This window comes from Nerophis ophidion, linkage group LG06, assembly GCF_033978795.1.
Source record: "Nerophis ophidion isolate RoL-2023_Sa linkage group LG06, RoL_Noph_v1.0, whole genome shotgun sequence".
Lineage (NCBI taxonomy): Eukaryota > Metazoa > Chordata > Actinopteri > Syngnathiformes > Syngnathidae > Nerophis > Nerophis ophidion.
The window spans coordinates 3,258,657-3,326,156 of NC_084616.1; the positions used below are offsets into that span (position 1 = coordinate 3,258,657).

Sequence of the window (67,500 nt, forward strand, 5' to 3'; positions counted from 1 at the left end):
TATACCAAAAAGTTCTATTTTGGTTTCATCTGACCACATGACATTCTCCCAATCCTCTGCTGTATCATCCATGTACTCTCTGGCAAACTTCAGACGGGCCTGGACATGCACTGGCTTAAGCAGGGGGACACGTCTGGCACTGCAGGATTTGATTCCCTGTCGGCGTAGTGTGTTACTGATGGTAACTTTTGTTACTTTGGTCCCAGCTCTCTGCAGGTCATTCACCAGGTCCCCCCGTGTGGTTCTGGGATTTTTGCTCACCGTTCTCACGATCATTTTGGCCCCACGGGATGAGATGTTGCGTGGGGCCCCAGATCGAGGGAGATTATCAGTGGTCTTGTATGTCTTCCATTTTCTGATAATTGCTCCCACAGTTGATTTTTTCCCAAGCTGCTTGCCTGTTGTAGATTCACTCTTCCCAGTCTGGTGCAGGTCTACAATTCTTTTCCTGGTGTCCTTCGACAGCTCTTTGGTCTTGGCCGTAGTGGAGTTTGGAGTCTGACTGTTTGAGGCTTTGGACAGGTGTCTTTTATACAGATAACGAGTTCAAACAGGTTCCATTAATACAGGTAACGAGTGGAGGACAGAAGATCTTCTTAAAGAAGAAGTTACAGGTCTGTGAGAGCCAGAGATCTTCCTTGTTTGAAGTCACCAAATACTTATTTTCCACCATCATTCACAAATAAATTCTTTAAAATTCCTACAATGTGAATTCCTGGAATTTTTTTTCACATTCTGTCTCTCACAGTTGAAGTGTACCTATGATGAAAATGACAGACCTCTGTCATCATTTGAAGTGGGAGAACTTGCACAATCGGTCAATCAATCAATCAATGTTTACTTATATAGCCCTAAATCACTAGTGTCTCAAAGGGCTGCACAAACCACAACACAAACCACTACGACATCCTCGGTAGGCCCACATAAGGGCAAGGAAAACTCAAACCCAGTGGGACGTCGGTGACAATGATGACCCGTGCTGACTAAATACTTTTTTGCCCCACTGTACATATATATATATATATATATATATATATATATATATATATATATATGTGTGGCTGTACAAAAATGTATTTCGATACTTTTCGATACATTTCTAACTAAAAAGGACCACAGAAAAATGGTATTATTAGCTTTATTTTAACAACAAATATTTTATCGCCAGTGTTCATAATAAACAACATTACTTTTGATAGTAACTAAGGTTGTCCGGATACCAATATTTTGGTACCGGTACCAAAATTATTTCGATACTTTTGCAAATAAAAGGGACCATTGAAAAGTGGCATTGGCGGCTTTATTTTAACAAAAAATATTTCATTGCCAGACTTCTTAAATAAACGGCGTTACTTTTAATAGTAACTAAGGTTTTCCCGATACCAATATTTTGGTACCGATACCAAATTGCATTTCGATATGTTTCTAAATGAAAGGGACCACTGAAAAATGGTATTATTGGCTTTATATTAAGAACAAATATCTTATCGCCAGTGTTCATAATAAAACGGCATTACTTTTAATAGATACCAATATTTTGGTACTGGTACCAAATTTATTTCGACACTTTTCTAGGCTTTTTAAAACAAAAGGGACCAAAGAAAAATGGCATAATGGCATATTTTAACAATAAATATTTTATCGCCAGAGTTCTTGATTAAAGGGCGTTACTTTTAATAGTAACTAAGGTTGTCCCAATACCAACATTTTGGTACCGGTACCAAAACTATTTCAATACTTTTCTAAATAAAAGGGACCACTGAAAAATGTCATTATTGGCTTTATTTTAACAAAAAATATTTTATCACCAGTGTTCATAATAAACAGTATTACTTTTAGTAGTAACTAAGGTTGTCCTGATACCAATATTTTGGTACCGGTACCAAAATTATTTTTCGATACTTTTCGAGGCTTTTCAAAACAAAAGGTACCAAAGAAAAATGGCATAATTGGCTTTATTTTAACAAAAATTATTTTATCGCCAGTGTTCCTAACAAACGGCATCACTTTTAATAGATACCAATATTTTGGTACTGGTACCAAACTTATTTCGATACTTTTCGATTCTTTTCTAAATAAAAGGGACCACAGAAAAATGGCCTAATTGGCTTTATTTTAACAAAAAATATTTTATCGCCAGAGTTCTTAATTAAAGGGCGTTACTTTTAAGAGTAACTAAGGTGGTCCCGATACCAATATTTTGGTACCGGTACCAAAATTATTTTGATACTTTTCAAAACAAAAGGAACCAAGAACAATGGCATAATTGGCTTTATTTTACCCAAAAATATTTTATCGCCAGAGTTATTAATCAAAGGGCCTTACTTTTAATAGTAACTAAGGTTATCCCATTTCCAATATTTCTGTACCGGTACCAAAATTATTTCCATACTTTTGTAAATAAAAGGGATCATTGAAAAGTGGCATTGGCGGCTTTATTTTAACAAAAAATATTTCATTGCCAGACTTCTTAAATAAACGGCGTTACTTTTAATAGTAACTAAGGTTTTCCCGATACCAATATTTTGGTACCGGTACCAAAATGCATTTCGATATGTTTCTAAATGAAAGGGACCACTGAAAAATGGCATTATTGGCTTTATATTAAGAACAAATGTCTTATCGCCAGTGTTCATAATAAAACGGCATTACTTTTAATAGATACCAATATTTTGGTACTGGTACCAAATTTATTTCGACACTTTTCTAGGCTTTTTAAAACAAAAGGGACCAAAGAAAAATGGCATAATGGCATATTTTAACAATAAATATTTTATCGCCAGAGTTCTTGATTAAAGGGCCAACATTTTGGTACCGGTACCAAAACTATTTCAATACTTTTCTAAATAAAAGGGACCACTGAAAAATGTCATTATTGGCTTTATTTTAACAAAAAATATTTTATCACCAGTGTTCAAAATAAACAGTATTACTTTTAGTAGTAACTAAGGTTGTCCTGATACCAGTATTTTGGTACCGGTACCAAAATTAATTTTGATACTTTTCGAGGCTTTTCAAACCAAAAGGGACCAAAGAAAAATTTAATAATTGGCTTTATTTTAACAAAAAATATTTTATCGCCAGTGTTCCTAATAAAGGGCATTATTTTTAATAGATACCAATATTTTGGTACTGGTACCAAACTTATTTCGATACTTTTCGATTATTTTCTAAATTAAAGAGACCACAGAAAAATGGCATAATTGGCTTTATTTTAACAAAAAATATTTTATCGCCAGAGTTCTTAATTAAAGGGCGTTACTTTTAAGAGTAACTAAGGTGGTCCCGATACCAATATTTTGGTACCGGTACCAAAATTATTTTGATACCGGTACCAAAATTATTTTGATACTTTTCAAAACAAAAGGGACCAAGAAAATGGCACAATTGGCTTTATTTTAACAAAAAATATTTTATCGCCAGAGTTATTAATCAAAGGGCGTTACTTGTAATAGTAACTAAGGTTGTCCTGATACCAGTATTTTGGTACCGGTACCAAAATTATTTAGATACTTTTCGAGGCTTTTCAAAACAAAAGGGACCAAAGAAAAATGGCATAATTGGCTTTATTTCAACAAAAAATATTTTATCATTAAAGTTCTTAATTAAAGGGTGTTACTTTTAATAGTAACTAAGGTTATCCCAATACCAACATTTCGGTACCGGGACCAAAATTATTTCGATACTTTTCTGAACAAAAGGGACCAAGAAAAATGGCACAATTGGCTTTATTTTAACAAAAAATATTTTATCGCCAGAGTTATTAATCAAAGGGCCTTACTTTTAATAGTAACTAAGGTTGTCCTGATACCGATATTTTGGTACCGGTACCAAAATTATTTCGATACTTTTCGAGGCTTTTCAAAACAAAATGGACCAAAGAAAAATGGCATAATTGGCTTTATTTTACCTCAAAAAATTTTATCGCCAGAGTTTTTAATAAACGGCGTTACTTTTAACAGTAACTAAGGTTGTCCCGGTACCAATATTTTGGTACTGATACCAAAAGTATTTCGATACTTTTCGATATTTTTTGTAAATAAAAGGGACCACAGAAAAATGGCATTATTGGCTTTATTTTAACAAAAAATATTTTAACAAAACATATTTTATCGCCAGAGTTCTTAATAAACGGCGTTAATTGTAATAGTAACTAAGGTTGTCCTAAATTAAAGGTATTAAAGGTACCAAAATTATTTCGATACTTTTCGAGGCTTTTCAAAACAAAATGGACCAAAGAAAAATGGCATAATTGGCTTTATTTTACCTCAAAAAATTTTATCGCCAGAGTTTTTAATAAACGGCGTTACTTTTAATAGTAACTAAGGTTGTCCTGATACCAATATTTTGGTACCGGTACCAAAATTATTTCGATACTTTTCGAGGCTTTTCAAAACAAAAGGGACCAAAGAAAAATGGCATAATTGGCTTTATTTTAACAAAAAATATTTTATCGCTAAAGTTCTTAATTAAAGGGCGTTACTTTTAATGGTAACTAAGGTTATCCCAATTCCCATATTTCGGTACCGGGACCAAAATTATTTTGATACTTTTCAAAACAAAAGGGACCAAGAAAAATGGCATATTTGGCTTTATTTTAACAAAAAATATTTTATTGCCAGAGTTATTAATCATAGGGCGTTACTTTTAATAGTAACTAAGGTTGTCCTGATGCCAATATTTACCAAATTATTCGATACTTTTCGAGGCTTCTTAAAACAAAAATGACGAAAGAAAAATGGCATAATTGGCTTTATTTTAACAAAAAATATTTTATCACTAAAGTTCTTAATTAAAGGGCGTGACTTTTAATGGTAACTAAGGTTATCCCAATACCAACATTTCGGTACCGGGACCAAAATTATTTCGATACTTTTCTGAACAAAAGGGACCAAGAAAAACGGCACAATTGGCTTTATTTCAACAAAAAATATTTTATCGCCAGAGTTATTAATAAGAGGGCATTACTTTTAATAGTAACTAAGGTTGTCCTGATACCGATATTTTGGTACCGGTACCAAAATTATTTCCATACTTTTCAAAACAAAAGGTACCAAAGAAAAATGGCATAATTGGCTTTATTTTAACAAAAAATATTTTATCGCTAAAGTTCTTAATTAAAGGGCGTTACTTTTAATAGTAACTAAGGTTATCCCAATTCCAATATTTCGGTACCGGGACCAAAATTATTTTGATACTTTTCAAAACAAAAGGGACCAAGAAAAATGGCATATTTGGCTTTATTTTAACAAAAAATATTTTATTGCCAGAGTTATTAATCATAGGGCGTTACTTTTAATAGTAACTAAGGTTGTCCTGATGCCAATATTTACCAAATTATTCGATACTTTTCGAGGCTTCTTAAAACAAAAATGACGAAAGAAAAATGGCATAATTGGCTTTATTTTAACAAAAAATATTTTATCACTAAAGTTCTTAATTAAAGGGCGTGACTTTTAATGGTAACTAAGGTTATCCCAATACCAACATTTCGGTACCGGGACCAAAATTATTTCGATACTTTTCTGAACAAAAGGGACCAAGAAAAACGGCACAATTGGCTTTATTTCAACAAAAAATATTTTATCGCCAGAGTTATTAATAAGAGGGCATTACTTTTAATAGTAACTAAGGTTGTCCTGATACCGATATTTTGGTACCGGTACCAAAATTATTTCCATACTTTTCAAAACAAAAGGTACCAAAGAAAAATGGCATAATTGGCTTTATTTTAACAAAAAATATTTTATCGCTAAAGTTCTTAATTAAAGGGCGTTACTTTTAATAGTAACTAAGGTTATCCCAATTCCAATATTTCGGTACCGGGACCAAAATTATTTTGATACTTTTCAAAACAAAAGGGACCAAGAAAAATGGCATATTTGGCTTTATTTTAACAAAAAATATTTTATTGCCAGAGTTATTAATCATAGGGCGTTACTTTTAATAGTAACTAAGGTTGTCCTGATGCCAATATTTACCAAATTATTCGATACTTTTCGAGGCTTTTTAAAACAAAAATGACCAAAGAAAAATGGCATAATTGGCTTTGTTTTAACAAAAAATATTTTATCGCTAAAGTTCTTAATTAAAGGGCGTTACTTTTAATGGTAACTAAGGTTATCCCAATACCAACATTTCGGTACCGGTACCAAAATTATTTCGATACTTTTCTGAACAAAAGGGACCAAGAAAAATGGCACAATTGGCTTTATTTTAACAAAAAATATTTTATCGCCAGAGTTATTAATCAAAGGGCGTTACTTTTAATAGTAACTAAGGTTGTCCTGATACCGATATTTTGGTACCGGTACCAAAATTATTTCGATACTTTGAGGCTTTTCAAAACAAAAGGGACCAAAGAAAAATGGCATAATTGGCTTTATTTTAACAAAAAATATTTTATCGCTAAAGTTCTTAATTAAAGGGCGTTACTTTTAATGGTAACTAAGGTTATCCCAATACCAACATTTCGGTACCGGTACCAAAATTATTTCGATACTTTTCTGAACAAAAGGGACCACAGAAAAATGGCATTATTGGCTTTATTTTATCGCCAGAGTTCTTAATAAACGGAGTTACTTTTAATAGTAACTAAGGTTGTCCCGATACCAATATTTTGGTACCGGTACCAAAATTATTTTGATACTTTTCAAAACAAAAGGGACCAAGAAAACTGGCATATTTGGCTTTATTTTAACAAAAAATATTTTATCACCAGAGTTAGTAATCAAAGGGCGTTACTTTTAATAGTAACTAAGGTTGTCCTGATACCGATATTTTGGTACCGGTACCAAAATTATTTCGATACTTTTCGAGGCTTTTCAAAACAAAATGGACCAAAGAAAAATGTCATAATTGGCTTTATTTTACCCCCAAAAATTTTATCGCCAGAGTTTTTAATAAACGGCGTTACTTTTAATAGTAACTAAGGTTGTCCCAAATACCAATACTTTGGTACTGATAGCAAAACTATTTCGATACTTTTCGATATTTTTTCTAAATACAAGGGACCACAGAAAAATGTCATAATTGGTATGAGAATATGGGTACGGCTAGCAGCGTGATCCCCAGGACGGCAGACAGAAGAGGTTCCAACATGGCTCACCGAGTAGAAGTAACACTGCAGAGGAGCGTCCTTGTCCTCCTCGTCCACAAAGAGACCCCCGATGATGTAGAGCTGGTTGTCCTGCGAGGTCAGGCTGACGTGGTTGCGAGGGACCTGCTCCGACATGGCGGCCAGGAAACACTCGTTCTCGTTGACGTCGTACGCCACCGCCGCCGTGTCGTTCACCATCAGGATGAAGTCCCGGGCGTACATGCCGTGTCGGCGCCTGTCGTTCAGGAAACCGGGGAAGAGGCCGGCGCCCTCGTCCTCCTCGCCGTCCTTCTTGGCGGGGGTCTCCGGGAGCTTCCCCTTGAAGGCGTCCCGCACGGCCTGGACGGTCTTCTGGAGCTCGGGGTCGGCCCTGACCAGCTCGTCGCTCTCCACTTTCTCTTTGAAGTACTTCTCGGGCAGCAGGCGGAAGCGGACGCAGTCGAAGGCGTCCTTCAGGACCTTGGCGCGCTTTTCCTTGTCGTAGCGCACCCAGGCCATGACGGTCTCGAACACCGTCTCCTCGCGCTCCACGTTGAGCGCGTCGCCGCCGATGACGGCGAAGAGCTCGTGGGCGGCCAGCTTGAGGAACTCCTCGTCTTGGCGCAGCAGCTGGAAGCGGTCGGCGATGTAGTCGCGGGCGGCGACGGCCAGCCGGGGACAGTTGAGCACCAGGCCCATCCTGAAGATGGCCATGCAGTTGCCCGTGGAGATCTTCTTCTGGAGGTAGTTGACGCAGACGGTGAAGACGGACGGGATCTGGAATTTGTTGGCCACGGCGATGATGTCCTGGACGTTGTCGTCCGTGAGGTCGATCTCGGCCGAGTAGAGGTACTGGACGATCATGTCCAGGACGGCGGGGTTGACGTCCTCCAGCACCACCTCCTTGGTGTTCTCCACCTCCTTCCCGTCCTCCGTGAAGAAGACCTCGCGGAAGTACGGGCTGCAGGCGGCCATGATGAGCCGGTGGCAGGGCAGGCTGCGGTCGCCCACCTTCAAGGTGCAGTCCACAAACTTGTTCTCGTTCAGCAGCTCCTTCAGACCGTCCTGGAGCAGGGTGCTCTGGAACAGGCGCAGCTCCTCCTTGACGGCGTTGGGGTCCATGATGGCGTGGTGGAAGACGGCGAGCACAGGGTCCTCGAGGCACTCAGTCCCGGCTGGAAAAGGGCAGTCGAGAGAAAGGGGTCGCCGTGTGAAGACCCCTGGAATAGAACCCGGCTCCGCCTCTCGCTAAATATAGCTCCGTGCTCGCAGGAATCTGCCCGGCGTTGGCGAGCAGCTGCTGTCATCGACGGAAAGAAGCAACTGGTCTGCCGGGGGAGAGCTGGGCGTCATCACACCAGTTGGGACAATAGTGTCAGAGAGCTGGAATGGATCTTGGATCTTCTGGGATATCTCGAGCCTCTTCTGGCATCTAAGACGAAACTATGACTCACAACACGATATCATTCATCAATATAGAGCATGAATTGATTAACGTGGACCCCGACTTAGACAAGTTGAAAAACTTATTGGGGTGTTACCATTTAGTGGTCAATTGTACGGAATATGTACTGTACTGTGCAATCTACTAATAATATGTACTGTACTGTGCAATCTACTAATAATATGTACTGTACTGTGCAATCTACAAATAATATGTACTGTACTGTGCAATCTACTAATAATATGTACTGTACTGTGCAATCTACTAATAATATGTACTGTACTGTGCAGTCTACTAATAATATGTACTGTACTGTGCAATCTACTAATAATATGTACTGTACTGTGCAATCTACTAATAATATGTACTGTACTGTGCAATCTACTAATAATATGTACTGTACTGTGCAATCTACTAATAATATGTACTGTACTGTGCAGTCTACTAATAATATGTACTGTACTGTGCAATCTACTAATAATATGTACTGTACTGTGCAATCTACTAATAATATGTACTGTACTGTGCAATCTACTAATAATATGTACTGTGCAATCTACTAATAATATGTACTGTACTGTGCAATCTACTAATAATATGTACTGTACTGTGCAATCTACTAATAATATGTACTGTACTGTGCAATCTACTAATACAAGTATCAATCAAGCAATCAATCAAAAATTCTTACTCCTATTATTTGAAACTGGATTTTGCATGTCACTAAAGTTATATAAGCCTTGCTTGTTCAATGTTTAATGCAAAACTTGTTTGGGTCCCTATTAAAAGGTTATTTTGTTCAACCTTGGCCCACTCTGTGTTTGAGTTTGACACCCCTGACTTAAACCGTCGTTGCTCGGGTTCCATGCACCACTCAGGAAGGACACGCTTGAGCAGGTTTGACTCTTGTTTATTTGACTTTCAAGGAAGTCTTTTGTGCCGTCGCCGCTCCTGCTGCTCGCTCCTCCATGACGCTCGGTTGGCCGCGTCTCGGTCGTACTTGCTCTTTTCCCTGTTGCTCTCGCTTCTCATGCGCTGCTGCGGACTCTCCTCCTTCTGCCCCGATCTCTCCTCCTTCTCCCCTTTTATGCAGCGTAAGTGAAGTGAAGTGAATTATATTTATATAGCGCTTTTCTCTAGTGACTCAAAGCGCTTTACATAGTGAAACCCAATATCTAAGTTACATTTAAAGCAGTGTGGGTGGCACTGGGAGCAGGTGGGTAAAGTGTCTTGCCCAAGGACACAAGGGTATTTGACTAGGATGGCGGAAGCGGGAATCGAACCTGGAACCTTCAAGTTGCTGGCACGACCACTCTACCAACCGAGCTATACCGCCCTACCGTAAGGAGAAATGTTAATCGTCTGCCGGTGCGCGATCCACACACTTGAATTAGATTGCGGCGTCGCTCCCGGCACGCCCCGCCTCTCCGCTCAACCGCATTCTCCGCCTCCTTGCCGTCGTCGCTCGGGTTCCATGCACCACTCAGGAAGGACATGCTTGAGCAGGTTTGACTCTTGTTTTTTTGACTTTCAAAGAAGTCTTTTGTGCCGTCGCCGCTCCTCCATGACGCTCGGTTGGCCGCGTCTCCGTCGTACTTGCTCTTTTCCCTGTTGCTCTCGCTTCTCATGCGCTGCTGCGGACTCTCCTCCTTCTCCCCTTTTAAGCAGCGTGAGGAGAAATGTTAGTCATCTGCCGGTGCGCGATCCCCGCACTTGAATTAGATTGCGGCGTCGCTCCCGGCACGCCCCGCCTCTCTGCTCAACTGCATTCTCCGCCTCCTTGCCGTCGTCGCTCGGGTTCCATGGACCACTCAGGAAGGACATGCTTGAGCAGGTTTGACTCTTGTTTATTTGACTTTCAAGGAAGTCTTTTGTGCCGTCGCCGCTCCTCCATGACGCTCGGTTGGCCGCGTCTCCGTCGTACTTGCTCTTTTCCCTGTTGCTCTCGCTTCTCATGCGCTGCTGCGGACTCTCCTCCTTCTCCCCTTTTAAGCAGCGTAAGAAGAAATGTTAGTCGTCTGCCGGTGCGCGATCCACACACTTGAATTAGATTGCGGCGTCGCTCCCGGCACGCCCCGCCTCTCTGCTCAACTGCATTCTCCGCCTCCTTGCCGTCGTCGCTCGGGTTCCATGGACCACTCAGGAAGGACATGCTTGAGCAGGTTTGACTCTTGTTTATTTGACTTTCAAGGAAGTCTTTTGTGCCGTCGCCGCTCCTCCATGACGCTCGGTTGGCCGCGTCTCCGTCCTACTTGCTCTTTTCCCTGTTGCTCTTGCTTCTCATGCGCTGCTGCGGACTCTCCTCCTTCTCCCCTTTTAAGCAGCGTAAGAAGAAATGTTAGTCGTCTGCCGGTGCGCGATCCACACACTTGAATTAGATTGCGGCGTCGCTCCCGGCACGCCCCGCCTCTCCGCTCAACTGCATTCTCCGCCTCCTTGCCGTCGTCGCTCGGGTTCCGTGGACCACTCAGGAAGGACATGCTTGAGCAGGTTTGACTCTTGTTTATTTGACTTTCAAGGAAGTCTTTTGTGCCGTCGCCGCTCCTCCATGACGCTCGGTTGGCCGCGTCTCCGTCGTACTTGCTCTTTTCCCTGTTGCTCTCGCTTCTCATGCGCTGCTGCGGACTCTCCTCCATCTGCCCCGATCTCTCCTCCTTCTCCCCTTTTAAGAAGCGTGAGGAGAAATGTTAGTCGTCTGCCGGTGTGCGATCCAGGCACTTGAATTAGATTGCGGCGTCGCTCCCGGCACACCCCGCCTCTCCGCTCAACTGCATTCTCCGCCTCCTTGCCGTCGTCGCTCGGGTTCCATGGACCACTCAGGAAGGACATGCTTGAGCAGGTTTGACTCTTGTTTATTTGACTTTCAAGGAAGTCTTTTGTGCCGTCGCCGCTCCTCCATGACGCTCGGTTGGCCGCGTCTCCGTCGTACTTGCTCTTTTCCCTGTTGCTCTTGCTTCTCATGCGCTGCTGCGGACTCTCCTCCTCCCCTTTTAAGCAGCGTAAGAAGAAATGCTAGTCGTCTGCCGGTGCGCGATCCACGCACTTGAATTAGATTGCGGCGTCGCTCCCGGCACGCCCCGCCTCTCCGCTCAACTGCATTCTCCGCCTCCTTGCCGTCGTCGCTCGGGTTCCATGGACCACTCAGGAAGGACATGCTTGAGCAGGTTTGACTCTTGTTTATTTGACTTTCAAGGAAGTCTTTTGTGCCGTCGCCGCTCCTCCATGACGCTCGGTTGGCCGCGTCTCCGTCGTACTTGCTCTTTTCCCTGTTGCTCTTGCTTCTCATGCGCTGCTGCGGACTCTCCTCCTCCCCTTTTAAGCAGCGTAAGAAGAAATGCTAGTCGTCTGCCGGTGCGCGATCCCCGCACTTGAATTAGATTGCGGCGTCGCTCCCGGCACGCCCCGCCTCTCCGCTCAACTGCATTCTCCGCCTCCTTGCCGTCGTCGCTCGGGTTCCATGGACCACTCAGGAAGGACATGCTTGAGCAGGTTTGACTCTTGTTTATTTGACTTTCAAGGAAGTCTTTTGTGCCGTCGCCGCTCCTCCATGACGCTCGGTTGGCCGCGTCTCCGTCGTACTTGCTCTTTTCCCTGTTGCTCTTGCTTCTCATGCGCTGCTGCGGACTCTCCTCCTCCCCTTTTAAGCAGCGTAAGAAGAAATGCTAGTCGTCTGCCGGTGCGCGATCCCCGCACTTGAATTAGATTGCGGCGTCGCTCCCGGCACGCCCCGCCTCTCCGCTCAACTGCATTCTCCGCCTCCTTGCCGTCGTCGCTCGGGTTCCATGGACCACTCAGGAAGGACATGCTTGAGCAGGTTTGACTCTTGTTTATTTGACTTTCAAGGAAGTCTTTTGTGCCGTCGCCGCTCCTCCATGACGCTCGGTTGGCCGCGTCTCCGTCGTACTTGCTCTTTTCCCTGTTGCTCTCGCTTCTCATGCGCTGCTGCGGACTCTCCTCCTTCTGCCCCGATCTCTCCTCCTTCTCCCCTTTTATGCAGCGTAAGTGAAGTGAAGTGAATTATATTTATATAGCGCTTTTCTCTAGTGACTCAAAGCGCTTTACATAGTGAAACCCAATATCTAAGTTACATTTAAAGCAGTGTGGGTGGCACTGGGAGCAGGTGGGTAAAGTGTCTTGCCCAAGGACACAACGGTAGTGACTAGGATGGCGGAAGCGGGAATCGAACCTGGAACCTTCAAGTTGCTGGCACGACCACTCTACCAACCGAGTCATACCGCCCTACCATAAGGAGAAATGTTAATCGTATGCCGGTGCGCGATCCCCGCACTTGAATTAGATTGCGGCGTCGCTCCCGGCACGCCCCGCCTCTCCGCTCAACCGCATTCTCCGCCTCCTTGCCGTCGTCGCTCGGGTTCCATGGACCACTCAGGAAGGACATGCCTGAGCAGGTTTGACTCTTGTTTATTTGACTTTCAAGGAAGTCTTTTGTGCCGTCGCCGCTCCTGCTTGACGCTCGGTTGGCCGCGTCTCCGTCGTACTTGCTCTTTTCCCTGTTGCTCTTGCTTCTCATGCGCTGCTGCGGACTCTCCCCCTTCTCCCCTTTTAAGCAGCGTAAGAAGAAATGTTAGTCGTCTGCCGGTGCGCGATCCACGCACTTGAATTAGATTGCGGCGTCGCTCCCAGCACGCCCCGCCTCTCCGCTCAACTGCATTCTCCGCCTCCTTGCCGTCGTCGCTCGGGTTCCATGGACCACTCAGGAAGGACATGCTTGAGCAGGTTTGACTCTTGTTTATTTGACTTTCAAGGAAGTCTTTTGTGCCGTCGCCGCTCCTCCATGACGCTCGGTTGGCCGCGTCTCCGTCGTACTTGCTCTTTTCCCTGTTGCTCTTGCTTCTCATGCGCTGCTGCGGACTCTCCTCCTTCTCCCCTTTTAAGCAGCGTAAGAAGAAATGTTAGTCGTCTGCCGGTGCGCGATCCACACACTTGAATTAGATTGCGGCGTCGCTCCCGGCACGCCCCGCCTCTCCGCTCAACCGCATTCTCCGCCTCCTTGCCGTCGTCGCTCGGGTTCCATGGACCACTCAGGAAGGACATGCTTGAGCAGGTTTGACTCTTGTTTATTTGACTTTCAAGGAAGTCTTTTGTGCCGTCGCCGCTCCTCCATGACGCTCGGTTGGCCGCGTCTCCGTCGTACTTGCTCTTTTCCCTGTTGCTCTCGCTTCTCATGCGCTGCTGCGGACTCTCCTCCTTCTGCCCTGATCTCTCCTCCTTCTCCCCTTTTAAGCAGTGTGTGTGTGAGTTGTGAGTTAGTGAGTTATATTTATATAGCACTTTTCTCTAGCGACTCAAAGCGCTTTACATAGTGAAACCCAATATCTAAGTTACATTTAAACCAGTTACATTTAAACCACTCTACCAACCGAGCTATACCGCCCTACCGTAAGGAGAAATCGTCTGCCGGTGCGCGATCCACGCACTTGAATTAGATTGCGGCATCGCTCCCGGCACGCCCCGCCTCTCCGCTCAACTGCATTCTCCGCCTCCTTGCCGTCGTCACTCGGGTTCCATGAACCACTCAGGAAGGACATGCTTGAGCAGGTTTGACTCTTGTTTATTTGACTTTCAAGGAAGTCTTTTGTGCCGTCGCCGCTCCTCCATGACGCTCGGTTGGCCGCGTCTCCGTCGTACTTGCTCTTTTCCCTGTTGCTCTCGCTTCTCATGCGCTGCTGCGGACTCTCCTCCTTCTCCCCTTTTAAGCAGCGTGAGGAGAAATGTTAGTCGTCTGCCGGTGCGCGATCCACACACTTGAATTAGATTGCGGCATCGCTCCCGGCACGCCCCGCCTCTCCGCTCAACCGCATTCTCCGCCTCCTTGCCGTCGTCGCTCGGGTTCCATGGACCACTCAGGAAGGACATGCTTGAGCAGGTTTGACTCTTGTTTATTTGACTTTCAAGGAAGTCTTTTGTGCCGTCGCCGCTCCTCCATGACGCTCGGTTGGCCGCGTCTCCGTCGTACTTGCTCTTTTCCCTGTTGCTCTCGCTTCTCATGCGCTGCTGCGGACTCTCCTCCATCTGCCCTGATCTCTCCTCCTTCTCCCCTTTTAAGCAGCATAAGGAGAAATGTTAGTCATCTGCCGGTGCGCGATCCACGCACTTGAATTAGATTGCGGCGTCGCTCCCGGCACGCCCCGCCTCTCCGCTCAACTGCATTCTCCGCCTCCTTGCCGTCGTCGCTTGGGTTCCATGGACCACTCAGGAAGGACATGCTTGAGCAGGTTTGACTCTTGTTTATTTGACTTTCGAGGAAGTCTTTTGTGCCGTCGCCGCTCCTCCATGACGCTCGGTTGGCCGCGTCTCCATCGTACTTGCTCTTTTCCCTGTTGCTCTTGCTTCTCATGCGCTGCTGCGGACTCTCCTCCTTCTCCCCTTTTAAGCAGCGTAAGAAGAAATGTTAGTCGTCTGCCGGTGCGCGATCCACACACTTGAATTAGATTGCGGCATCGCTCCCGGCACGCCCCGCCTCTCCGCTCAACCGCATTCCCCGCCTCCTTGCCGTCGTCGCTCGGGTTCCATGGACCACTCAGGAAGGACATGCTTGAGCAGGTTTGACTCTTGTTTATTTGACTTTCAAGGAAGTCTTTTGTGCCGTCGCCGCTCCTCCATGACGCTCGGTTGGCCGCGTCTCCGTCGTACTTGCTCTTTTCCCTGTTGCTCTTGCTTCTCATGCGCTGCTGCGGACTCTCCTCCTTCTCCCCTTTTAAGCAGCGTAAGAAGAAATGTTAGTCGTCTGCCGGTGCGCGATCCACACACTTGAATTAGATTGCGGCGTCGCTCCCGGCACTCCCCGCCTCTCCGCTCAACCGCATTCTCCGCCTCCTTGCCGTCGTCGCTCGGGTTCCATGGACCACTCAGGAAGGACATGCTTGAGCAGGTTTGACTCTTGTTTATTTGACTTTCAAGGAAGTCTTTTGTGCCGTCGCCGCTCCTCCATGACGCTCGGTTGGCCGCGTCTCCGTCGTACTTGCTCTTTTCCCTGTTGCTCTCGCTTCTCATGCGCTGCTGCGGACTCTCCTCCTTCTGCCCTGATCTCTCCTCCTTCTCCCCTTTTAAGCAGCGTAAGAAGAAATGTTAGTCGTCTGCCGGTGCGCGATCCAGGCACCTGAATTAGATTGCGGCGTCGCTCCCGGCACGCCCCGCCTCTCCGCTCAACCGCATTCTCCGCCTCCTTGCCGTCGTCGCTCGGGTTCCATGGACCACTCAGGAAGGACATACTTGAGCAGGTTTGACTCCTGTTTATTTGACTTTCAAAGAAGTCTTTTGTGCCGTCGCCGCTCCTCCATGACGCTCGGTTGGCCGCGTCTCCGTCGTACTTGCTCTTTTCCCTGTTGCTCTCGCTTCTCATGCGCTGCTGCGGACTCTCCTCCTTCTCCCCTTTCAAGCAGCATAAGAAGAAATGTTAGTCGTCTGCCGGTGCGCGATCCACACACTTGAATTAGATTGCGGCGTCGCTCCCGGCACGCCCCGCCTCTCCGCTCAACCGCATTCTCCGCCTCCTTGCCGTCATCACTCGGGTTCCATGGACCACTCAGGAAGGACATGCATGAGCAGGTTTGACTCTTGTTTATTTGACTTTCAAAGAAGTATTTTGTGCCGTCGCCGCTCCTCCATGACGCTCGGTTGGCCGGGTCTCCGTCGTACTTGCTCTTTACCCTGTTGCTCTTGCTTCTCATGCGCTGCTGCGGACTCTCCTCCTTCTCCCCTTTTAAGCAGCGTGAGGAGAAATGTTAGTCGTCTGCCGGTGCGCGATCCAGGCACCTGAATTAGATTGCGGCGTCGTTCCCGGCACGCCCCGCCTCTCCGCTCAACCGCATTCTCCGCCTCCTTGCCGTCGTCGCTCGGGTTCCATAGACCACTCAGGAAGGACATGCTTGAGCAGGTTTGACTCTTGTTTATTTGACTTTCAAGGAAGTCTTTTGTGCCGTCGCCGCTCCTCCATGACGCTCGGTTGGCCGGGTCTCCGTCGTACTTGCTCTTTTCCCTGTTGCTCTCGCTTCTCATGCGCTGCTGCGGACTCTCCTCCTTCTGCCCCGATCCCTCCTCCTTCTCCCCTTTTAAGCAGCGTAAGAAGAAATGTTAGTCGTCTGCCGGTGCGCGATCCAGGCACTTGAATTAGATTGCGGCGTTGCTCCCGGCACGCCCCGCCTCTCCGCTCAACCGCATTCTCCGCCTCCTTGCCGCCATCTTGGGCAGGGCGCCTCTCCACAAACACAATTCTATATATTTGGTTTTGAAAATGCGAAATTGGAAAATAGCATGTTTGAATTGTTCCCTCCGTGGAAGGACTAGGGACACCCCGACTGGACGTAGAAAAGCGGGTCAGCGCTTCAGACTCCAAACAAAATGCAACATCGACGGTTGTTGTTTATCAACACAAAATCCACTTTTAATAACTTCCTTCCTGAATATCCACACAGGCCTGATGGATGTTTGCCTGTGGAACTCCCGTCTGATGACAAGTCAGAGCGGCGTAGTCTGATCTATCTTTAGTGAGAACTGTTACCTAACTCCACACAGTCCTCACACGGCTCAGGCATTGATCCACTCCCTCCTACTTAAGCCCACAAACGTGCTCCTCTGGCTCGTCCGGCACTTGTCGGGACGTTAAAACTTGTCAGAAGAAGACGGGACCTACAACTCAAACAATGCAGGTTTGGTTATTTTCCCAGTTCCTTGAATACAACATCTGGTGGAGCTCTGAAGGCCAGGAAAGCTGCACCAAAGCAGCAAATAAAGTGACCTAAATAACAGAAATACATCAACGCCTTCCCTGAATCCTGTGAAAGTGTTAAATAGGAGACGTCAGGATTGTGCCGATTGACGGAGATTCAACCGATCCCCGCCAATAAGGGGTCTACGAACTTTTTGGACTGGGCTAAAAAATGTTTTGCATATATACATGCAAAAAAGGTGGCAATAAATACTGATAAAGTTGAGGAATGCTCATCAAACACTTATTTGGAACATCCCACAGGTGTGCAGGCTAATTGGGAACAGGTGGGTGCCATGATTGGGTATAAAAACAGCTTCCCAAAAAAAGGTTCAGAGAATCTGGAGAAATCACTCCACGTAAGCAGCATGGCCGGAAACCAACATTGAATGACCGTGACCTTCCATCCCTCAGACGGCACTGTATCAAAAACCGACATCAATCTCTAAAGGATATCACCACATGGGCTCAGGAACACTTTTTATAGCCATGATTGGCTATAAAAACAGCTTCCCGAAAAATTGCTCAGTCTTTCACAAGAAAGGATGGGGCGAGGTACACCCCTTTGTCCACAACTGCGTGAGCAAATAGTCAAACAGTTTAAGAACAACCTTTCTCAAAGTGCAATTGCAAGAAATTTAGGGATTTCAACATCTACGCTCCATAATATCATCAAAAGGTTCAGAGAATCTGGAGAAATCACTCCACGTAAGCGGCATGGCCGGAAACCAACGTTGAATGACCGTAACCTATCAAAAACCGACATCAATCTCTAAAGGATATCACCACATGGGGTCAGGAACACTTCATAAAACCACTGTCACTAAATACAGTTGGTCGCTACATCTGTGAGTGCAAGTTAAAGCTCTACTATGCAAAGCGAAAGCCATTTATCAACAACATCCAGAAACGCCGCTGGCTTCTCTGGGCCCGAGATCATCTAAGATGGACTGATGCAAAGTGGAAAAGTGTTCTGTGGTCTGACGAGTCCACATTTCAAATTGTTTTTGGAAATATTCGACATTGTGTCATCCGGACCAAAGGGGAAGCGAACCATCCAGACTGTTATCCACGCAAAGTTGAAAAGCCAGCATGTGTGATGGTATGGGGGTGCATTAGTGCCCAAGGCATGGGTAACTTACACATCTGTGAAGGCACCATTAATGCTGAAAGGTACATACAGCTTTTGGAACAACATACGGCGCCTTCCGCCCGACTGTAGCTGAGATAAGCACCAGCGGCCCCGCAACCCCAAAAGGGAATAAGCAGTAGAAAATGGATGGATGGATGGATATGTTGCCATCTAAACGCCGTCTTTTTCATGGACGCCCCTGCTTATTTCAGCAAAACATTGCCAAGCCACATTCAGCACGTGTTACAACAGCGTGGCTTCGTATAAAAAAGAGTGCAGGTACTTTCCTGGCCCGCTTGCAGTCCAGACCTGTCTCCCATGGAAAATGTGTGAAGCGTAAAATAGGACAGCAGAGACCCCGGACTGTTGAAGGACTGAAGCTCTACATAAAACAAGAATGGGAAAGAATTCCACTTTCAAAGCTTCAACAATTATTTTCCTCAGTTCCCAAACGTTTATTGAGTGTTGTTAAAAGAAAAGGTGATGTAACACAGTGGTGAACACGCCCTTTCCCAACTACTTTGGCACGTGTTGCAGCCAGGAAATTCTAAGTTAATTATTATTTGCAAAAAAATTAACAAAGTTTATGAGTTTGAACATCAAATATGTTGTCTTTGTAGCATATTCAACTGAATATGGCTTGAAAAGGATTTGCAAATCATTGTATTCTGTTTATATTTACATCTTATACAATTTCCCAACTCAAATGGAAACGAGGTTTGTACACATATATAGCACTCCCTGACTACCTGAGGGCACCACAGACTGTTAATGCTTTTAAAAAAGGCTTAAAAACCCTCCTTTTAATTTTTTTTTTTTTATATGTATGTATGCTATTTCTAGCTATTACGCTGTTGTAGTTTTCTGTTTGAATTTTTTTTATTATTTATTTCATTTGCTATTTGTGGTTCTGGCGTTGTTTTGTTTTGTATTTTTTTTGTTTTTTAAATGCACTGTAGCACATTGAGGTTGTTTGCTCAATGTAAAGTGCTTTTACAAATAAAATCTATTATTATTATGATTATTATCTGTGACGCCGTCATCTAACGAGCGCTGACCCCGGGGTCTTTCTAAGCCTCTTGTAGGAAAACAAGTGGCCTATTTCTGTGGCGTGAAGTCTCAACACCTCCTCCCGCTTCTGTCAGCACAACACACGGCCGGGCCGCTATGATGACTCTGGAAATATACATGAACAGACGGGCCCCCGCATAATTATCACCCGGTAACCTATTTGGATCCGGGTCTTGTCTGGGGCTGGTGAGCAAACAGTAGGTCTTGTGTGCCAAGGAGGTCAGCACACCTACCTTTGGGCTAGGGAGGACATCTCCTGAAGGCCCCCCGCTCTCCTTGGACCCCCAGTGGCCCTTGAGGCCCCTGAATAAAAGGCAAGCAGCACCGTATTGAGACAGAATGGAATATCCCGCATCAGCACCAGGACTTGATGACATGTAAGCGTGTGAAATGTCATTGGAAAGGTGGTATTTAAATCCCCAGTCTGGATTAGGTGGGGATAAAAGATGGTTTACCGTTAACACCTGTGACCTTAAAGGGGAGCTGCATTTGTCTTATTCTGCCTATTATTCACAATCCTAATCCTTATGCTGCTTTATGCATTCCAAGTTGTAAAATATGGCAAGTAGGAGGAGGCTAACTATTGTGCCCATAAACCTGCTCCCAGTGCCACCCACACTGGTTTAAATGTAACTTAGATATTGGGTGTCACTATGTAAGGCGCTTTGAGTCACTTGAGAAAAAGCGCTATATAAATATAATTCACTATCACTATCACTATTAAGCCCTTGAAGAAAATTCCAAATACATTGTATGACCCGAATATTAACCAAGTAGATATATTCCTTTCATTTTCTAGACCAGGGGTCAGCAACCTTTTGGAAAGCAGGAGCTACTTCTTGGGTACTGATTAATGCCAAGGGCTACCAGTTTGATACACACTTGCCAGAAATAGCCAATTTGCTCATTTTACCTTAAATAAATAAATCTATCCATCCATCCATCCATTTTCTACCTATATAAATATAAAAAATCAATCAATCAATCAATGTTTACTTATATAGCCCTAAATCACTAGTGTCTCAAAGGGCTGCACAAACCACTACCACATCCTCGGTAGGCCCACATAAGGGCAAGGAAAACTCACACCCAGTGGGACGTCGGTGACAATGATGACTATGAGAACATGATACTGTGATACTGATGATGCTGATGACTATGAGAACATATGAGAACATGATACTGTGAAAGATCAATCCTTAATGGATCCAACACAGTCGCGAGAGTCCAGTCCAAAGCGGATCCAACACAGCAGCGAGAGTCCCGTTCACAGCGGAGCCAGTAGGAAACCATCCCAAGCGGAGGCTGATCAGCAGCGCAGAGATGTCCCCAGCCGATACACAGGCGAGCAGTACATGGCCACCGGATCGGAAAGGAGAGTGGGACATAGAAGAAAAAGAAGAGAAACGGCAGATCAACTGGTCTAAAAAGGGAGTCTATTTAAAGGCTAGAGTATACAAATGAGTTTTAAGGTGAGACTTAAATGCTTCTACTGAGGTGGCATCTCGAACTGTTACCGGGAGGGCATTCCAGAGTACTGGAGCCCGAACGGAAAACGCTCTATAGCCCGCAGACTTTTTTTGGGCTTTGGGAATCACTAATAAGCCGGAGTCCTTTGAAGGCAGATTTCTTGCCGGGACATATGGTACAATACAATCGGCAAGATAGGATGGAGCTAGACCGTGTAGTATTTTATACGTAAGTAGTAAAACCTTAAAGTCACATCTTAAGTGCACAAAAAAAATGGGTATTTCTTTCTTTCCGTCATTCCATCGTACATTTTTTTTCCTTTTTACGGAAGGCTTTTTGTAGAGAATAAATGATGAAAAAAACACTTAATTGAACGATTTAAAGGAGGAAAAAACAGGAAAAAAATGAAAGTTACATTTTGAAACATACTTTATCTTCAATTTCGACTCTTTAAAATTCAAGATCCAACCGAAAAAAAAGAATAGAAAAACTAGCTAATTTGAATCTTTTTGAAAAAATTCAAAAAATAATTTATGGAACATCATTAGTAATTTTTCCTGATTAAGATTAATTTTAGAATTTTGATGACATGTTTTAAATAGGTTAAAATCCAATCTGCACTTTGTTAGAATATATAACAAATTGGACCAAGCTATATTTCTAACAAAGACAAATCATTATTTCTTCTAGATTTTCCAGAACAAAAATTTTGAAAGAAATTCCAAGATTTTGAAATAAGATTTAAATTTGATTTTAAAGATTTTCTAGATTTGCCAGAATATTTTTTTTGAATTTTAATCATAATAAGTTTGAAGAAATATTTCACAAATATTCTTCGTTGAAAAAACAGAAGCTAAAATGAAGAATTAAATTAAAATGTATTTATTATTCTTTACAATAAAAAAAAAAATGTACTTGAACATTGATTTAAATTGTCAGGAAAAAAAGAGGAAGGAATTAAAAGGTAAAAAGGTACATGTGTTTAAAAATCCTGAGGGGACGGCGTGGCGAAGTTGGTAGAGTGGCTGTGCCAGCAATCTGAGGGTTACTGGTTCAATCCCCACCTTCTACCATCCTAGTCACATCCGTTGTGTCCTTGAGCAAGACACTTCACCCTTGCTCCTGATGGGTCCTGGTGAGCGCCTTGCATGGCAGCTCCCTCCATCAGTGTGTGAATGTGTGTGTGAATGGGTGAATGTGGAAATAGTGTCAAAGCGCTTTGGGCTCCTTAAAAAGGGGTAGAAAAGCGCTATACAAGTACAAACCATTTAAAAATCCTAAAATAATTTTTAAGGTTGTATTTTTTCTCTAAAACTGTCTTTTTGAAAGTTATAAGAAGCAAAGTAAAAAATATAAATGAATTTATTTAAACAAGTGAAGACCTAGTCTTTAAAATATTTTCTTAGATTTTCAAATTCTATTTGAGTTTTGTCTCTCTAAGAATTTAAAATGTCAAGCAAAGCGAGACCAGCTTGCTAGTAAATAAATACAATTTAAAAAATAGAGGCAGCTCACTGGTAAGTGCTGCTATTTGAGCTATTTTTAGAACAGGCCAGCGGGCGACTCATCTGGTCCTTACGGGCGACCTGGTGTTGGTGACCCCTGTTCTAGATAATCCTATTTATATCACCATATGAAATAGAATGTACTTCACTAATTATTATTTACAAACCCCGAAAGCAGTGAAGTTGTCAGGTTGTGTAAATGGTAAATAAAAAGAGAATACAACAAATTCTTTTCAACTTATATTCAATTGAATAGACTGCAAAGACAAGATATTTCATGTTCTAACCTGGAAAATGTTGTTATTTGTTGCAAGTATTAGCTCATTTGGACTTTGATGGCTGCAACATGTTTCAAAAAAGCTGGCACAAGTGGCAAAAAAGAGTGAGAAAGTTGAGGAATGCTCATCAAAGACTTATTTGGAACATCCCACAGGTGAACAGGCTAATTGGGAACAGGTGGGTGCCATGATTGGCTATAAAAGCAGCGCCCATGATATATACATATACACATGTATACATATATACTGTATGCATATATATACATATACATACATATATACATGTATACATATCAATACATACACACATATATATATACATACACATGTATACATATACACATACATATATATATATACATATGTATACATATACATATGTATACAAATACATATATATACATACATACATATATATACACAAACATACATACATGTGTGTGTGTGTATATATATATATATATATATGTATACATATACATATGTATACAAATACATATATATATACATACATATATATACACAAAAATACATACATGTGTGTGTGTGTATATATATATGTATATATATATATATATATATATATATATATATATATATATATATACACATACATATATATATATACCACAGAACTTTCCTCCAGAAGGTCTTATCTTTGTCCATGTGGTGTCAGATGAAACAAAAATGGAGCTGTTTGGCCACAATACCCAGCAATATGTTTGGGGGATAAAAGGTGAGGCCTTTAATCCCAGGAACACCACACCTACCGTCAAGCATGGTGGTGGTAGTATTATGCTCTGGGCCTGTTTTGCTATCAATGGAACTGCTGCTTTAAATGGGACAATGAAAAAGGAGGATTAGCTCTAAATTGTTCAGGACAAACTAAAATCTTTAGCCCGGAGGTTGAGTCTTGGGTGCAGTTGTGTGTTCCAACAGGACAATGACCCCAAACACACATCAAAAGTGGTAAAAGAATGGCTAAATTAGGCTAGAATAAAGGTTTTAGAATAGCCTTCCCAAAGTCCTGACTTAAACGTGTGGACAATGCTGAAGAAAAAAGTCCATGTCACACAAAAAAAATAAGAGTTGTAGAAATGATTGGAAACTGAAGACAGCCACTAGTTGTGTGCATCACATACACACCCACTGCTGAAAACATGAGTACCACATTAGAAATGCTCATGTCTGCTGTGTCCTAAATAAATATGTAGCTAAATATCAATAATATAAACATTTAATATGAGTTACAGCACAAAGCTCACCACTCATGTCGCACCTGTTTGTGTCTCAGGTGGCGTCCACGCTGTCATTGATGGCCACTGTCAGGAAGTCAAGTTAGGAGCGACTGCGAGACTCCGCCCACCTGCTGAGAAAAACACTCACTGGACCACTTTTGGTTTTTTTTAGAGAACGATCCATCAACAAAATCTCTGAGAAACATGACAGTTATCCTTCAAATGTATAACAACAACAAATATGTATAAACACACATATTGAATATACATTATGTACAAACCCTGTTTCCATATGAGTTGGGAAATTGTGTTAGATGTAAATATAAACAGAATACAATGATTTGCAAATCCTTTTCAAGCCATATTCAGTTGAATATGCTACAAAGACAACATATTTGATGTTCAAACTCATAAACTTTATTTTTTTTTTGCAAATAATAATTAACTTAGAATTTCATGGCTGCAACAGGTGCCAAAGTAGTTGGGAAAGGGCATGTTCACCACTGTGTTACATCACCTTTTCTTTTAACAACACTCAATAAATGTTTGGGAACTGAGGAAACTAATTGTTGAAGCTTTGAAAGTGGAATTCTTTCCCATTCTTGTTTTATGTAGAGCTTCAGTCCTTCAACAGTCCGGGGTCTCCGCTGTCCTATTTTACGCTTCATAATGCGCCACACATTTTCCATGGGAGACAGGTCTGGACTGCAGGCGGGCCAGGAAAGTACCCGCACTCTTTTTTTTTTACGAAGCCACGCTGTTGTAACACGTGCTGAATGTGGCTTGGCATTGTCTTGCTGAAATAAGCAGGGGCGTCCATGAAAAAGACGGCGCTTAGATGGCAGCATATGTTGTTCCAAAACCTTTCAGCATTAATGGTGCCTTCACAGATGTGTAAGTTACCCATGCCTTGGGCACTAATGCACCCCCATACCATCACACATGCTGGCTTTTCAACTTTGCGTGGATAACAGTCTGGATGGTTCGCTTCCCCTTTGGTCCGGATAACCCAATGTCGAATATTTCCAAAAACAATTTGAAATGTGGACTCGTCAGACCACAGAACACTTTTCCACTTTGCATCAGTCCATCTTAGATGATCTCGGGCCCAGAGAAGCCGGCGGCGTTTCTGGATGTTGTTGATAAATGGCTTTCGCTTTGCATAGTAGAGCTTTAACTTGCACTTACAGATGTAGCGACCAACTGTATTTAGTGACAGTGGTTTTCTGAAGTGTTCCTGAGCCCATGTGGTGATATCCTTTAGAGATTGATGTCGGTTTTTGATACAGTGCCGTCAGAGGGATGGAAGGTCACGGTCATTCAATGTTGGTTTCCGGCCTCACGTGGAGTGATTTCTCCCGATTCTCTGAACCTTTTTTTGGGAAGCTGTTTTTATACCCAATCATGGCACCCACCTGTTCCCAATTAGCCTGCACACCTGTGGGATGTTCCAAATAAGTGTTTGATGAGCATTCCTCAACTTTATCAGTACTTATTGCCACCTTTCCCAACTTCTTTGTCACCTGTTGCTGGCATCAAAATCTAAAGTTAATGATTATTTGCAAAAAAAAACATGTTTATGAGTTTGAACATCAAATATGTTGTCTTTGTAGCATATTCAACTGAATATGGCTTGAAAAGGATTTGCAAGTCATTGTATTCTGTTTATATTTACATCTAACACAATTTCACAACTCATATGGAAACAGGGTTTGTATTTACACACATATTGTATACATTATGTACATACATACATACATACATACATGCATGCAGTTTTCTCTGCGCCACAGCTAAGGAATGAACACTTTCCTGCTGTCTCCATGGCGACACAAAAACCCTTGTCTTTTTTCCTTACTCAACTGCAGAGAGTATCAGGCGCTGAAACAGGCACGTATGCGCTGCAATTGTTAGGCGTGAGCAAGGATTGAGACTCGGCGAAGGCCTTTACAGCGAAACCTCCGACAAAGGATGTCCAACAATTTGTGAGTGCAACTAATGACGGAAAATGAGCAAAAGGGACTAAAGTGACGATAACCACAGAACAGGAAATACAACGTAATACAAAATTCGATTCAATATCAACAACAATGAGGATTCTCATTAGAATGCAAAAAAACAACTATTTTATTTATATATTTTAAACATAAAAAAATATTATATGTACACCTAACTCTTTTCTGGGTACTCTACAGTATTAGTTCTACTTTACACTCTATTGTACATTTGGTTTTAAATATTGCATTCAAAGTGATAGTGTGTTATTGCTTTTGTCACTGCATTTTCAGAACGGTTAAATGTCAATAAATATTTACTATAATTAAATCCATAATTATACTAATACGAATGTTTTAACCAAAACATTAAATTATACTTAATTACATGTGTCTTGAAAAGGGTTAACTATAGACACATATTTGTTGTAATTAAATATATACATGATTATACGAAAAAAAAAAAAATTAATATTACATAATGAAAAAAATGTTCCCCTTTGATCGTCCTTCTCCCTTACTTCATCAGCTCAGTTTTTTTTAAATATTTTATTAGAGTCACCAAAACAAAGGATGTCGGCAAAATAAAAATAGTTCACTTTTTATTTTTGTCAGTTAAAAATGGATACAAAATAGGCTACACAAAAAGTCTTTTTTGTTAAAACAAAACCAAAAGAACTAATGACAAAAATAAAACCTGAAAAAAATATAATCTTAATAGTTTGGGCGTGCATTTCAAGATGTGACTATTTTTTCTTCATTTTCAGAAATGGATTTCAAATTACTTTGAACCCTGCAGGGGTGGCGCTAATTTGCCTTCATGACATCAAACCACAGCTAATAAACAACTTATTCCACCTCCATGTTCAACTTAGAGCAAGTGGCGTCAGCGTTAGTCAGGCAGCTCCACCACGCTCATGCAGGCAAAAAGGGCTCATTAAATAGTCTAAATTATAAAGTGGAAATCTGATTTTTGGCCCATGTTGAGAACAGAAGTAAAGTGAAGAGCAAACCAAATTTGAACATGATCAAAAAAAAACTGGTGGCTGTGTTTTGCGAACAAGAATCCGATAAATAGTCCAAACTAAAAGTGAAAATCTGATTTTTGGTCCATGTTGAAAACAGAAGTAAAGTTAAGAGCACACCAAATTTAAACATGATCAAAATAAAACTGTAGGCTGTGTTCTGCGAACAAGAATCCGATAAAAAGTCTGAATTAAAATTGGAAATCTGATTTTTGGCCCATGTTGAGAACAGAAGTAAAGTTAAAAGCAAACCAAATTTGAACATGATCAAAAAACAAACTGTGGGCTGTGTTCTGCAAACAAAAATCCAATAAATAGTCAAAATTAAAAGTGAAAATCTGATTTTTGGTCCATGTTGAGAACAGAAGTAAAGTTAAGAGCAAACCAAATTTGAACATGATCAAAATAAAACTGTGGGCTGTGTTCTGCGAACAAGAATCCAATAAATAGTCAAAATTAAAAGTGAAAATCTGATTTTTGGTCCATGTTGAGAACAGAAGTAAAGTTAAGAGCAAACCAAATTTGAACATGATCAAAATAAAACTGTGGGCTGTGTTCTGCGAACAAGAATCCGATAAATAGTCCAAATTAAAAGTGAAAATCTGATTTTTGGCCCATGTTGAGAACAGAAGTAAAGTTAAGAGCAAACCAAATTTGAACATGATCAAAACAAAACTGTGGGCTGTGTTCTGCGAACAAGAATCCAATAAATAGTCAAAATTAAAAGTGAAAATCTGATTTTTGGTCCATGTTGAGAACAGAAGTAAAGTTAAGAGCAAACCAAATTTGAACATGATCAAAATAAAACTGTGGGCTGTGTTCTGCGAACAAAAATCCAATAAATAGTCAAAATTAAAAGTGAAAATCTGATTTTTGGTCCATGTTGAGAACAGAAGTAAAGTTAAGAGCAAACCAAATTTGAACATGATCAAAAAAAAAAACTGTGGGCTGTGTTCTGCGAACAAGAATCCAATAAATAGTCAAAATTAAAAGTGAAAATCTGATTTTTGGTCCATGTTGAGAACAGAAGTAAAGTTAAGAGCAAACCAAATTTGAACATGATCAAAATAAAACTGTGGGCTGTGTTCTCCGAACAAAAATCCAATAAATAGTCAAAATTAAAAGTGAAAATCTGATTTTTGGTCCATGTTGAGAACAGAAGTAAAATTAAGAGCACACCAAATTTAAACATGATCAAAATAAAACTGTGGGCTGTGTTCCGCGAACAAGAATCCGATAAAAAGTCCAAATTAAAAGTGGAAATCTGATTTTTGGCCCATGTTGAGAACAGAAGTAAAATTAAGAGTACACCAAATTTGAACATGATCAAAATAAAACTGTGGGCTGTGTTCTGCGAACAAGAATCCAATAAATGGTCAAAATTAAAAGTGAAAATCTGATATTTGGCCCATGTTGAGAACAGAAGTAAAGTTAAGAGCACACCAACTTTAAACATGATCAAAATAAAACTGTGGGCTGTGTTCCGCGAACAAGAATCCGATAAAAAGTCCAAATTAAAAGTGGAAATCTGATTTTTGGCCCATGTTGAGAACAGAAGTAAAATTAAGAGTACACCAAATTTGAACATGATCAAAATAAAACTGTGGGCTGTGTTCTGCGAACAAGAAGCCAATAAATAGTCAAAATTAAAAGTGAAAATCAGATTTTTGGCCCATGTTGAGAACAGAAGTAAAATTAAGAGTACACCAAATTTGAACATGATCAAAATAAAACTGTGGGCTGTGTTCTGCGAACAAGAAGCCGATAAATTTGAAGTTACGCATATGATTCATTCAATTAGGTCGATTTTAAAAGTACTTTTAAAGGAGGCGATCCTGATGCCGATACAAATATATATGAAATAATAAAGTGATGCAAGTGATGGAGTCAAAATATACAAATCTGAAGCGCAAAATTAAATAAGGTCATTCTTGATTTTTCTGACTGGATTTACCGATTAAAAAAAACGATATGATAAAAGTCCTATTCCGGCAAGTAAGGCTTGTATCATTTCTCTACCATCCCAACAAAGTAATAATAAATACAAAATTAAAATACAGCAAACCTATTTTTAACACACAAGCCAAAGAAAAAGCACAACATAACTTAGAAATCGGTAGCAATAAGAAACAACGCGGACAATATTACGTTTACGTGGATTTTGTATGCAATCTAAAGGCATGGGTTTGCGAACTGGGTTTTAGTATACCGATCATCATGTCGGCACACCAGTTCCGAGTTTATCTACAAAATCGGTAAATATGACAAAATACGAAATACTTTTTTATGTCTGAAAGTCAGCATTTAAAAAAAATTAAATGACATCTTTAAGTGCACTGAACAGGAACATTACAAGAAGAACGTAAGACCACTTAGCGCTTCAAGTGCTCTTTTTTCGGAACCTTCTGGAAGCATCCACCCAATCCCATAGGAATGTCGGATTTGTTAAAAGGTAAATGATCACTAAGCCAGAAGAAAAATAACTTGGCACACCTGAGACTGTGAACATCCAACATACCGACACATCCCATTACACTTTTTTTTTTTACCTGCTAGCTTCCACCGGAACACACCTTTTGAGAACGACACCCCAAACCCAATCCATTGCTTGCATCTTCTTCTTCTTACCGAGATCCATACCTTTTTGGGGATAACACTAAGCTAAATGCCTCTTGGTCGGCAAACACCTCTAAAAAGACGGCGACTACAACCTAAAAGTCACTCACTTCTTGCACAGGCCACTTCCGACACCCGACCATTCCATAAATAATTTAAATACCGCTACACCACCGCTAAAAAGGTGGTGCCGCAGACAAGTGCCGCACTATTTTTGGTGGGAGATTTTCAGTTAGAAAAACGACAAGACATTTAGCACCACACCTCGCTTAAACACTTTAGTGGACCCTCAGAAGTTTGGCGACCAAACATCGGAAAATGGCATAAAATTTAGCAACTATTATTACGAAAAAAAAATGTGTGCATGTTTATACCCTTGATACCAAAGAAGAAAATGATCATTTAACAAGCTAAGTTAAAAAAAAACGTGTTTTATCGTTTTTAACGTTTACCAGTAACTTATTTAGCACAATTTAGCGATGTTAAAATTATATTTACTGGTGGTGTTTAAAAGACAAAAAAAGTAGCAACAAGCTTTATCGTTTACTTCTTTTCACACCTACGTGACGTTTACCAACGTGAAAAGTGATCTAAATTAGAATAACGAGACAAAAAAAAAACGTCACTACAAGTTTTGGCATTTGCGATGTTTACTACGAACAACTTTTCCCACCTGTACTCGGTGTGAAAAGTGACCTAAATGTATTGATAGAATACAAACATTTGCAATTGTTTTAGGACGTGATGTGTAGCGACTTAAAAACAGCGGGAGTATTAACGTTAACTAATAATGTTTCACACGTCGGGTGATGGTTAAAGATGCAAAAATGTTACCTAATTTTAATGACGGAACAAAAGTTGTACGTCTAAACTTCTTTTTACACTTTGTCCAATTTTACATTCGTGTTCAACAATGCTAAAATGTTATTTTAATTGTAAAAATGGAACAAATAACTTTGCTGCGCGTTTTAGCATTTTTAACGTTTACCACCAAAAAATATGCTATGAGTTTTAACGGTTACTATAGACTACTTTTTACACGCGGATGATGAGTAACGATGCAAAAATGATGCTTAAAAATTGTTTGTGTAAACCTTTTTTGCACGTCCGCCATGTTTAACGATGCAAAAATTGTACTTTACAAGTTTCCCAGTTTTTAACTTGAACTGATATTCATCCGACTTCACATTTGCGAAGTTTAACAATGTAACGTACATTTCAATAATAGATGTGCTGAGAACTTTTTTTGTTCCAACGTCGGGTATTAACAACTTCTTTTCACACGTACGTGACGTTTGACCAGGTTTAAGTATTTGTGTTTTGTAATGTTTTTTTGTTTTTTTAACTAATTACACGTACATGATTTAATGATGTGAAAATGTTACTCAAATTGATAAATCGGAAAAAAGTTTTTAAGTTAACGTTTAATTTTAATAACTTTTTACACGTAGATAATGTTTAACAAGGCGAAACTGTTACTCATATTGACGTAACGTTTACTTTTAACGTTTTACACGTAGGTGACATCGAACGATGCGAAACTGTTACTCGTATTGACGTAACGTTACTTTTAATAACTTTTTATACATATGTGACGTTTAACAAAGTGAAACTGCTACTCGTATTGACGTGACGTTTACTTTTGAGTAAAGTTTTACACGTAGGTGACATATAACGATGCAAAACGGTTACTCGTATTGACGGTAACATTACTTTAGATAACTTTTTACACAGGTAATGTTTAACGATGCAAAACTGTTACTCATTAATGTTAAGGTTTACTTTCAATAACTTTTTACACATAGCTAACGTTTAATGATTCAAAACTTACTTGTATTGACGTTAACGTTTTTTTTTGATAACTTTTACACATTGTTGACGTTCAACGATGCGAAACTGTTACTCGTATTGACATTAACGTTTACTTTTACACGTTGACGTTTAACGATGCGAAACTGTTACTCGTATTGAAGTTAACGTTTACTTTTACACGTTGTTGACGTTTAACGATGCAAAACTGTTACTCGTATTGACGTTGTTTACTTTTACACGTTGTTGACGTTTAACGATGCGAAACTGTTACTCGTATTGACGTAACGTTTACATTTAATGTTTTACGCATAGGTGACATCAAGCAATGCAAACCTGTTACTCTAATTGACGTTAACGTTACTTTTGATAACTTTTCACATGTAGTTGACGATAAACAATGCGAAACTGTTACTCGTATTGACGTTAACGTTTAATTTTAATAACTTGTTACTACACAGGTGACGTTTAACGATGCGAAACTGTTACTCATATTGACGTAACGTTTACGTTTAATAATGTTTTACGCGTAAGTAACATCAAGCAATGCAAACCTGTTACTCTAATTGACGTTAACGTTACTTTTGATAACTTTTCATATGTAGTTGACGTTAAACGATGCAAAACTGTTACTCGTATTGACGTAACGTTTCATCTTAATAACTTTTTATACATAGGTGACGTTTAACGATGCAAAACTGTTACTTGTATTGACGTAACGTTTCATCTTAATAACTTTTTATACATAGGTGACGTTTAACGATGCAAAACTGTTACTTGTATTGACGTAAACGTTACTTTTGATAACTTTTTATACGTAGGTGACGTTTAAAAAGGTGAAACTGCTACTCATGACGTAACGTTTACTTTTGATAACATTTTACACTTAGGTGACATCTAACGATGCAAAACTGTTACTTGTATTGACGTAAACGTTACTTTTAATAACTTTTTACACATTGGTGACGTTTAACGATGCAAAACTGTTACTTGTATTGACGTAAACGTTACTTTTGATAACTTTTTATACAAAGGTGACGTTTAAAAAGGTGAAACTGCTTCTCATAATGACGTAACGTTTACTTTTGATAAAATTTTACACTTAGGTGACATCTAACGATGCAAAACTGTTACTCGTATTGACGTCACCTTTACTTTTAATAACTTTTTACACATTGCTGACGTTCGTCGTTTTGATAGAACAAAAAAAAAAAGTTGCTACGAATCTTTGCTATTTTAAGGTTTTCATACTATGTTAAAAACTTTTAAAAGTTTTTAACTTTAAAAACGGAAATGTGTCTCTTCTTTACGAACATTTGTGATGTTAAACAATGCCAAAATGTTACTTTAATGAAAATGATGGCAATAGCGCTCAAATGCTACGGTTTATCGTAACTTGCATAAAGTATTTTTACTAACATCTTTGAACAACGCTCAAATGTTACTTAATTGGTAACGGCAAAAACCGAACTAAAATATTTTGCGATGTTTTATCGTTTGCGACATTTTTTTTTTTTTTTGCAAAAATGTTACTTGAACAGGAACATTAATGGAAATAAGTTTAATTGTTTGTAATATTTACGATTAACAGTTACATAAACATTTTTGCATTTTAACGCACGTATTAAACTACTTCAAAATAGTACTTAAAAAGGAACAATGAAAGTTGCTTCAGGTTTTTCCCAAAAACATAACTTTTTTTGCACTTGCAAGACGTTCTAAAATCTTATTTAAATGGGAAGAAGTAATGTGAAATTGTACCCACGTTCAATTCCACTGTTGGTAAACTTCCGAGGGTCCACCGCGCTACTTTAGCCCTGTGACTGACTGGTTCACGACAAGGAACAGCTTGTATTAAAACGTCCACGTTTCCCACAATCCCGACATAAATCTCCTCCGTCCTTCTTTCGTACTTCTAGCTTTCCCCCAGAACCTGCGACAGGTCGCCAAAGTCGCAGTCGAACAGTTCGCTGATTCCCGTGCCGTCCTCCAGCCCAAAGTGGTAGTCGTGGCTGTGAGGCGGGGACAAGTTGATGAAGCCGTCCAACGGGAGGGCGAGGCTTTCACCGTTCAGGAAGTCCGTGGAGAAGTTGAAGTCCGCCATGTCCCCCAAGCTGGGGAACGGGTCGCCCCCCAAAAGGGGTTCTGCCATAGAGAAGGACAAGGTCAACAAAAACTGCATAAAAACACTCAAATCTTGACTAAATTAACTGGAAATGATTTGCAGAGCTTAAAAAACAAACTACATAAATATTAAATTTTTATTGCACCATGTATGTTTTTTAAATAAACCACTTGCCTAAAAAGACACAAAATTGCCTAAATGTGTGCTTTCTTATTTCTTCTTCTTTTTCAGAAAATAGTCTAAAGCAAAGAAAAACTTCAACACAGACGAAACTTTATTTTTTTGCTTGTGATATTAAGATATAAATATCAAACAGCTTTACTAAGTTAAATAAAATCAAGAAATATATACATATATATATATTGACGGAGGTAGATATCTACATATATCCATATTTAAGAGTTATTTCTTTCTATAGTCATATGTGCAATAGCTAGTGTTTTCTATTTGTACTCTTTCTATTTTATAATCTCATGTCCATGGTACACTACAAGTTAACCTTGGCTTTAGGAATGTGAGGAGTGGCAATACTCCCTTCTTATCTCATTCTGTGCCCAGCTAAAGATGGGGGCGAGGGAGATATTGAAAAAAAGACAGCGCTTCTGTGAGGTTTTCAGATCAACTAGGCGACGCAATTTGAATGTGTTGTTTTTAGGTTGGGCTCTCCAAAGCTTTGGAATAAATTGCAAAATACTTATTCTGTTCTGGGTGATCATTTAAACTCAGTTTATGTGTCAGCAAAAGAACTTGGGATTGACCAGCAACTTAAATTCCCTTGGAGGAACATCTGGTCCTAACGCAACAATATATATATTTATATATATATACTTTATGAGGCAATACTTAAATGAAACAAAAATCTTAAAAAATGCCCGTATTTTATCGGGCAGTACCTATTTTGGTTATGTTTTAAAATAAATGTGTTTAAAGAGTTAAACTAAATAAATAAATATCATTGTAATACAAAAATAAAACAATGCACTGTCATTTTTGGGAAGTATTTTTTGTTATGCTATTAAGATACAAAAATATACATGTTTTACAAAGTTAAACTGAATAATGGGGGCGAGGGAGATATTGAAAAAAAGACAGCGCTTCCGTAAGGTTTTCAGATCAACTAGGTGACGCGATTTGAATGTGTTGTTTTTAGGTTGGTCTCTCTAAAGCTTTGGGATAAATTGCAAAATACTTATTCTGTTCTGGGTGATCATTTAAACTCAGTTTATGTGTCAGCAAAAGAATTTGGGATTGACCAGCAACTTAAATTCCCTTGGAGGAACATCTGGTCCTAACGCAACAATATATATATATATATATATATATATATATATATATATATATATATATATATATATATATATACTTTATGAGGCAATACTTAAATGAAACAAAAATCTTAAAAAATGCCCGTATTTTATCGGGCAGTACCTATTTTGGTTATGTTTTAAAATAAATGTGTTTAAAGAGTTAAACTAAATAAATAAATATCATTGTAATACAAAAATAAAACAATGCACTGTCATTTTTGGGAAGTATTTTTTGTTATGCTATTAAGATACAAAAATATACATGTTTTACAAAGTTAAACTGAATAATGGGGGCGAGGGAGATATTGAAAAAAAGACAGCGCTTCCGTAAGGTTTTCAGATCAACTAGGTGACGCGATTTGAATGTGTTGTTTTTAGGTTGGTCTCTCTAAAGCTTTGGGATGAATTGCAAAATACTTATTCTGTTCTGGGTGATCATTTAAACTCAGTTTATGTGTCAGCAAAAGAATTTGGGATTGACCAGCAACTTAAATTCCCTTGGAGGAACATCTGGTCCTAACGCAACAATATATATATATATATATATACTTTATGAGGCAATACTTAAATGAAACAAAAATCTTAAAAAATGCCCATATTTTATCGGGCAGTACCTATTTTGGTTATGTTTTAAAATAAATGTGTTTAAATAGTTAAACAAAATAAATAAATAAATAAATAAATATCATTGTAGTATAAAAATAAAACAATGCACTGTCATTTTTGGGAAGTATTTTTTGTTATGCTATTAAGATACAAAAATATATATGTTTTACAAAGTTAAACTGAATAATGGGGGCGAGGGAGATATTGAAAAAAAGACAGCGCTTCCGTAAGGTTTTCAGATCAACTAGGTGACGCGATTTGAATGTGTTGTTTTTAGGTTGGTCTCTCTAAAGCTTTGGGATAAATTGCAAAATACTTATTCTGTTCTGGGTGATCATTTAAACTCAGTTTATGTGTCAGCAAAAGAATTTGAGATTGACCAGCAACTTAAATTCCCTTGGAGGAACATCTGGTCCTAATGCAACAATATATATATATATATATATATATATATATATATATATATATACTTTATGAGACAATATTTAAATGAAACAAAAATCTTAAAAAATGCCCGTATTTTATGGGGCAGTACCTATTTTGGTTATGTTTAAAAATAAATGTGTTTTAAAGAGTTAAGCTAAATAAATTAATAAATATCATTGTAATACAAAAATAAAACAATGCACTGTCATTTTTGGGAAGTATTTTTTGTTATGCTATTAAGATACAAAAATATATATGTTTTACAAAGTTAAACTGAACAAATATTGCATACAAATCCTTTTAAAAATGCACTAGGTACTTTACGGGGCAGTATTTTCATTATGCTATTAAGATACAAAAATAATTTTTTTTTATGGAAATAAACTTTTTTTTGTCATGAAAAAGGGAGGTTTTTTTGGGTTGGTGCACTAATTGTAAGTTTATCTTGTGTTTTTTTATGTTGATTTAATAAAAATAAATTAAAAATTATAAAAAAATTCCTCTGTGGCCCGGTACCAATCGAGCCCGGTGGTTGGGGACCACTGCTGAAAGGTACATACAGCTTTTGCAGCAACATATGTTGCCATCCATGCAACGTTATCATGGACGCCCCTGCTTATTTCAGCAAGAAAATGCCAAGCCAGGTGTTACAACAGTGTGGTTTCATAGTAAAAGAGTGCAGGTACTAGACTGGCCTGCCTGTAGTCCAGACATTGAAAATGTGTGCAGGCTAAAATATGAGGCGGGTGTGTTAGCAAAATTAGTTGTACTCGTTTTAATTGAAGATGTTCTTTGAACGGGTCGCCTAAAGTTGTTTATTGGGCTCAGGAATGTGACACTTAGCAAGAGATCCATTATCTGATCAAGCTCTGTCTCCTGTGTCTTTGATGTAACATGTGGACTTTAGTTGACCTGGGCATATATGTGTCATTTATTCTTGACCCCCAACAGAGCTAAACTGTTCCCCTTTCCTGAGTGACCCCCCTCCTCTGGGTAAACGACACCCTCTCCCCTTCACAGGACTTTGGGTATTAATTCCACTGGTGTACTGCATGTAAATGAGCATGGAGGGTGGGACTTCTGAGAATGTATAATTGTCATGTCAAATTCTAAAGGAGTTAGAACAAGCTGGAACGAACGGATGTGTCGTTCTGGTTTGGTCTCGCTTTGCAAAGCTTGTTATTATGTTTGTTACTTTAATAAATCATTTTAAAGCTATTTGTCACTAAAGGATCGTCTTTAAGAAATGTCCACGACACGGGAGACTGTTGAACAACTTAAGTTGTACATCAAGCAAGAATGGGAAATAATTCCACTTCAAAAATGTGTCTCCTCAGTTACTGAGTGTTGTTCAAAGGAAAGGCCATGTAACACACTGGTAAAAATGGCTTTTTTAGACATGTGTTGCTGCCATTACATTCTAACTTCATGATTATTTACAAAAAAATTTCATTTCTCAGTGCGAACATGAAATATTTTGTCTTTAAGTTAAAGTAGCAATGATAGTCACACACACACACACACACACACACACACACACACTAGGTGTGGTGAAATTTGTCCTCTGCATTTGACCCATCCCCTAGATCACCCTCTGGGAGGTGAGGGGAGCAGTGAGCAGCAGCGGTGCCACGCCCAGGAATCATTTATGGTCATTTAACCCCCAATTCCAACCCTTGATGCTGAGTGCCAAGCAGGGAGGTAATGGCTCTTATTTCTTTATAGTCTTTGGTATGACTCGGCCGGGGTTTGAACTCACAACCTACCCATCTCAGGGCAGACACTCTAACCCAGGGGTGTCCAAAGTGCAGCCCCGGGGGGCCATTTGAAGCCTGCAGGTCATTTTTTAACAGCCCCACGGCCCAGTTCAAAAGTATGATTGAAGAAAAAATTTAAAACATAAAAAGTATAAAGAAAGAGCAAACAGGTGGAATGTAACAATAAAATGTTGCAATGTTTACTCTAATAACACAAAGCCGCCATGCAGGCTGTTTCTTTCTTTAAATAATAATAAAGAATCAAGATCTATGTCATTATGAATTATTGACCTATTCAAGCCTCCTATTATGCACGTTAAATATTCCACTTTGAGATATTTTGGGGGAAAATTATGCTTTTTTTGTGTTTGTAAAAAAATGTATAATTTATTTTTTAACACTTTAATGAGTAGGACCCTTTTGGATCCCCAATCATTTTGGTGATTTGTTTTTAAGTGTCATTGCTCAAAGAAAAAAAAAGTATTAAAATCCATGGTGTTATGAGTTGATATTTTTAAGGCTCCAATTATTATATAATCTCAAATATTCCACTTCAAAAATTTATTGGGTGAAAATATTGCATATTTTGTGTTTTTTTCCATTAAAAAAACTGTTTTTTTTGGACAAAAAGGGCATACAACTTAAAAATTCTAAAAACGTTATATTGACAGAATGACCTAATGTTGATCTAGACCAGGGGTAGGGAACCTATGGCTCTAGAGCCAGATGTGGCTCTGTTGATGACTGCATCTGGCTCTCGGATAAATCTGAGCTGACATTGCTTAACATGATAAGTAATGAATAATTCCACTTGTAATCAGTGTTAAAAATAATGTTCAAAATATAAAACATTCTCATGCATTTTTAATCCATCCATTAGTTTTCTACCGCACCTGTTCAAGAAGTTGCGTTAATGGTAAGAAGTTATTTATTTATTATTGGTTAGTGTGGGACTTGCCCTCCTGGGGGTTCTTCAGACCACCAAGCACCGACATGAGAGCCTGTTTCAGGGTTACAATATTGTTTTATTTTTCAATAAAAAAATTGGGGCGGTATAGCTCGGTTGGTAGAGTGGCCGTGCCAGCAACTTGAGGGTTGCAGGTTCGATTCCCGCTTCCGCCATCCTAGTCACTGCCGTTGTGTCCTTGGGCAAGACACTTTACCCACCTGCTCCCAGTGCCACCCACACTGGTTTAAATGTAACTTAGATATTGGGTTTCACTATGTAAAGCGCTTTGAGTCACTAGAGAAAAGCGCTATATAAATATAATTCACTTCACTTCACTTCAATAAATCTCTCAGTTGCTTTCCAGTACTTGTATTTCCAGCCCCAACCCCATCTCTCCTCCTGGCTGCTGCTTATAACAGAGCGACAGGTGATTAGATAACAAGGCCCAGGTGGGCCGTCTACGCACTTGTCGCTGCAGGCCCGCAGGCCACGCCCCCTCCACAGTTAGCTTCAGAATAAATATGTTATTACAAAGAATAAGAGACCTATTATACTCCAGAAATGTTGGTCTTACTTAAAAATGCACATGTTTAGGTGTGTTCTGTGTTAAAAAAAATATTGTATGGCTCTTAGGGAAATATATTTTAAAATATTTGGCTTTTTGGCTCTCTCAGCCAAAAAGGTTCCCGACCCCTGATTTAGAGATTTGAAACGGCCGTGCCTGCAACTTGAGGGTTGCAGGTTCGATCCCCGCTTGTGCCATCCTAGTCACTGCCGTTGTGTCCTTGGGCAAGACACTTTACCCACCTGCTCCCAATGCCACCCACACTGCTTTAAATGTAAAAATTATATATTGGGTTTCACTATGTAAAGCGCTTTGAGTCACTAGAGAAAAAACGCTATATAAATATAATTCACTTCACTTCACTACAAATAATAATACTGAATAATGACACATTTTTAATATTTTTTGGACCAAAATCCTATGGGGACTGAGTGGAGGCCTAAATTTATATTGTTATATATATTGTATTGGTTTTTAAAATAAAAATTGTTTTTTAAAATTGCTTTGATTTTTCAGTCAGCGGCCCTCAGTGGAAAAAGTTTGGACACCCCTGCTCTAACCACTAAGCCACTTTACATTCTAATCAATTGAATATAAGTTGAAAAGGATTTGTATTCTGTTTTTATTTACCATTTACACAACGTGACGACTTCACTGCTTATGTAGGAGACACATTTGAACCAATGTGCTCTAAATCACGCACCTGTGTCACCGGCGAGCGAGGCGCCCGGCTGAGTCGCCGCCGTCACCGTAGAGGACGAGGACAAGGGCGAGGACAACGCCACCTCTAAGGCCGCCGTGGTGCTCGGCTCTTTGTCCGGTGATGTCGTGCGGCGAGGTCGTGTCTGCCGCCGGTGACGCGGCGGCGGGGAGAGGTCGACTTTTTCCGGACTACTTCCTGTCACGGGGCTGCAGACGCCGGAGCTGTCGTCCGGGCAGAGGAAGACGTCGATGGGCGCCCGCGTGCTCTTCAGCGACACCTGGTAGCCCTGAAACCAAGAAGGTGACATCATCAGTAGTCCATTCACAGCGGCCATGTTGAATAAAGGTGCGCACCTCGCTGGGGTCTGACACCTGCATCTGGGTCTCTGGTGGAGCTCGGATTACCATGACCAGCTGGTCCGGGGAATCGAAGGACTTCCTCAAGTCCTGGCAGCGCACATAGCCCAGCGTGGAGGACGCAAACGTTAAAGACCACAACCATGACCTCGAAATGGAAATACCCTGCAGCGGTTGCTAGAACGCCAGTGCGAGCTGAAAAAGCATCAAAACATGCAGGATGGTATTGATCCACTCCGGTCCTGTAGGTGGCAGTCATGCAATCCTCTTCCTGGAGCTCTATCTGGATTTAGCAGCTCACTTTTCCACTGAACTTTCCTCCGGGAGGTCTTATCTTAGTCCATGTGATGTCAGATGAAACAAAAATGGAGTTGTTTGGCCACAATATGTTTGGAGGAGAAAAGGTGAGGGCTTTAATCCCAGGAACATCAGGCCCACCGTCAAGCATGGTGGTGGTAGTATTATGCTCTGGGCCCGTTTTGCTGCCAATGGAACTGCTGCTTTAAATGGGACAATGAAAAAGGAGGATTAGCTCCAAATTCTTCAGGACAAGTTAAAATCTTTGGCCCAGAGGTTGAGTCTTGGGTCCAACTGGGTGTTCCAACAGGACAATGACCCCAAACACACCTCAAAAGCTGATTGGTCGCAATATGTTTGGAGGAGAAAAGATGAGGCCTTTAATCCCAGGAACACCATGCCTACCGTCAAGCATGGTGGTGGTAGTATTATGCTCTGGGCCTGTTTTGCTGCCAATGGAACTGCTGCTATAAATGGGACAATGAAAAAGGAGGATTAGCTCCAAATTCTTCAGGACAAGCTAAAATCTTTAGCCCAGAGGTTGAGTCTTGGGTTCAACTGGGTGTTCCAACAGGACAATGACCCCAAACACACCTCAAAAGCTGATTGGTCGCGATATGTTTGGAGGAGAAAAGGTGAGGCCTTTAATCCCAGGAACACCAGGCCTACCGTCAAGCATGGTGGTGGTAGTATTATGCTCAGGGCCTGTTTTGCTGCTTTAAATGGGACAATGAAAAAGGAGGATTAGCTCCAAGTTCTTCAGGACAAGCTAAAATCTTTAGCCCGGAGGTTGAGTCTTGGGTGCAGTTGGGTGTTCCAACAGGACAATGACCCCAAACACACCTCAAAAGCTGATTGGTCGCGATATGTTTGGAGGAGAAAAGGTGAGGCCTTTAATCCCAGGAACACCAGGCCTACCGTCAAGCATGGTGGTGGTAGTATTATGCTCTGGGCCTGTTTTGCTGCCAATGGAACTGCTGCTTTAAATGGGACAATGAAAAAGGAGGATTAGCTCCAAATTGTTCAGGACAAGCTAAAATCTTTAGCCCAGAGGTTGAGTCTTGGGTCCAACGGGGTGTTCCAACAGGACAATGACCCCAAACACACCTCAAAAGCTGATTGGTCGCAATATGTTTGGAGGAGAAAAGGTGAGGCCTTTAATACCAGGAACATCATGCCTACCGTCAAGCATGATGGTGGTAGTATTATATAGATCAGGGGTCGGCAACCGGCGGCTCTTTATCGCCGCCCTAGTGGCTCTCTGTGGCTTTTTCAAAAATATATGAAAAATAGAATGATGAGGGGGAAAAAAAAAGTTTTTTGTTTTTATTTGGTTTCTGTAGGATAGGGGTCGTCAACTTTTACCACCCAAAGAGCCATTTTGATTGATTGATTGATTGATACTTTTATTAGTAGATTGCACAGTACAGTACATATTCCCTACAATTGACCACTAAATGGTAACACCCCAATAAGTTTTTCAACTTGTTTAAGTCGGGGTCCACGTTAATCAATTCATGGTCATGTGGAGACATCAATGATAGTATTTTGAGAGGTCACCATTGAAGTTCGACACGGTAAAGAATCTGGGTATTATCTTCCACCCAACTCTCTCCTTTGAGTCACACATTAAAAGCGTTACTAAAACGGCCTTCTTTCATCTCCGTAACAGCGCTAAAATTCGCTCCATTCTGTCCACTAAAGACGCTGAGATCATTATCCATGCGTTTGTTACGTCTCGTCTCGATTACTGTAACGTATTATTTTCGGGTCTCCCCATGTCTAGCATTAAAAGATTACAGTTGGTACAAAATGCGGCTGCTAGACTTTTGACAAGAACAAGAAAGTTTGATCACATTACGCCTGTACTGTATATACCTTTATATACATATATACATACATATATACCTATACTGTATATACCTTTATATACATATATACATACATATATACCTATACTGTATATACCTTTATATACATATATACATACATATATACCTATACTGTATATACCTTTATATACATATATACATACATATATACCTGTACTGTATATACCTTTATATACATATATACATACATATACTGTATATACCTTTATATACATATATACATACATATATACCTATACTGTATATACCTTTATATACATATATACATACATATATACCTATACTGTATATACCTTTATATACATATATACATACATATATACCTATACTGTATATACCTTTATATACATATATACATACATATATACCTATACTGGCTCACCTGCACTGGCTTCCTGTGCACTTAAGATGTGACTTTAAGGTTTTACTACTTACGTATAAAATACTACACGGTCTAGCTCCATCCTATCTTGCCGATTGTATTGTACCATATGTCCCGGCAAGAAATCTGCGTTCAAAGGACTCCGGCTTATTAGTGATTCCCAAAGCCCAAAAAAAGTCTGCGGGCTATAGAGCGTTTTCCGTTGGGGCTCCAGTACTCTGGAATGCCCTCCCGGTAACAGTTCGAGATGCCACCTCAGTAGAAGCATTTAAGTCTCACCTTAAAACTCATTTGTATACTCTAGCCTTTAAATAGACTCCCTTTTTAGACCAGTTGATCTGCCGTTTCTTTTCTTTTTCTTCTATGTCCCACTCTCCCTTGTGGAGGGGGTCCGGTCCGATCCGGTGGCCATGTACTGCTCGCCTGTGTATCAGCTGGGGACATCTCTGCGATGCTGGTCCGCCTCCGCTTGGGATGGTTTCCTGCTGGCTCCGCTGTGAACGGGACTCTCGCTGCTGTGTTGGATCCTCTTTGGACTGGACTCTCGCGGCTGTGTTGGATCCATTATGGATTGAACTTTCACAGTATCATGTTAGACCCGCTCGACATCCATTGCTTTCCTCCTCTCCAAGGTTCTCATAGTCATCATTGTCACCGACGTCCCACTGGGTGTGAGTTTTCCTTGCCCTTATGTGGGCCTACCGAGGGTGTCGTGGTGGTTTGTGCAGCCCTTTGAGACACTAGTGATTTAGGGCTATATAAGTAAACATTGATTGATTGATTGATTGAAGTGAGAAATCACTGAAGGTCTGGGTGGGAAACACACAGCCCGCCACTGCCTCCTAGTGTTTCAAAACAAACATTTCTGAGCTTATAATGAAACACCAGCATACAACCTCAATTCTTGAGACTTTGCACTCATTTTAGAATTGATTTAAAAATCTTGCTGTTTGCTTTTAAAGCTTTGCATGGACTGGCATCTCGTCATCCAAATTTACACTCCTGCGCGCGGTATGAGGACCGAGATCCAGTTCGGACTCAAAAATATAAGGTAATCCGGATCATCAATTTTTCCTAAGGTAATTGTCACAAATTGAACGGCGTAGCTCGGTTGGGGGAGTGGCCCTGCCAGCAACCTGAGGGTTCCTGCTCCGATCCCCACCTTCGTTTTCCGTTCGGGCTCCAGTACTCTGGAATGCCCTCCCGATAACAGTTCGAGATGCTACCTCAGTAGAAGCATTTAAGTCTCATCTTAAAACTCATCTGTATACTCTAGCCTTTAAATAGACCTCCTTTTTAGACCAGTTGATCTGCCGCTTCTTTTCTTTCTCCTATGTCCCCCCCTCCCTTGTGGAGGGGGTCCAGTCCGATGACCATGGATGAAGTACTGACTGTCCAGAGTCGAGACCCAGGATGGACCGCTCGTCGGGACCCAGGATGGACCGCTCGCCTGTATCGGTTGGGGACATCTCTACGCTGCTGATCCGCTTGAGATGGTTTCCTGTGGACGGGACTCTCACTGCTGTCTTGGAGCCACTATGGATTGAACTTTCACAGTATCATGTTAGACCCGCTCGACATCCATTGCTTTCGGTCCCCTAGAGGGGGGGGTTGCCCACATCTGAGGTCCTCTCCAAGGTTTCTCATAGTCAGCATTGTCGCTGGCGTCCCACTGAATGTGAATTCTCCCTGCCCACTGGGTGTGAGTTTTCCTTGCCCTTTTGTGGGTTCTTCCGAGGATGTTGTAGTCGTAATGATTTGTGCAGTCCTTTGAGACATTTGTGATTTGGGGCTATATAAATAAACATTGATTGATTGATTGATTGTTTCTACCAGCCTCGTCAGGTCCGTTGTTGTCCTCGAGCGAAAAACTTCACCCTTGCTCCTGATGGGTGCTGGTTAGCTCCCGTCATCAGTGTGTGAATGGGTGAATGTGGAAGTAGTGTCAAAGCGCTTCGAGTACCTTGAAGGTAGAAAAGCGCTATACAAGTATATCCCGTTTACAAAGTCTGCATGACTAGCATTGTTGTTGATGGGGAAGGGATCTGTGGTTCTTAACACTAGATCAGTGTTTTTCCAACCTTTTTTGAGCCAAGGCACATTTTTTGCGTTGGAAAAATGCAGGACACCACCAGCAGAAATTATTAAAAAGGAAACGTGGGACGGCATAGCTCGGTTGGTAGAGTGGCCGTGCCAGCAACTTGAGAGTTGCGGGTTCGATTCCCGCTTGTGCCATCCTAGTTACTGCCGTTGTGTCCTTGGGCAAGACACTTTACCCACCTGCTCCCAGTGCCACCCACACTGGTTTAAATGTAACTTAGATATTGGGTGTCACTATGTAAAGCGCTTTGAGTCACTAGAGAAAAGCGCTATATAAATATAATTCACAATTCACAAACTGAGTTGACAGTAAAAAGTTGTCGTCACAATTGTTGGATATGACTTTAAAGCATAACCAAGCATGCATGACTATAGCTCTTGTCTCAAAGTAGGTGTACTGTCACCACCTGTCACATCACACCCTGACTTATTTGACTTTTTTGCTGTTTTCCTGTGTTTAGTGTTTTACTTCTTGTCTGGTGCTCTTATTTTGCGGGCTTTTCCCTTGTTTTGGTCTTTTCCTGTAGCAGTTTCTTGTCTTCCTTTGAACAATATTTCTACTTTGTTTTAGCAATCAAGAATTTTTCAGTTGTTTTCATTCTTCTTTGAGGGGACATTGTTGATTGTCATGTCATGTTTGGATGTAAGTTGTGGACGTCGTCTTTGCTCCACAGTAAGTCTTTGCTGTCGTCCAGCATTCTGTTTTTGTTTACTTTGTAGCCAGTTCAGCTTCAGTTTCGTTCTGCATAGCCTTCCCAAGCTTCAATGCCTTTTCTTAGGGGCACTCACCTTTTGTTTATTTTTGGTTTAAGCTGTTTCCGACATCTACAAAGCAATTAACTACCTGTTGCCACCTATTGATATGGAAGAGTATTACACGGTTAGTCTGCCCAGCTCTAGACAGCACCGACACTCAACAACAACACATCATTTACGGACTGTAATTTATGATTTGCAAAAAATATTTTTAACCCAAATAGGTGAAATTACATCATCTCCCACGGCACAGCAGACTGTATCTCACGGTTTTGAAAAACACTGCACTAGATAACAGATCACGTGACTGGCTTCCTCATTATCCTCTCAAAATCTGTGAGGAATTGATCCTATTTTGGATCATATCTATAAATTCTCGGGTTTAAATGACAACAGCAACTTGCTTTTCCCTCTAGTGGTCCCTGAAAGCTGCAACCTTCCCCAGGATTACACCACAGTGTTGTGTGTGGCGTTACACAACAGGACTGCTTTCTTTTATCTCTTAAAACCTTTGACCCCCGGACCTCAGCCCCCCCCGCCATCCAAACATGGCGCGGGAAAAGGATATCTCTTGCTCTGCGGTTCCTCGGTGAGCAGTCGCAGCTGGATGTTGCATTTGGAGAGCAGCTTGTCTAGCTGATCCTCGGCCGCCGTGAGGTCTCGCACCTCCCTCCGCAGCTTCTGATGGCGCGCCACGGTCTCCCCGTCGATCCGGTTGCCACTGCAAAGCAGGAGAGACGCGGCGGCCTTCTTTATCTCGGCTTTGCAAACCTTCTGGTGAAACAAGTCTTTTTTTCTCCCCCCTTTCTCACTTGGTTTGCAAAATTCCGGGAATATTCAAAGTTGGAAACTTTTGTTACGTTTGCACCAGATGTTCCTCCGAGGGAATTTAAGTTGCTGGTCAATCCCAAGTTGTTTTGATAACACATAAACTGATTTTAGAAAAATAACCCAGAACAGAAAAGGTATTTTGCAATTTATTCCAAAGCTTTGGAGAGACCAACCTAAAAAACAACACATTCAATTCGCATCGCCTAGTTGATCTGAAAACACAATGGACGTCTAGTCTTTTTCAATACGCCACTAGTAACTGATTAGATGACCATAGTAACTAATTAGATGACCATAGTAACTAATTAAATGACCATAGTAACTAATTAGATGACCATAGTAACTACTTAGATGACCATAGTAACGAATTAGATGACCATAGTAACTAATTAGATGACCATAGTAACTACTTAGATGACCATAGGAACTAATTAGATGACCATAGTAACTAATTAGATGACCATAGTAACTACTTAGAAGACCATAGTAACTACTTAGATGACCATAGTAACTAATTAAATGACCATAGTAACTAATTAGATGACCATAGTAACTAATTAGATGACCATAGTAACTAATTAGAGGACCATAGTAACTAATTAGATGACCATAGTAACTAATTAGATGACCATAGTAACTACTTAGAAGAAGTGAAGTGAAGTGAATTATATTTATATAGCGCTTTTCTCTAGCGACTCAAAGCGCTTTACATAGTGAAACCCAATATCTAAGTTACATTTTTAAAGCAGTGTGGGTGGCACTGGGAGCAGGTGGGTAAAGTGTCTTGCCCAAGGACACAACGGCAGTGACTAGGATGGCGGAAGCGGGAATCGAACCTGCAACCCTCAAGTTGCTGACACGGCCACTCTACCAACCGAGCTATACCGCCCCATAGTAACTAATTAAATGACCATAGTAACTAATTAGATGACCATAGTAACTAATTAAATGACCATAGTAACTAATTAGATGACCATAGTAATTAATTAAATGACCATAGTAACTAATTAGATGACTATAGTAACTAGTTAGATGACCATAGTAACTAATTAGATGACCATAGTAACTAATTAGATGACCATAGTAGCTAATTAGATGACCATAGTAACTAATTAGATGACCATAGTAACTAATTAGATGACTATAGTAACTAATTAGATGACCATAGTAACTAATTAGATGACTATAGTAACTAATTAGATGACTATAGTAACTAATTAGATGACCATAGTAACTAATTAGATGACCATAGTAATTAATTAGATGACCATAGTAACTAATTAGATGACTATAGTAACTAATTAGATGACCATAGTAACTAATTAGATGACCATAGTAACTAATTAGATGACTATAGTAACTAATTAGATGACCATAGTAACTACTTAGATGACTATAGTAACTAATTAGATGACCATAGTAACTAATTAGATGACCATAGTAACTAATTAGATGACCATAGTAACTAATTAGATGACTATAGTAACTAATTAGATGACTATAGTAACTAATTAGATGACTATAGTAACTAATTAGATGACTATAGTAACTAATTAGATGACCATAGTAACTAATTAGATGACCATAGTAACTAATTAGATGACCATAGTAACTAATTAGATGACCATAGTAACTAATTAGATGACCCCAGTAACTAATTAGATGACTATAGTAACTAATTAGATGACCATAGTAACTACTTAGATGACTATAGTAACTAATTAGATGACCATAGTAACTAATTAGATGACCATAGTAACTAATTAGATGACTATAGTAACTAATTAGATGACTATAGTAACTAATTAGATGACTATAGTAACTAATTAGATGACCATAGTAACTAATTAGATGACTATAGTAACTAATTAGATGACCATAGTAACTAATTAGATGACCATAGTAACTAATTAGATGACTATAGTAACTAATTAGATGACTATAGTAACTAATTAGATGACCATAGTAACTAATTAGATGACCATAGTAACTAATTAGATGACCATAGTAACTAATTAGATGACTATAGTAACTAATTAGATGACCATAGTAACTAATTAGATGACCATAGTAACTAATTAGATGACCATAGTAGCTAATTAGATGACCATAGTAACTAATTAGATGACCATAGTAACTAATTAGATGACTATAGTAACTAATTAGATGACTATAGTAACTAATTAGATGACCATAGTAACTAATTAGATGACCTTAGTAACTAATTAGATGACCATAGTAACTAATTAGATGACCATAGTAACTAATTAGATGACCATAGTAACTAATTAGATGACTATAGTAACTAATTAGATGACCATAGTAACTAATTAGATGACCATAGTAACTAATTAGATGAACATAGTAACTAATTAGATTACCATAGTAACTAATTAGATGACCATAGTAACTAATTAGATGACCTTAGTAACTAATTAGATGACCATAGTAACTGGTATATCATCCATAAGCGCAGATTCCGAGCATGGAAAGACTTAGTATAGTTGAAGACTTGCGTTCATTAGAAAACGTGAGTGCACATCAAAATGGCAGCTACACTTTCCAACTTAAAGATGTAAAAAAAATATTTTGGAATGTCCAGCGGGCCAGATTAAAAAGCTTAACGGGCCGCATGTGGCCCCCGGGCCTTAATTTGCCCAAGACGGATCTCACCTATTCCTATTCATTTGTCCATCAGTCAAATATTTTTAAAGACTACTCCAAATTTTTAGCTGACTATTTATATCTGTGTGTGGCATTACATTAGTCTTTTACAAGCTTTTCATCTTATTCTACACAATAAGATGGACGGTGTCCAACTTTGAATACCGTATTCCCTTGAATTGCCGCCGGGTATATAGTATGCACCTGCCTAGAATTACTGCCGGGTCAAACTCGTTTCGCAAAAGATTATTTTTTATTAGCGCATTTCTAGAATTTCTGCCGGGTCAATCTCGTTTCGCCAAATAATTAGCATATGCCTAGAATTTCCTCCGGGTCAAACTCGTCACGTCACGAGTGACACTTCACCTGTCATCATTTTCAAAATGGAGGAGGCTGATTTCAATCATTTGAAATCGCACAAAGGGAAGAAGATTAAGAGCTATTCAGTAGGATTTAAGGTCCAAGCTATTGAATATGCTAAAAAGAACAGTAAGCAGCTATGTTTTATTAATATACCGTAGCTGCGTGTGTCAAATATGAGTCATTAAATGACTCCCGCCTCCTGGTGGTAGAGGGCGCTAGTGATCCTTCTTGCGACTACTCGGCTGCAGAAGAAGTGACAACAAGCAGCGTGTGTTTATATTTTCCTCTCGCTTGCACTTTTAACATGGAGGATAACATATCTAAAATAAAACCGTTTTCTAAACTGGACTTTCAATCGAAGCAGGAGGTAATAAAGGAAGATCTCCATCGAGACAGAGAGACTTTTAAAACTGAAGAAAGATAAGGAAGACTTCTATAAACAAGTTATGGATGCTTTTGATCAGAAGGAGCTGCGCATGGACTTCATTTATAAGTAAAGGTAAGACCATAATAACGTTGTTTTTTATTAAATGCGCTTTTCATGATGGTATCCTTACATCACACTCAAATTTATAAGCGCAGGCCTAAATTTACCGCATGCCTTTGGTAAGTGCCGGAGTGAGAAGAGGTTTTAAAATAATTAGCGCCCCGGCGACAACTTTAGGAAATACGGTAATGAAAAAATGGTCCAAAATGTCTAACCTTCCCGAGCTTAACTTCCTGTGGTAACTTTCCAGCCCTCTGCGACTCTACTCACAGCCACTGGATGTGATTCTTAGACTTCTTGGAAATGAGCTGGATGCCCTCCAGGACGTTGGTGATGTCGTAGATGCGGCGCTTCTGGACATCAAGCACCTGCGAGGCCCAGTTGAGGTCCACCACGCCGTCGGCCGACTGGGACAGGAGGTCCAGGAAGCGCTTGGTGGTCAAGTTCAAGGAGGTGTCGTAGCGAGACTTCTCTGTGGCGACTCCAGGGACTGAAATGAAGCAGCTCTGAGTCACTGTGAAAAGAGCCCAATATGGCCGTGTCGGCATGGGAGTGTATGGTATGTGCGTCAATACCTCGGGGAGGGGCCGGCGTGGATGGCGGCGCGTGCACTGAAGACGCTCGACTTGTGCTAACGTACTGATGGTCGCTATCCAGGTCCAACTTCCTCTTAACCTAGGGGGGAAACAATGTTGTTGACATTACTAAAAGGAAATAACTACAAATATATATATGTATATATATATATGTGTGTGTATATATATATATATATATATATATATGTGTGTGTGTTAGGTCAGGAAAGCACACAGAAGCTATATCATCTCTACAAGCCATTTTCGCAGGTTTCCCTCAGATGTTAGCTTAGCTCGGTTGGGGCGGCTTAGCTCGGTTGGTAGAGTGGCCGTGCCAGCAACTTGAGGGTTGCAGGTTCGATTCCCGCTTCTGCCATCCTAGTTACTGCCGTTGTGTCCTTGGGCAAGACACTTTACCCACCTGCTCCCAGTGCCACCCACACTGGTTTAAATGTAACTTAGATATTGGGTTTCACTATGTAAAGCGCTTTGAGTCACTTGAGAAAAGCGCTATATAAAATATAATTCACTAATTCACATGTTGTAATTATATAGGGAGCATGTTTTTATTTAATACAAAAATACCAAATCTGTTTCTTCTTTCGTGATCCAACGTGGGTGTGTGTGTGTGTATATATATATATAAATAACCGTGGCCTCCTACAACCGGTAGGAGGCCACAGGGAAGACCCAGGACACGTTGGGAAGGCTATGTCTCCCGGCTGGCCTGAGAACGCCTCGGGAGGTGGTTGAAGTGGCTGGGGAGAGGAAAGTCTGGGCTTCTCTGCTTAGGCTGCTGCCCCCGCGACTTGACCTCGGATAAGCGGAAGAACATGGATGGATGGATATATGTGTGTGTGTATATATATATATATGTAGGTGTGGGAAAAATCACAAGACGACTTAATCTCTACAGAACTGTTTCATGAGGGTTTCCCTCAATCATCAGATTTTAATGGAAGCATTCACATACAATGGTTTATATGGGGCACAGAGTGGGTGGGTACAGGGTGTGGTGATTGGCTCATGTGTTACCTAGCAGGTGTTTCCGTCTGTGGCGACATGTTGAAATGATTTCACTGCGCTTGTTGAGGGATGACAGGTCTGGATGATATATAATAAACAGTTTCTCTTTCAAGCATAGGTTGCATCTTTTATTACCACTGTTGTAAGGTGTGCCGGATGCAAGAATTTGCCATGTTATTGAATATTCAACATTATTGTCTTTAAGGTTCCAAATGTGCTTGCTGAGTTCTGTAGAATTCCGCAAAGTCTGGTTTCTAAAGGAGGCCTTGTGATTATTCCATCTGGTTTCAAACGCTCCTTCGGTTAATCCTATGTACGTGTCGGATGTGCTAATGTCCTTGCGTGTTACCTTTGCTTGGTAAACGACTGATGTCTGTAAGCACCCCCCGTTGAGAGGGCAATCAGGTTTCTTGCGACAGTTACATTCCTTATTGGTTTCAGAGTCGTTTAGTCTGGGGGTGGGCAGTCCTTTTGCAATTGCTTTGTTGTGGTTTGAAATTATTTGTTGTATGTTATTCATACAGCTGTAGCTCAATTTAATGTTGTTCTTGTTGAATATTTTTCTTAGGGTGTTGCCTTTGGGGAAGTGTTTGTCGATCAGAGTGAGGAACTTGTGGCCGATGTTGGTTGAGAGTTTTTGCTGAATGGGGGGTTGTACCAGATGATGTCGTTTCAAGGAAAAAACAAGGAAAAAACTAAGAAATAAAACATTTTTTTTTTACTGAAGTCACACAAAACCTAAAAAGGACTAGAAGTTCTTATAGAAAGGAGGCAAGGAAAAACCCCTCGAGAGGATCTAAAAAATAATACTGTTAAGTCCACAAAACTTAAATAAATAAATGATAAATGGGTTGTACTTGTATAGCGCTTTTCTACCTTCAAGGTACTCAAAGCGCTTTGACACTACTTCCACATTTACCCATTCACACACACATTCACACACTGATGGAGGGAGCTGCCATGCAAGGCGCCAACCAGCACCCATCAGGAGCAAGGGTGAAGTGTCTTGCTCAGGACACAACGGGCATGATGAGGTTGGTACTAGGTGGGGATTGAACCAAGGACCCTCGGGTTGCGCACGGCCACTCTGCCACTGCGCCACGCCGTCCCCAAGTTCAAAACAATATAATTATATAAGTAAAACACTTCAGGCTGTAAAGAAAACCAACCAAACCCAAAAACTTTGGTGATGGAGGCAAGGAAAAACTAAGCAAGAAAACAAAAAAGGGTTATTTTCAAGTTGTGCAAACTTATATTTTGACTTTCAACCAAGAACCGAACTCTTGACCCACGGAACAAAACTAACAGGCCCACAGAACTTTGGTGACGGAGGCAAGGAAAAACTCCTCATAGAAAGAAAAAAATATAATGGATTTAAAGTCACTCAGAACTTAAATTTTAACTATGCAGTCCAGAGAAACTAAACTCCTCACACATGAAAGAAAAAACACTTTACTCACAGAACTTTGGTGATGGAGGCAAGGAAAAACTAAGAAAGAAAACAAAAAAGGGTTATTTTCAAGTTCCGTAAACTTACATTTCAACTTTTAACCAAGAACCTGAACTCTTGACCCACGGAATAAAAACTAACGGGCCCACAAAACTTTAGCGATGGAGGCAAGGAAAAACTTATGAATTTAAAGTCACTCAAAACTTACAATATTCTATGCAGTCCAAGAACCTGAACTCCTCACACATGAATGAAAAAGCAACTGACTCACAGAACTTTTGTGATGGAGGCAAGGAAAAACTCTCTTTTAAAGGAAGAAAACCTAAAAATGAATCCTAGTAAGTCCCACAAAACATAAAGAAGTTTTAAACTGTACATTTACAGGACTATAACTTCTCACACATCAAAGTAAACCAACTAACCCCAAAAAATTTGGCGATGGAGGCAAGGAAAAACTCCCCATCGAAAGAAAAGAACATAATTAGTTTAAAGTCACTCAAAACATACATTTTCACTATGCAGTCCAAGAAACTGAACTCCTCACACATGAAAGAAAAACCACCTGACTCACAGAACATTGGTGACGGAGGCAAGGAAAAACTCCCCTTTAAAAGGAAGAAAACCTAAAAACACATCCTGGTAAGTCCCACAAAACATATGGAAGTTTTAAACTGTACATTTACAGAACTATAACTTCTCACACATCAAAGTAAACCAATTAACCCCAAAAAATTTGGCGATGGAGGCAAGGAAAAACTCCTCATCGAAAGAAAAGAACATAATTAGTTTAAAGTCACTCAAAACATACATTTTCACTATGCTGTCCAAGAACCTGAACTCCTCACACATGAAAGAAAAAGCAACTGACTCACAGAACTTAGGTGATGGAGGCAAGGAAAAACTAAGAAAGAAAACAAAAAAGGGTTATTTTCAAGATGCATAAACTTACATTTCAACTTCCAACCAAAAACCTGAACTCTTGACCCACGGAACAAAAACTAACAGGTCCACAAAACTTTAGCGATGGAGGCGAGGAAAAACTCCTCAAAGAAAGAAAACCAAATAATTAATTTACAGTCACTCAAAACTTACATTTTAAACTAGGCAGTCCAACAACCTGAACTCCTCACACATGAAAGAAAAAGCAACTGAATCACAGAACTTTGGTGATGGAGGCAAGGAAAAACTCCCCTTTAAAAGGAAGAAAACCTAAAAATGAATCCTAGTAAGTCCCACAAAACATACAGAAGTTTTAAAGTGTACATTTACAGAACTATAACTTCTCACACATCAAAGTAAAACAACTAACCCCCAAAAACTTGGCGATGGAGGCAAGGAAAAACTCATCATAGAAAGAAAACAAAATAATTAAGTTTAAAGTCACTCAAACCTTACATTTTAACTATGCAGTCCAATAACCTGAACTCCTCACACATGAAAGAAAAACCACCTGACTCACAGAACTTTGGTGACGGAGGCAAGGAAAAACTCCCCTTTAAAAGGAAGAAAACCTAAAAACGAATCCTGGTAAGTCCCACAAAACATATAGAAGTTTTAAAGTGTACATTTACAGAACTATAACTTCTCACACATCAAAGTAAAACAACTAACCCCCAAAAACTTGGCGATGGAGGCAAGGAAAAACTCATCATAGAAAGAAAACAATATAATTAGGTTAAAGTCACTCAAAACTTACATTTTAACTATGCAGTCCAAGAATCCGAACTCCTCACACGTGAAGGAAAAACCACCTGACTCACAGAACTTTGGTGACAGAGGCAAGGAAAAACTCCCCTTTAAAAGGAAGAAAACCTAAAAACGAATCTTGGTAAGTCCCACAAAACATATAGAAGTTTTAATCTGTACACTTACAGAACTATAACTTCTCACACATCAGAGTAAAACAACTAACCCCCAAAAATTTGGGGATGGAGGCAAGGAAAAACTAATCATAGAAAGAAAACAATATAATTAAGTTTAAAGTCACACAAAACTTATATGTAAACTATGCAGTCAAAGAACCTGAACTCCTCACACATGAAAGAAAAAGCAACTGACACACAGAACTTTGGTGACGGAGGCAAGGAAAAACTCCCCTTTAAAAGGAAGAAAACCTAAAAAAGAATCCTGGTAAGTCCCACAAAACATACAGAAGTTTTAAACTGTACATTTACAGAACTATAACTTCTCACACATCAAAGTAAAACTAACCCCAATAAATTTGGCGATAGAGGGAAGGAAAAACTCATCATTGAAAGAAAACAATATAGTTTAAAGTCACTCAAAACTTACATTTTAACTATGCAATCCAAGAACCCGAACTCCTCACACATGAAAGAAAAACCACCTGACTCACAGAACTTTGGTGACGGAGGCAAGGAAAACATCCCCTTTAATAGGAAGAAAACCTAAAAAAGAATCCTGGTAAGTCCCACAAAACATACAGAAGTTTTAAACTGTACATTTACAGAACTATAACTTGTCACACACCAAAGTAAAACAACTAACCCTCCAGAAATGTGGCGATGGAGGCAAGGAAAAACTCCTCATAGAAAGAAAACAATATAATTAGGTTAAAGTCACTCAAAACTTCCATTTTAACTATGCAGTCCAAGAATCCGAACTCCTCACATGTGAAAGAAAAACCACCTGACTCACAGAACTTTGGTGACGGAGGCAAGGAAAAACTCCCCTTTAAAAGGAAGAAAACCAAAAAACAAATCCTGGTAAGTCCCACAAAACATACAGAAGTTTTAAACTGTACATTTACAGAACTATAACTTTTCACACATCAAAGCAAAACAACTAACCCCAAAAAATTTGGCGATGGAGGCAAGGAAAAACTCCTCATAGAAAGAAAACAATATAATTAGGTTAAAGTCACTCAAAACTTATATGTTAACCATGTAGTCAAAGAACCTGAACTCCTCACACATGAAAGAAAATGCAACTGACACACAGAACTTTGGTGACGGAGGCAAGGAAAAACTCCCCTTTAAAAAGGAAGAAAACCTAAAAACAAATCCTGGTAAGTCCCACAAAACTTACAGAAGTTTTAAACTGTACATTTACAGAACTATAACTTTTCACACATCAAAGCAAAACAACTAACCCCAAAAAATTTGGCGATGGAGGCAAGGAAAAACTCCTCATAGAAAGAAAACAATATAATGAGTTTAAAGTCACTCAAGACTTACATTTTAACTATGCAATCCAAGAACCTGAACTCCTCACACATGAAAGAACAACCACCTGACTCACAGAACTTTGGTGACGGAGGCAAGGAAAAACTCCCCTTTAAAAGGAAGAACACCTAAAAACGAATCTTGGTAAGTCCCACAAAATATACAGAAGTTTTAAACTGTACATTTACAGAACTATAACTTCTCACACATCAAAGTAAAACAACTAATCCTTGACGCACAGAACTTTGATGACAGAGGCAAGGAAAAACTCCCCTTTAAAAAAGAATCCTGGTAGGTCCCAGAAACTGTACATTTTCAGAACTATAACTTCTCACACACCAAAGTGTGCAAACTTCAACTTGTGCTGCTGTTTGGCATCTACGGCGACGACCAAATGTGAGCGTTAGAGTGAAAGAAAGCCAGCAAACAGACAAGACCCCCACTCAGTCCTCACCGGTGGTCTTCCCAGAACCGGGCGCCGCTTGTCCTGGAAGGCCACGTCGACGGGTCCCTGCGGCGTGGCGAAGAGCAGGACTTCGCCCGTGCTGGAGGGGGCGGCGTCCAGACGGAGTCCCGAGCCGTCGCCGGGGCTGGTGATGATGACGATCTGGTGGTCCTGACCCGGCCCGATGCTCCCGGAGTTCAGCAAAGTCTCAAAGTCGGCCAAGAGATCCTCCGACGTGTGACCCGTTATCAGAGTCTCTGACATGGCCAAAAAGGGTTCTGGACTCGGGTCTGCTATGTCACAAGAAGATGAAGATGGACCCTCCTGAAAGGTCACTGGAGGCCACAGTGGAGACACCACGTGATGTCCTCATCGAGCATACGTCACCACTTCTAATGTGGTGGGGGGAGGGGGGGGGGGGGTTGCACAAGACTAAATGCAACCTTTTTTGAACACTTGCTGAGCAACTGGACAGCTTCATGAAGTGAGAAGACACATAAACAATCAATAGTCAACAGGCCCAGGCAGGAGGAAGCTTATCTTTTCTGTTTACCTGCGGCTTGTCAGCAGGGGAGCAGGCCCAGCAGCCAGCATGCTAACTCAGCTATCCGTCTCAAACGGACACTAAAGTGTAAAAACGCACCGATAAACTCGCCATTTTGCCCCCAGCGAGCAATAATGTAACCGCCAGCTGTTTCGCGGCAGGACGCGCGAAAGTTTGCAGCACTTTCGCGGGTAGTAGTAGTAATAGTAGCAGTAGCGGCGCTGCGATGGCAATAAAAACTAAACATCCAAAGGCATTATTTACGTTAAGGGTGCGTTGTGTTTAAAAGAATAGCTTTCAATAAGACAATTAAGACATTTTAGCTTATGCTAGCGGGATATTAGCCACCGAGCCCGTCGGTTTGTAGAGGACAATCCAGGAAGAAGACGTCCCACACAAAGTGTAAGGAGAACGCGTCCAAAAACTAAACCTCCGTCGAATTAAACACCCGCGTGGCTCACGTCAGGTCCCCCCCAAAAAGTGTCTTCACCTGCCCCGGTCGTCCGCCGTTATTGTTATTATTATCCCAGCTGATCCCCATCCAAACAAGGGCTGGAAACTGGGGGTGGGGGACACAGCTTTTTCGCGCGAAATCTGTTTTGCCGCGAAACCGACACGTGGGTCGGAGAACGCGTCGTTATTGGTGGACGGGATCGAAGGCGAGTAACGCGCTCGCTGATTGGTTGGCATTGTTGTCAGTTATTACGCCAATGGCAGATTAATCGATCACTATGCGTTTACATGGAACAATTAACACTTTTATTTATATATTTTTACAATTAATTATGTCAATGTTTATATAACCTATTTTTGTGTAAGGGGAACATGCATATATATGTTTTTGTTGTTGTTGTTGTGGGTGAGGCTATGTACTATATTTGGGGGGACAGGCTAATACTTTTTTTTTTTTTTTTTGCACTTATCCTGTTTTTGTGTTGATACAAGTACGTTTATTTTTGTAGGAGAGGAGGTATGTAACCTGTTTTTATGGACTTCCCTCTTTGTGATGTGAAGTTCCTGTTAAAAGCTGTTATACGGTATATGCCTTGAGCTCTTATTTTGAAGGCGCTAAGAGCGGAAGTGGTGACACGTTGTGAGTGGAGCGGAGTTTTGAAAACAAATGAAATAAAAGGTTCCACTTGTTTGTAAATCAAGGTTTAAAAAATTGAAAAATATATACATTGTAGTACTTTGTGAGTGCATGTGTGTACTACTGCGAAGACAATAAAATATTTGTTATCGAAAAAAATAAATGAATAAAAATAAGATAAAATATTGTAGTACTTTGTGAGCGGGTGTGTGTACTACTGCGAAGAAAATAAAATATTTGTTATTGAAAAAAATAAAATAAAAAACATAAAATAAAATATTGTAGTATTTTGTGAGCGGGTGTGAGTACTACTGCGAATACAATACAATAATTGTTATTTAATACAAAATAAAATACTGTAGTACTTTGTGAGTGGATGTGTGTACTACTGCAAAGACAATAAAATATTTCTTATTGAAAAAATTAAATAAATGAAAATAGAATTAAATATTTTAGTACTTTGTGAGCGGATGTGTGTACTACTGTAAAGACAACGAAATATTTGTTATTGAAAAAAAGAAATCAATAAAAATAAAATATTGTAGTACTTTGTGAGCGCATGTGTGTACTACTGTAAAGACAATAAAATATTTGTTATTGAAAAAAATAAATCAATAAAAAATAAAATAAAATATTGTAGTACTTTGTGAGCGGATATGTGTACTACTGCGAGGACAATAAAATATTTGTTACTGAAAAAATGTTAATAAAAAACATAAAATAAAATATTGGAGTTCTTTGTGAGCGGGTGTGAGTACTACTGCAAAGACAATAAAATATTTCATTTTGAAAATTTTTTAATAAAAAACATAAAATAAAATACTGTAGTACTTTGTGAGCTGGTGTGAGTAGTACTGCAAATACAATAAAATATTTGTTATTTAATAAAAAATAAAATACTGTAGTACTTTGTGAGCGGATGTGTGTACTACTGCGAAGACAATAAAATATTTGTTATTTAAAAAAATACAACAAAAAACATATATACAATTTTGTAGTTCTTTGTGATTGGGTGTGAGTACTACTGCGAAGACAATAAAATATTTGATAATGAAAAAAATAAAATAAAAAACATAAAATAAAATATGGTAGTACTTTGTGAGCTGGTGTGAGGACTAGTGCGAATACAAAAAATGTTTGTTATTTAATAAAAAATAAAATACTGTAATACTTTGTGAGCGGATGTGTGTACTACTGCAGAGACAATAAAATATTTGTTATTGAAAACAATTAAATAAAATATTGTAGTACTTTGTGATCAAATGTGTGTACTACCGCGAAGATTATAAAATGTTTGTTATTGAAAAATATAAAATAAAAAACATGAAATAAAATATTGTAGTACTTTGTGAGCGGGTGTGAGTATTACTGCAAATACATTAAAATATTAGTTATTTAATAAAAATAAAATAAAATACTGTAGTACTTTCTGAGCTGATGTGTGTACTACTGCGAAGACAGTAAAATATTTCTTATTGAAAAAAAAACAAATAAAGTAAAACTTGAGCGTCCGTGTTTGTTATTTTGTAGTTTTATACAGTATAGTACAGTAAACCCTCGCTTACATTTATTTCGATACATTTAATGACTTTAACTCAAGTTTGAATATTTTTTTTTACATTCACGAGTCCAGAAAAATAGAAGTTCAAACTAATAAGGCGCATTTATTTTGTGACGTACATGTGATTCATTCCGAAGGATCAAGTTCATTTTTAGACACAATATTTGGCTTTTTAATCCTGACAGTAAGTGGAAGCCGCTCAGACTCGACCAATCAAACACCGATTTAACGATGACAGATGGATAGCCGCAGCAAGAGGAAGCCGCTCAGACTCGACCAATCAATCACCGATCGGCGAGCGGACGAGCAGCAAGATGGCGCAGGCTATATTTGAGGTGCTCGAAGGTAAGAATCATACTTGAAATAAACCTGAAACTGCTCTGATGCGCATTTAAAGAGACTATGGGCGGTTTTTATATCATCTTTTATAGCGGACATTGGACTTGTGTACGTCACAACAACACGTGACGTGGAGAGTATTATTGATAAACAAGACTCCATCTGGTTCTATAGTTTAGCATGTTGACATTTTATAGTTGTACTTTAACAACATTTTAGCATGTTGACATTCTATAGTTGTACTTTAACAACATTTTAGCATGTTGACATTCTATAGTTGTATTTTAACAACATTTTAGCATGTTGACATTCTATAGTTGTACTTTAACAACATTTTAGCATGTTGACATTCTATAGTTGTACTTTAACAACATTTTAGCATGTTGACATTCTATAGTTGTACTTTAACATTTTAGCATGTTGACATTCTATAGTTGTACTTCAACAACATTTTAGCATGTTGACATTCTATAGTTGTACTTTAACAACATTTTAGCATGTTGACATTCTATAGTTGTACTTTAACAACATTTGATCATGTTGACATTCTATAGTTGTACTTTAACAACATTTTAGCATGTTGACATTCTATAGTTGTACTTTAACAACATTTTAGCATGTTGACATTCTATAGTTGTACTTCAACAACATTTTAGCATGTTGACATTCTATAGTTGTACTTTAACAACATTTTAGCATGTTGACATTCTATAGTTGTACTTTAACAACATTTTAGCATGTTGACATTCTATAGTTGTACTTTAACAACATTTTAGCATGTTGACATTCTATAGTTGTACTTTAACAACATTTTAGCATGTTGACATTCTATAGTTGTACTTTAACAACATTTTAGCATGTTGACATTCTATAGTTGTACTTTAACAACATTTTAGCATGTTGACATTCTATAGTTGTACTTTAACAACATTTTAGCATGTTGACATTCTATAGTTGTACTTTAACAACATTTGATCATGTTGACATTCTATAGTTGTACTTTAACAACATTTTAGCATGTTGACATTCTATAGTTGTACTTTAACAACATTTGATCATGTTGACATTCTATAGTTGTACTTTAACAACATTTGATCATGTTGACATTCTATAGTTGTACTTTAACAACATTTTAGCATGTTGACATTCTATAGTTGTACTTTAACAACATTTTAGCATGTTGACATTCTATAGTTGTACTTTAACAACATTTGATCATGTTGACATTCTATAGTTGTACTTTAACAACATTTTAGCATGTTGACATTCTATAGTTGTACTTTAACAACATTTTAGCATGTTGACATTCTATAGTTGTACTTCAACAACATTTTAGCATGTTGACATTCTATAGTTGTACTTTAACAACATTTTAGCATGTTGACATTCTATAGTTGTACTTTAACAACATTTTAGCATGTTGACATTCTATAGTTGTACTTTAACAACATTTTAGCATGTTGACATTCTATAGTTGTACTTTAACAACATTTTAGCATGTTGACATTCTATAGTTGTACTTCAACAACATTTTAGCATGTTGACATTCTATAGTTGTACTTTAACAACATTTTAGCATGTTGACATTTTATAGTTGTACTTTAACAACATTTTAGCATGTTGACATTCTATAGTTGTACTTTAACAACATTTTAGCATGTTGACATTCTATAGTTGTACTTTAACAACATTTTAGCATGTTGACATTCTATAGTTGTACTTTAACATTTTAGCATGTTGACATTCTATAGTTGTACTTCAACAACATTTTAGCATGTTGACATTCTATAGTTGTACTTTAACAACATTTTAGCATGTTGACATTCTATAGTTGTACTTTAACAACATTTGATCATGTTGACATTCTATAGTTGTACTTTAACAACATTTTAGCATGTTGACATTCTATAGTTGTACTTTAACAACATTTTAGCATGTTGACATTCTATAGTTGTACTTCAACAACATTTTAGCATGTTGACATTCTATAGTTGTACTTTAACAACATTTTAGCATGTTGACATTCTATAGTTGTACTTTAACAACATTTTAGCATGTTGACATTCTATAGTTGTACTTTAACAACATTTTAGCATGTTGACATTCTATAGTTGTACTTTAACAACATTTTAGCATGTTGACATTCTATAGTTGTACTTTAACAACATTTTAGCATGTTGACATTCTATAGTTGTACTTTAACAACATTTGATCATGTTGACATTCTATAGTTGTACTTTAACAACATTTTAGCATGTTGACATTCTATAGTTGTACTTTAACAACATTTTAGCATGTTGACATTCTATAGTTGTACTTTAACAACATTTGATCATGTTGACATTCTATAGTTGTACTTTAACAACATTTTAGCATGTTGACATTCTATAGTTGTACTTTAACAACATTTTAGCATGTTGACATTCTATAGTTGTACTTCAACAACATTTTAGCATGTTGACATTCTATAGTTGTACTTTAACAACATTTTAGCATGTTGACATTCTATAGTTGTACTTTAACAACATTTTAGCATGTTGACATTCTATAGTTGTACTTTAACAACATTTTAGCATGTTGACATTCTATAGTTGTACTTTAACAACATTTTAGCATGTTGACATTCTATAGTTGTACTTCAACAACATTTTAGCATGTTGACATTCTATAGTTGTACTTCAACAACATTTTAGCATGTTGACATTTTATAGTTGTACTTCAACAACATTTTAGCATGTTGACATTCTATAGTTGTACTTTAACAACATTTTAGCATGTTGACATTCTATAGTTGTACTTCAACAACATTTTAGCATGTTGACATTCTATAGTTGTACTTTAACAACATTTTAGCATGTTGACATTCTATGGTTGTACTTTAACAACATTTTAGCATGTTGACATTCTATAGTTGTACTTTAACAACATTTTAGCATGTTGACATTTTATAGTTGTACTTTAACAACATTTTAGCATGTTGACATTCTATAGTTGTACTTTAACAACATTTTAGCATGTTGACATTCTATAGTTGTACTTTAACAACATTTTAGCATGTTGACATTCTATAGTTGTACTTTAACAACATTTTAGCATGTTGACATTCTATAGTTGTACTTTAACAACATTTTAGCATGTTGACATTCTATAGTTGTACTTTAACAACATTTTAGCATGTTGACATTCTATAGTTGTACTTTAACAACATTTTAGCATGTTGACATTCTATAGTTGTACTTTAACAACATTTTAGCATGTTGACATTCTATAGTTGTACTTCAACAACATTTTAGCATGTTGACATTCTATAGTTGTACTTTAACAACATTTTAGCATGTTGACATTCTATGGTTGTACTTTAACAACATTTTAGCATGTTGACATTCTATAGTTGTACTTTAACAACATTTTAGCATGTTGACATTTTATAGTTGTACTTTAACAACATTTTAGCATGTTGACATTCTATAGTTGTACTTTAACAACATTTTAGCATGTTGACATTCTATAGTTGTACTTTAACAACATTTTAGCATGTTGACATTCTATAGTTGTACTTTAACAACATTTTAGCATGTTGACATTCTATAGTTGTACTTCAACAACATTTTAGCATGTTGACATTCACAATACTCATTTGTCAAGTAACTAATGATCAACATCTGACAATGTCCCCTCCAGGCATGGACAACCAGACAGTGTTGGCGGTCCAGTCCTTGCTGGATGGTCAAGGAGGTGTTCCTGACCCCAGCAACCCAAACGTCTCAGGGACTACGACCATCCAGTCCATGGGTATGTCAACCTTCCACTTATCCAAGGTCGGGTCGCGGGGGCAGCAGCCTAAGCAGGGAAGCCCAAACTGCCCTCTCCCCAGCCGGTTTGTCCAGCTCCTCCAGGGTGATCCCGAGGCGTTCCCAGGCCAGCCGGGAGACATCCATCCATTTTCTACCGCTTGTAGTCTTCCCAAATCCATCTTTTTCCGTTTATCCGCGGACGGGTCGCAGGGGCAGCAGCCTAAGGAGGGAAGCCCAGACTTCCCCTCTCCCCAGCCACTTCTTCCAGCTCCTCCTGGGGGATCCCCAGGTGTTCCCAGGCCAGCCGGGAGACATGGTCTTCCCAAATCCATTTTCTTCTGCTTATCCGAGGTCGGGTTGCGGGGGCAGCAGCCTAAGCAGGGAAATCCCAGACTACCCCTCTCCCCAGCCAATTCGTTTACCTCCTTCCAGGGGGATACCGAGGCGTTCCCAGGCCAGCCGGGAGACATGGTCTTCTCAAATCCATTTTCTTCTGGTTATCCGGAGGTGGGGTCGCGGAGGCAGCAGCCTAAGCAGGGAAGCCCAAACTGCCCTCTCCCCAGCTACTTTGTCCAGCTCTTCCCAGGGGATCCCCAGGCGTTCCCAGGCCAGCCGGGACACATCCATCCATTTTCTACCGCTTGTAGTCTTCCCAAATCCATCTTCTTCTGTTTATCCGCGGACGGGTCGCAGGGGCAGCAGCCTAAGCAGGGAAAGCCCAGACTTCCCCTCTCCCCAGCCACTTCGTCCAGCTCCTCCCGGGGGATCCCCAGGTTTTCCCAGGCCAGCCGGGAGACAAGGTCTTCCCAAATCCATTTTCTTCCGCTTATCCGGAGGTGGGGTCACGGGGGCAGCAGCCTAAGCAGGGAAGCCCAAACTGCCCTCTCCCCAGCTACTTTGTCCAGCTCTTCCCAGGGGATCCTGAGGCGTTCCCAGGCCAGCCGGGAGACATGGTCTTCTCAAATCCATTTTCTTCCGCATGTCTGAGGCCGGGTTGTGGGGGCAGCAGCCTAAGCAGGGAAAGCCCAGACTCTCGCTGCTGTCTTGGATCCGCTTTGAACTGAACTCTCGCGGCTGTGTTGGAGCCACTATGGATTGAACTTTCACAGTATCATGTTGGACCCGCTCCACATCCATTGCTTTCGGTCCCCTAGAGGGGGGGGGTTGCCCACATCTGAGGTCCTCTCCAAGGTTTCTCATAGTCAGCATTGTCACTGGCGTCCCACTGGGTGTGAGTTTTCCTTGCCCTTTTGTGGGTTCTTCCGAGGATGTCGTACTCGTAATGATTTGTGCAGTCCTTTGAGACATTTGTGATTTGGGGCTATATAAATAAACATTCACGGTGGCAGAGGGGTTAGTGCGTCTGCCTCACAATACGAAGGTCCTGCAGTCCTGGGTTCAAATCCATGCTCGGGATCTTTCTGTGTGGAGTTTGCATGTTCTCCCCGTGAATGCGTGGGTTCCCTCCGGGTACTCCGGCTTCCTCCCACCTCCAAAGACATGCACCTGGGGATAGGCCCCTCCCACCTCCAAAGACATGCACCTGGGGATAGGCCCCTCCCACCTCCAAAGACATGCACCCGGGGATAGGCCCCTCCCACCTCCAAAGACATGCACCTGGGGATAGGCCCCTCCCACCTCCAAAGACATGCACCTGGGGATAGGCCCCTCCCACCTCCAAAGACATGCACCTGGGGATAGGCCCCTCCCACCTCCAAAGACATGCACCTGGGGATAGGTTGATTGGCAACACTAAATGGTCCCTAGTGTGTGAATGTGAGTGTGAATGTTGTCTGTCTATCTGTGTTGGCCCTGCGATGAGGTGGCGACTTGTCCAGGGTGTACCCTGCCTTCCGCCCGATTGTAGCTGAGATAGGCGCCAGCGCCCCCCGCGACCCCGAAAGGGAATAAGCGGTAGAAAATGGATGGATGGATGATTGATTATTTGAAACTGGATTTTGCATGTCACTATAAATTTATATAAGTCTTGCTTGTTCAATATTTAATGCAAAACCGGTTTGGGTCCCTATTAAAAGGTTAATTTGTTCAACTTTGGCCCTTGGCTTTGTTCAGTTTAAAATGTTGGCCCACTCTGTGTTTGAGTTTGACACCCCTGATGTAGATGATAAATAATACAATCTAGTAATATAAAATAACAATTATACAGTATAGTATCAATCAATCAATCAATCAATGTTTATTTATATAGCCCCAAATCACAAATGTCTCAAAGGACTGCACAAATCATTACGACTACAACATCCTCGGAAGAACCCACAAAAGGGCAAGGAAAACTCACACCCAGTGGGCAGGGAGAATTCACATTCAGTGGGACGCCAGTGACAATGCTGACTATGAGAAACCTTGGAGAGGACCTCAGATGTGGGCAACCCCCCCCCTCTAGGGGACCGAAAGCAATGGATGTCGAGCGGGTCTAACATGATACTGTGAAAGTTCAATCCATAGTGGCTCCAAGACAGCAGTGAGAGTCCCGTCCACAGGAAACCATCTCAAGCGGATCAGCAGCGTAGAGATGTCCCCAACCGATACAGGCGAGCGGTCCATCCTGGGTCCCGACGAGCGGTCCATCCTGGGTCTCGACTCTGGACAGTCAGTACTTCATCCATGGTCATCGGACCGGACCCCCTCCACAAGGGAGGGGGGGACATAGGAGAAAGAAAAGAAGCGGCAGATCAACTGGTCTAAAAAGGAGGTCTATTTAAAGGCTAGAGTATACAGATGAGTTTTAAGATGAGACTTAAATGCTTCTACTGAGGTAGCATCTCGAACTGTTACCGGGAGGGCATTCCAGAGTACTGGAGCCCGAACGGAAAACACTCTATAGCCCGCAGACTTTTTTTGAGCTCTAGGAATCACTAATAAGCCGGAGTCTTTTGAACGCAGATTTCTTGCCGGGACATATGGTACAATACAATCTGCAAGATAGGCTGGAGCTAGACCGTGTAGTATTTTATACGTAAGTAGTAAAACCTTAAAGTCACATCTTAAGTGCACAGGAAGCCAGTGCAGGTGAGCCAGTATAGGTATATATGTATGTATATATGTATATAAAGGTATATACAGTATAGGTATATATGTATGTATATATGTATATAAAGGTATATACAGTATAGGTATATATGTATGTATATATGTATATAAAGGTATATACAGTATAGGTATATATGTATGTATATATGTATATAAAGGTATATACAGTATAGGTATATATGTATGTATATATGTATATAAAGGTATATACAGTATAGGTATATATGTATGTATATATGTATATAAAGGTATATACAGTACAGGCGTAATGTGATCAAACTTTCTTGTTCTTGTCAAAAGTCTAGCAGCCGCATTTTGTACCAACTGTAATCTTTTAATGCTAGACATGGGGAGACCCCAAAATAATACGTTACAGTAATCGAGACGAGACTATCTAATTTTGTATCATAGCATCCATGACAAATGACCTATGTTGGCATTATTCCCCTTTGATTATGTTACATATTTATTTATTTTTTTAATTCC

General features: G+C 40.0%; 3 protein-coding genes across 4 annotated transcripts in view; 1 reads left to right on the top strand and 2 right to left on the bottom strand.

The window, feature by feature from the left end:
• Nucleotides 1-8,283, bottom strand: part of LOC133554087 (kelch-like protein 41b) — a 22,859-nt gene extending 14,576 nt beyond the window's left edge. Inside the window, exon 1 of the mRNA XM_061902474.1 lies at nucleotides 7,109-8,283. Within this exon, the coding sequence (XP_061758458.1) occupies nucleotides 7,109-8,200 (1,092 nt within the window). The 5' untranslated portion in view covers nucleotides 8,201-8,283. The remainder of the gene's footprint in view (nucleotides 1-7,108) is intronic.
• Nucleotides 8,284-26,527: 18,244 nt separating this feature from the next.
• e2f1 (E2F transcription factor 1) lies at nucleotides 26,528-57,778 on the bottom strand. The gene is made up of 8 exons (XM_061902475.1): nucleotides 57,189-57,778; nucleotides 56,645-57,110; nucleotides 50,530-50,629; nucleotides 50,225-50,444; nucleotides 46,178-46,330; nucleotides 40,180-40,294; nucleotides 39,827-40,112; nucleotides 26,528-33,533 (listed from the first exon to the last, which is right to left on the bottom strand). Exons 2-8 carry the CDS (start codon nucleotides 56,897-56,899, stop codon nucleotides 33,304-33,306), a joined length of 1,359 nt encoding a protein of 452 aa, XP_061758459.1. The 5' UTR covers nucleotides 56,900-57,110; nucleotides 57,189-57,778; the 3' UTR covers nucleotides 26,528-33,303.
• A 2,298-nt stretch (nucleotides 57,779-60,076) lies between these two features.
• znf341 (zinc finger protein 341) overlaps nucleotides 60,077-67,500 on the top strand; it is a 37,366-nt gene continuing 29,942 nt past the window's right edge. For both annotated transcript variants that reach the window (XM_061902476.1, XM_061902477.1), the window contains exons 1-2: nucleotides 60,077-60,175; nucleotides 63,851-63,961. In XM_061902476.1, the coding sequence (XP_061758460.1) occupies nucleotides 60,145-60,175; nucleotides 63,851-63,961 (142 nt within the window). In that variant the 5' untranslated portion in view covers nucleotides 60,077-60,144. The remainder of the gene's footprint in view (nucleotides 60,176-63,850; nucleotides 63,962-67,500) is intronic.

Excerpts from the sequence above, each read along its gene's own strand:
- e2f1 (XM_061902475.1), bottom strand. The coding sequence starts at position 56,899 with ATGTCAGAGACTCTGATAACGGGTCACACGTCGGAGGATCTCTTGGCC. Across the intron at positions 40,295-46,177 it reads GAGGAACCGCAGAGCAAGAG|GCTGGGCTATGTGCGCTGCC; the intron begins ATATCCTTTTCC and ends TGCGTCCTCCAC. Across the intron at positions 33,534-39,826 it reads CTCGCTCGCCGGTGACACAG|AACCCCTTTTGGGGGGCGAC; the intron begins GTGCGTGATTTA and ends TCTCTATGGCAG.